The sequence below is a fragment of the Pyrus communis genome, chromosome 1 (assembly GCF_963583255.1).
Source record: "Pyrus communis chromosome 1, drPyrComm1.1, whole genome shotgun sequence".
Classification (NCBI taxonomy): Eukaryota; Viridiplantae; Streptophyta; class Magnoliopsida; order Rosales; family Rosaceae; genus Pyrus; species Pyrus communis.
This window is the reverse complement of record NC_084803.1, coordinates 38,844,010-38,901,268: the sequence shown is the minus strand read 5'-3', so window position 1 is coordinate 38,901,268 and position 57,259 is coordinate 38,844,010. Positions and strand designations below refer to the sequence as shown.

The 57,259-nt window shown below is 36.5% G+C and overlaps 4 protein-coding genes across 9 annotated transcripts; 1 reads left to right on the top strand and 3 right to left on the bottom strand.

Moving 5' to 3' along the window:
* The first annotated feature begins 4,225 nt into the window (after positions 1-4,225).
* Positions 4,226-7,327, top strand: LOC137739992 (uncharacterized). 4 transcript variants are annotated; one of them, XM_068479788.1, is made up of 9 exons: positions 4,226-4,470; positions 4,732-4,815; positions 4,947-5,039; positions 5,591-5,683; positions 5,977-6,218; positions 6,303-6,385; positions 6,469-6,580; positions 6,860-6,934; positions 7,014-7,327. In XM_068479788.1, exons 3-9 carry the CDS (start codon positions 4,970-4,972, stop codon positions 7,194-7,196), a joined length of 858 nt encoding a protein of 285 aa, XP_068335889.1. In that variant the 5' UTR covers positions 4,226-4,470; positions 4,732-4,815; positions 4,947-4,969; the 3' UTR covers positions 7,197-7,327. The 4 variants fall into 4 exon arrangements, with proteins under 4 accessions (XP_068335889.1, XP_068335873.1, XP_068335896.1 ...); XM_068479772.1 differs by having other exon boundaries at positions 5,585-5,683; XM_068479795.1 differs by lacking the exon at positions 4,732-4,815.
* Positions 7,328-8,364: 1,037 nt separating this feature from the next.
* Positions 8,365-12,814, bottom strand: LOC137739978 (GATA transcription factor 24-like). 2 transcript variants are annotated; one of them, XM_068479751.1, is made up of 10 exons: positions 12,303-12,814; positions 11,528-11,614; positions 11,310-11,443; positions 10,379-10,489; positions 10,128-10,242; positions 9,847-9,906; positions 9,569-9,634; positions 9,392-9,481; positions 9,065-9,139; positions 8,365-8,867 (listed from the first exon to the last, which is right to left on the bottom strand). In XM_068479751.1, the coding sequence occupies exons 1-10, from the start codon at positions 12,594-12,596 to the stop codon at positions 8,802-8,804; spliced, it is 1,098 nt and encodes a 365-aa protein (XP_068335852.1). In that variant the 5' UTR covers positions 12,597-12,814; the 3' UTR covers positions 8,365-8,801. The 2 variants fall into 2 exon arrangements, with proteins under 2 accessions (XP_068335852.1, XP_068335861.1); XM_068479760.1 differs by having other exon boundaries at positions 9,410-9,481; positions 12,303-12,811.
* Positions 12,815-16,991: 4,177 nt separating this feature from the next.
* LOC137740153 (GATA transcription factor 25-like) lies at positions 16,992-20,622 on the bottom strand. Its single transcript, XM_068479973.1, has 7 exons — positions 20,147-20,622; positions 19,835-19,918; positions 19,605-19,735; positions 18,588-18,695; positions 18,242-18,347; positions 17,511-17,564; positions 16,992-17,391 (listed from the first exon to the last, which is right to left on the bottom strand). Exons 1-7 carry the CDS (start codon positions 20,471-20,473, stop codon positions 17,281-17,283), a joined length of 921 nt encoding a protein of 306 aa, XP_068336074.1. The 5' UTR covers positions 20,474-20,622; the 3' UTR covers positions 16,992-17,280.
* Positions 20,623-22,502: 1,880 nt separating this feature from the next.
* On the bottom strand, positions 22,503-55,114 carry LOC137708566 (BEACH domain-containing protein B-like). Of its 2 annotated transcripts, XM_068447678.1 has the most exons (41): positions 54,966-55,114; positions 54,197-54,421; positions 51,852-51,915; positions 50,994-51,228; positions 49,973-50,149; positions 49,211-49,534; positions 47,800-48,022; positions 47,072-47,140; positions 46,187-46,648; positions 45,726-46,050; positions 44,643-45,098; positions 44,377-44,535; positions 44,139-44,288; positions 42,950-43,105; positions 42,718-42,759; positions 42,277-42,621; positions 40,930-41,103; positions 40,615-40,775; positions 40,201-40,516; positions 39,640-40,069; positions 39,110-39,446; positions 38,759-38,947; positions 37,102-37,363; positions 36,752-36,943; positions 36,455-36,673; positions 36,166-36,342; positions 35,418-35,533; positions 32,689-33,153; positions 32,326-32,539; positions 31,571-31,792; positions 30,946-31,413; positions 30,522-30,851; positions 29,986-30,438; positions 29,839-29,885; positions 29,653-29,746; positions 28,044-28,250; positions 26,527-26,652; positions 26,051-26,422; positions 25,723-25,954; positions 23,630-24,393; positions 22,503-22,981 (listed from the first exon to the last, which is right to left on the bottom strand). In XM_068447678.1, the coding sequence occupies exons 2-40, from the start codon at positions 54,316-54,318 to the stop codon at positions 23,696-23,698; spliced, it is 9,810 nt and encodes a 3,269-aa protein (XP_068303779.1). In that variant the 5' UTR covers positions 54,319-54,421; positions 54,966-55,114; the 3' UTR covers positions 22,503-22,981; positions 23,630-23,695. The 2 variants fall into 2 exon arrangements, with proteins under 2 accessions (XP_068303779.1, XP_068303787.1); XM_068447686.1 differs by lacking the exons at positions 49,973-50,149; positions 50,994-51,228; positions 51,852-51,915; positions 54,197-54,421; positions 54,966-55,114 and having other exon boundaries at positions 49,206-49,346.
* Positions 55,115-57,259: the final 2,145 nt, after the last annotated feature.

The following is a 57,259-nucleotide window of genomic DNA, read 5'->3' as shown; positions in this document are numbered from 1 at the left end:
CTTTTGGATACAATTGATGTCTCTATAAAAGGAGGAGCAATGTAAGCCTTATATGTATATTATCATCTCTACCTAGCACGAGGCCTTTCGGGAGCTCACTGACTTTGGATTTCATCGGAACTTCGAAGTTAAGCGAGTTATCACGAGAGCAATCCCAGGATGGGTGACCCACTGGGAAGTTCTCATGTGAGTTCCCAAAAACAAAATCGTGAGGGTGTGGTCGGGGCCCATAACAGACAATATCGTGCTATAGTAGAGTCGAGCCTGGGATGTGGTAAGGACCCGAGCGGGGATGTGACAAGCAACACAGCCATTTGTTCAAAAATAAAGAGACACCGCTCTCTGGATTTCAAAAGATGGATTTTCCTTAATAAAGTTCATTGGCACTTCTCAGACAAAATCTCAGCTTTCTAGATATTAAGAACAACTTTGTCAAAATATCTCTGGCAAAGTTGGAACGCGTGAATTTTATTGTTCCGACTATACTACGGTTACCGACAAGCGTGAAGGAGATGGTCCCAACAACACCACTACTTGTTATTGGGAAATCCCTCCTCTATATGTTGACCTCATTCCCTCATGATAAGGCAGAGCTCCAAAAATGTCTAACTCTTCTTCCTTGCCAAGAATGCATCTTCAACAAAGCCTCTCAAAATACTCAGCAAGAAAATATTGAACGAGAAGTTTTACATCAACATCAAATCCTTCTGTTGTTTTTCTTCAAGAGCAAAAGATCTCCTATCATCAGAGTCGAGAGCAAAAATATCTCATATCATGCTTTTTCCTTGTCTTTTCCTTTGCCCTTGCTTTTGCCTACAAGACAATGAGAAATAATGCAATTAGTCAAAACTTGAAATCAAACTTTCGGTTTGGAACTGATTGCCTGGAACTTTGCTTGATTTCTTACCTTGCATTGCCCTCAAATAGTCATCTTCAACTATTGTTGGAGCTAGGTTTCAAGTCATCAATGTCGCATAACAGTTGGCACGTTGTAGGCTCTTTACATTGAAGCTGCCAAGCATGGATGAGTTACTAAGAAATGATGTTTTGACGGACCATTCAAAGGGAAAGGTTGCGCTCCACTTCTGTTATGCAAAAGGCTGAAACTGAAGGATTAACAATGAACTCATAAAAGTTCAAAGAGAGAAAATGAGTGGTTGACTAAGTGAATGGAAGACCAAAGTTCAATAATAGGAATCATACTCACAACCCTAGCAAACTCTGCTTGAAGTCATCAATAGCCAAGGGCAAGAATGACTTCAACCATTATTTTGTGTCATCAGTTTATATCATTCACATGATGTACGAAAAGGTAATTCAAATTTTGAAAAATTACTAATTAATGACAAGTTACAAAGATGCCCCATGGGTTTAAGTCTCAATAAGACAATCCATAAACTTGGCATTACTAAACTGTTGCATGTCGAAGCATGACAGTCGTGTCCCATGCCTCGTGTCTAGCTGTGTATTTTGTGGACGTGGGCGTCCGTTTCACACCATCGTTCTCAGCCACCGGATTAGTTCGAAATTCGATGGTTTTGTTTTATAAAGCATGTTCTAGATTTATCGTACGAAAGTATAGTTAGTTGATAAAATCGTTCTTACTTTCCAAACTTGCTCTTAAAATATTTTATTTGGTTATCCTATCTGTAATTGTGGAGCGTCAAAATGTTTAACTTTTTACGATTATAAATGTGCTAACGTACTTATCATCTAGATTACGTAATGTACTTTAATTCAAAAGTAGATGATTTGAATGGGTGTGTACCAAAATTTCCTATGATTGGAGACCAAACATTGACGTTGACAATGACTTAGGTAAGTTGGTAACTTCGGACATAGAAACAACCATCATTTATTAAAGTGAAGTGGAAGTTTCAACTCTCAACTCAACTTTGAAGACAATTGATCTTTGTCTCCATTACTTGCCAGTAGGTAATTTTCTCCATCCATCCAATAAGCATATTCTATAAGCATATCATTACCTAAGAATCTCTTCACTTCGCCATTAAAATAAAAAATTCATAAAAATATTTTCAACTCTCCTTTACATTGTTTCAACTGTTAGATTGTCTACCGCTTGAAGTTGTAACAAAGAATAATTCATGGGTGGTGTAATCACATTTTTTTTTATCTCTCACACACTGTTTGTTAATTTATGTCTTTAGTCTTATTCAATTATATTCGATCCGACAATCAAAAATTAAGAGAAATGTGTGAAAGATAAAGAGAGGTGTGGATAAGAGTGACAATGAGATTAAAATTTTAGTACTAGCAAAAAATTAGTTTAATCATCAATATACGGTTGGCATCACATAATTCATTAAATTTCGTATTTAAATTTACAAAATCAAGAACAAAACCAGCACAAGCGAAATCAGACTTTTGATATCTCATCAGATCACATATCATTCTCTCATTCTTAATATTTGCTTCACTATGTACTTCTTCGTTTAGCGAAAGTGAATATACATTTTGATGCTAAAAAAATTGTAATTAATAGTTGAATTTAAAAAGAAAATAGGGATTCTTTAGCAAAAAACAAAAAGACATCCTAAAATTGTGAGACATACACATGTGTAGACCTGGCATTTCAAACCCGACCTGTGAATCCAACCCGACCCATTAATCCAACCTGACCCGACCCGTTAAAATAAGTATTCGGGGTGAGTGTTTAACCGGTCGGGTGGTTAACAGGTCATTTTGGGTGAACCCACGAAACCCATTAACCACCCATTATTGAGGACTTTTGTGTAATTTCAGTAGTCAATAATGAAACCCTCCCTATGTCTCGCATTGCACTATTGCAGTACAAGCACGCCATCTCTAAAAAGTTCTCCCTCATCTTCTTCCTCAGAAATTACCATTTTTTCCGACATCTTCTTCGACTTCGGCGTGCCCTCATCTTCTTCCTCCGAGTCCTCCGCGTGCCTCATCTTCTTCCACTCCGGCATCTTTTTCAACTCGACGGCGTGCACAATACTGCACTATTGCAGTACAGGATAACGAAATTGCTTATGGTTTTTCTTGCAATACGGGATACTCGACGACTTCTTCTTCTACTCCGGTGAGCCCTCATCTTCTTCCACTCCGGTATCTTCTTCAACTCGACGGTGTGCACAATACTACAGTACAACACTATTACAGTACATGATAACGAAATTTGGATGAAATGTTAAAAAAACAAAAAATTAATGGGTGAAACGATGACCCGTTAGCTTAACGGGTTGAATTCGGGTGACCCATTAGCTTAACGGGTTAGGTTCGGGTGACTTGTTAAATTAATGAGTCGGGTTGAACTCGACCCAAACCCAGTAAACCCGACCCGTTTACAGGTTTACCATACAACCTCCATGTCAATCCTCCCCCTCCCAATCCCTAAACCCCATTCCCAAATTTTCTAAATTTCTTCTAATTCTTTGTCTTGCCCAAATCTCCTAATATATTCCCTCAGTTTTTTCTCTCAATCCGGGAAAAAAAAAAACCCAGAAAATTTCCTGGACCGGAAGCTGAGTTTGCGTATGAATTAGCTTTCTTTTTCGACTAGCTCATGAAGAGGGGTCGAGATCGAGAGCTCTCTGTGCTTGTGCCCTTAGTCTTAGGTATAGTCGTCTCTGCCGCAACACGACCAGAAGACCCAGATGGAGAAAATTTGGAAAGATGAAACCCGTGGGAAGCAATCGTCTTCATCAACACGTGGTGGTGAACGAAGGGCATTCGGACCTGGACTTGTTGCTGCAAGGGCTGGGTGGCAAGGATGGTCAGCCGTCGGTGTCGAAGGCGTCAATCCATGCCATGCCGTGTGTCAAGATTTGGGAATCATATTTGAAATAAAATAATACTTGAGGTATGAAAGTGACATGTTTTGAAGATGTTGTATGAGGTTGCAATAGACCTCAAACATGAGATGGTAAAGTGTAATTTACCTTAAAATTTTGTGTCGTAATTTAAAAAAGTGGACTACAGATCAATAAGTTAATTCAATAGACCAAGCCCGATCAAGGGTCAGCAATAGAAGTAAAATAATTTTTTTCTTATAGGCCCATTTGTGATTTAATGTTAACTGCATACTAGTAAATAAAAGCAAGCCCAAAATTAGGTGCGGGTTGAATGTGGGCAATCTCTACAGAGGCTGGGTTGCTGGCCAAGGTAAAAAAAGAGAAGCCCAAATCTATTCTTTAAGTTGCAGTTTCCAAAACCAAAAAATTTGAATCGAAAACAGAAGTGCACCGAAACCGGCCCGGTAGGTTTCGGTTTTTGTACGAGGACCTAGAAAATCTTCTGCGACTCGCCGACTTCTCCTTACCAAGCAGAGCAGCCACTCTGCTATCTTTCAAATTGAAATTCCTCTCCTTCACTCTTTGCACGTTGAATTTCACATCAACAGCATCTCGCTATAACCTAGGAGCTTTGTTCGGATTCAAGCTTTTCGACTGTATTTGGACGATTCCTCCGACGCCCGCCATCAAGGTTAGTCTGAACGATTCCTAACTTATTGACCTATTGCATGTCAAAATCTGCTTCAAAGTTGTGATTTAATATAATTGGGCTTTAGAAAAACTTGGTGATGAGCTAGGTTCTATCATCTTGCAGTAGACCACTGAATGAGTGATTAAGGGTTTTAGGGTTTCGGTATATTTATCTCCGCCTCCCTCCCCTTCGACTTTCACTCACTCTCTCTCAAATTCTCCGTTCACTGAACCCACCAACATTGTTGTTTTCCTTGTTCAGGCCACCAACAGCACGCCACTGTCCAGCAAGGCCACCGCCACGCCACCACAGCACGCCCCCGTTGTTCTCCTTCTCCTTCATCAGGTTAGGGTTTTTAATTCGAAACCCTCGGAATCACTTTGTTTTCTTTCGTGTGCTGTTTGTGAGCTAATGTTGAATAATTGTGTGTTTAGAGATTCTAACCAAAACTTGGTAATTTCGTGATTTGGGATTAGAATTAGAAGCTGAAGCTCCGGCAATGAAGAGTAAAAATGGAAGCAAGGCACGTGCAAAAGACATGGTTAAAGATAATGGCATGGTTGAAACTGGTAATGTTCTTGTACATGACACAGAACTAGGAACTCCATCTAAGATATTTAAGCATTTCGTTTGTGGATACATGTACCCTAATCCATCTAGTTTCTGGGGAGGCTGCAAATGATGTCTTTGTTAACGGTGTTTTGAATGAATGAACCAACCATAAAAGTCTAAACTCAAATTATTAATTCATGTTTCTTGTTTAGTTTTGTGAAATTTATACCATCACATATATCTTAATGTTTAAGTAAGCTTCGGAGATATGCGTAATCGGGTGGCGTCAAAAATCATGACTTTTTCATTGGAACCGCTCTTTTTTAAGCAGCTGAACAAGTTTCTTTTTCCTGTGTATCGGTTAATGTACTTGTTATTAAAGGGTTATTTGATTGAATGTTTAGTACGTAGGATGATAAACTCTGAATGATTTCAAAGTTAATTTTGTTTTGTGTGATGATTATTGGCTACTATGGAAGCACTTCTCGAGTAATTATCTGTTCAAGAGATTCTAACTCAAACTTTGTACGATTTCTCACTGATGTTCATGATTTGAAATTAGAACCAGAAGATCTGCCAATCAAGTCTAAAAAGGGCAGTAAGAAGCGTGCTGCAGCACCGGATTCGAATCCTCCAACTGTCAAAGACATCCTTGAAATTGGTAAGACTTTCCTCTGATTGAGACAGAACAAGAAGCACACTTTGAGATTTGGAAATACTGTTTCTGTCCTCAACCGCATCCCATTCAAGATGGGGATAAAACAAAGTAGAAATACGAAGGGATACTCCTCTCTGTGTACTATTGAAATTCAAATTACAATAGCATAATTATTTGATTACATGCTTTCATAGTTGTTTCAAATTATTTAATTTAGTTAGAAAAACAGTGGTTTGTGAATAAAATACAAGTCTTCAGCATTTGGTATGTTGATACGTGTACCCTAATTCTTCTAGGTCATGGGGAGGCTGCAGATGGAGTTCTTGTTGATGATGACTTGAATGAACCAACCATGGGAGAAATTCTTGGAAGTTTAAATTTATTAGACAATGATGGACCAGAGAGCCATGATAAAGAAGAATCTTCTCTGGATCCAAAGCCTCCAAGTGCAGACTCGGTTCATATTTTACTCAAGCAAGCACTACATGCCGATGACCGTGCCCTTTTATTAGATTGCTTATACACCCAAGATGAGAAGGTAGTAGCTGTCGTAGTTCATATTGGTTATAATACTTATGCATGAAGATAAGTGTTAATTTGGATGATACAACTGGTGGTTTAGGTCATTGCAAAGTCCATCTCAGAGTTGAATCCATCTGGTTTTTTGAAGCTCTTACAATCTCTCATTTCTATCATTCAATCGAGGTAAGATATCTAGAGGTATGCTTTATGTGCTGGATGCTCTCATGGTATACCTAATGGATTTGTATGCTTTATTTTTACTCCAGGGGTGCAATTTTGGCATGCGCACTTCCATGGCTTAGAAGTTTGCTTCTTCAACACGCAAGTGGTATAGTATCCCAAGAATCTTCTTTGAGTGCCTTGAACTCCTTATATCAGGTAAGAAACTTTTAATATAAGATGATATCCCGTATCCCAAACTAAAAGTTTCATTCAACAAAGAGCCATCTAGAATTTTAGAATTACTCATATAAAATTTAAACCTGCGGGAGCAACATGTTTATGCGCTACTTGTATTGCATCACTAGTTAGTTTTTGGAATTTTCATTTCCTCATTTGTTTAAGAGATAGTTGCAAGTATGGAGTGTTTTATCTCTTTGTCGTAAGAAATCCTGGTAGTTCTTTTCCTTTCATTGAATTTTTTTATTGACTATGCAGCTCATTGAGTCCAGAGTTTCAACTTTTCAGTCGGCTCTTCAGCTATCGAGTGTCTTAGACGTGCATTATACAGGGGTAAGGGTGCCGGTGTTAGTGAAATTTATGGCAAGTGAAATATTCTTCAATACCTATTTAATGCAAGCTTTTTGAACAGGTAATTGATGATGTTGACGAGAACGAGACAATCACTCCATTTATTTATGAGTCTGATACAAGTGATGGAGAGGGATCTGAGGAAGCCATGGAAACCGATCAAGAGAACGAAGAGGAAGAGGAATCTGATGTTGCCCTTGATGGTGTTAGTGATTTTGAAGGAATTGAAGACATGAGTGAGTGATGAAACTTTTGAGATTTGTTTTGGTTGTATTGTATTCATAGGTGGCCGATATTCCCCCGAACAGAACTTATTAGTAATTGTACGAACCCCATGAGCATTCCATACGAATGAAATTTTGTTACATGCCTGCCTATCTTTCCAGTTTAAAATGTTTTAACTAAGGATGAAAATGCAATTTAGTAGGAATATAGAGAGAGAAGGGAGAGTCTCAGTGAGGGACAAGTCCCAGCTTGTGCAGGTGATGGCTTTAAGGATTCTCGACAGAACTGCTCCCTTGGTTGTGGGCTGTCCCGCCCTGCCTTCCAAAGAGGTTCCTTGAAGCCGGCTTTGGGAGAGTACAGGATGGGTCTCATTTCGTCCCCAGTTGAGACGGGGAGCACAAATGAGACAAATATAGTTTCTTTTACTCGGGTGGCAACTCACGGTATAGAAAGAAGGATTTCAGGTACTATGTTCATCGTCCAAGGACACGTGTGGAAGATTGATGCGTCCCTTGGAATCACTTTTAGACCATGCATTTGTGCATCCGGAGATGATTAACTTCGAGCAATGCGGGCTGAAGCCATCTCTCACACCTCAATTTTGTTGGCCTCAGGATGTAATTCCTTTTGCCTCAACCGGCTGGTTGTATAGTTTTGTAAGTTGAGTTGAAGAAAACACAAGGCTCCTAAATTTTTTAAAGAGCTCTAGGTTTATTTCCATAAATATGTTTTGAAATAAATGAATGCACAATCTCTCTCTCTCTCTCTCTCTCTCTCTCTCTCTCTCTCTCTCTCTCTCTCTCTCTCTCTCTCTGTGCGTGTGTAAAGTTAGACGCGAAGAATGAATTGCATCGCAAAAACACAAGTGTTAGAGTTCTTTCAGAGCGTTTCATGATTATTATAACGTCGCCTTACATGGTGATCCAAAGCTCTCCACGTGTGTAAAGTTAGACGCAAAGAATGAATCGCATCGCAATAACACAAGCGTTGTAGTTCTTTCAAAGCGTTTCATGGTTATTATAATGTCGCCTTACATGCTGATCCAAAGCTCTCTTCTTCACCTTTTTCCCTTTGTACTGTACTGTGTACCGTAACTTCTCTCCGCACATGGTATAGCTTGCGGGAATGATTCCGGTGTTGTATAAATGACATCTACGTAGCACTTGTCATGCGGATAATAAACGTTATTAGTATGATACCATTTAACACTCATTTCGGGTATAAGTTTATCTGATACCAATCATCATCAGTTGGCTGTAAGTGTATCTGATGATCTAAACAAACCTAAATAAATTACAAATAATATTAGATAATGCTCGACACTCAACCACATCTCTCCTAACAACTCTTGTACAGAAGATAATATGTAAACAAGTCGTCAACCATCACCGGTTCATCTATTGTTATCTAAAAGTAGCAAAGCGCCTCCATTCATAAGATCGTTCCAATCAGAAGATCCCGGGGTTCTCTGCAGATTAACTCGTAAAGTCCCTAAATGACTGTCCTTAAGAAGTTCAATAACTTTCATCTATATGTTGCACAAGGTCACAAGAGAAACTAATGCGGCATGGCCCAACTACCACCCACAGTTCCTGACATCAATTGGCTAACAAATCCTCACCTTCTAATCAAAATTAGTAGTGATGTCTATATCTGTATCCGACGGATTTGCAAGCTCAGCCAGCGGCTCCTGTGGACACCAAAACTTCAACATAAGATATTGCACTTCAAAGAGGCCACAATTTTATCTGGAGTGACAGATTGACCAGGACCAAAATACATTTAGGGATATGATGTTCAATTTCGTTGGACCATAGTGTTCTCTTCTTGATTGTTTTGTGGAATATTAATATTAGCTCAAATTGGAACATATCCATATTATCATACCTGCTCATCATTGGCTGGAGAAACAATCCCCATTGGAAAACTGTTAGTAAGATCTTCCGCAGTTTCCTGCGAATCCTGCAGCATGGACGAGGGATGGTAACTTAGTATTCAATATATGGAGACATTTATGAAAATTTCCACCGAACTCATTGGTATCTTCAAGTCCAACTGAAGAGTGCATTACGAAAATCCGAATGCTAAGAAAATGATTTAAATATTTGTGGTCCAAGGTTACCCATGTTCGTCAACAAAAGAATTTCCAACTAGTAGTTAACTTTTAACATTACATGACAAAAAATATAGAAATAAACGTAGAAGATCTAGAACCTTAAATGCAAAACATACTTCCTCATCTGGGTTGACAGAAGCATCAATGGATCCTTCATCAACTTTTTTCAAAAGACCACCAAGAGTACCCTGCATACACCATGATTATTAGGCATATACAGAATGAGGTTAGCAGTTCATGTAGGAGGTAATAGTAATAGGCGAGAAAAATCATACATGCTCATCCTGGTTTCTGGAGATTTCTCCTTCAACAATTACGGGCTTGGCTTCAATCGGCATCCCCTGCAAAGATCAGTTTTGTTACTGCAAAGATCGATCATTTGGATTGGAACACTTGGGGTAAACAGTGTAAAGAGGCTAGATTACATTTTATGAACTACCAGCCAAATTACAGCATAAGGGAGAATAAAGAAAACATTGATTAAACACTTGAAAATCAAATCTACTTCTAAAGTAAAAAAATGCATATTCTCTTTCTCAAATGTTGCACATACAGGTTCTATATGGTCGACGGTAAGGTTCCTTCCACTTTTGCTGAGATCTCTCAAAGTTCCCTGTACAATCAATAAACTGGTGAAGAAAATGAAAGTTACTTAATGAGACAGTAACAGACATTGGTGACCATAGCAATAACGACAAAAAAGTCCTGTAAAAAAATAATGATGACAATAAGGATCTATTCGAGATACATAAAGAGTGAGAGAGGGTCTGTGGTATTATGTTTATGTCAAAAATTTAATATTTTTACATTACATAAAAAGCAGAATAAACCAACCTTATTTGCCCACATAAGACCACATGCATTACATAAAGTTCTTGGGCCAGCAGGTCCACGGCGCATTGCAGGAGTATTATTTTCACTAACTCCACAATGTTGACATCTCCGTAAGCTGAAAAAACACAGCAGAAACAGGACAAAGCGTTGAACACAACATTATCAAATGGAAAACTTCAATCACAATTACACATCATTCCACAATTACACATCATTCAAATGCAGTACCATAGAATTAGCTTGGAACTCACAGAGTTTCTGGTTGAGGAGTGCCATCTTGAAGGCAACTCTGAGTCGACTCCCAACTAGAAGCACCTGAAGTTTGTTTTAACGATGCAAACTGTCCATTCTTACGAAGCATCCTAGCAAAAATTAACAAAAACAGAAAGAATCATTCATCATTAACACCATAGGTGCATGGAAGATGTAAAAAATGATATTACAGACTTGTGAACAAGTGCACAAATAATGATGAATATCCATATCTTCCCATTTGACATTTGTCATGTTACTGCACACAAATTATGAATACATAACTAACATAAAAACCAGCATAATCAGATCTACACTCCTCAAGCAAAAGCACAAATTCCCCTAGAATTGAGATGAACTGCAACTAGATGCTTAAACAAAGATGTCAAGAAGAACCGAAAAATATGTGTATTTCTCGTCGCACCAAATTGGGAGCGAAGTCACAAGTGTTAGGCAGGAAGCCTTGGTTACAGTTGTCTCAGACCCTTGGCCTACTATTTGAATATACAGCTTCATTTACGGAGGGCCCACTACCATTTAGGATTGAGAGCATATGGTCGCACCATTAATAGTTAGGCTATTATTCAGTGCATAAATATCCATTATGTTCAGGAACCATCTCTAAGAAGACAGAACATCAAGAGAATGCTGTAATGGAAAGATACACATATCAATGATTTCAAGTAACTAGGTAAAGATCAAATACATTCGGAATGTAAGAGCAGTTGACGCAACTGAAATATAGGCAGAAAGTATCATAATTTACAAGGCATTACCAACATAATATCATAATTTATGATTACACAATAAATGATTCTCTTTGAAACACAAATCCCTCATCCCCTACGAAAGTTTCAAATTAGTTGAACCCAAAAGCACTATAACAAGAAAAAGGAACTGAAAGAAAGAAGGGTCATCAGTTCGTCTTACCTCTGTGCAACCTCTTTACGCACAGTGTACCTAATTTTCTTGTCAAAACATCTCTCCTTCCGTTTTTCACGAAACCTAACCAGGGAAGCTATTCTTCGCGAAAGATTTGAACGCTTTGAAGTGCCACCCACACCCTAGAGATTGTGGAAGGCAACACGTGAACATAAGCACAGAGGATGCATTGGAATTGGTCTCATTAATGTCAACATATGAATTACCCTTGTATTCTGATCAGAAGACACTTCAACAGTGGGCACGCCAGTTGGTATATCACGTCCTCCCAACAGCAAGAGCACTGCTTGCACCTGTTATATGAAATCCTAATTATAAGCCTTCTTTGAAAATGGGTATAATCAAAACCAGCAAACTCATTTTATTGTAAAATTAGTAAACAGATGACTGAAAAATTTAACAGGCCAACTTAGAGAGAACAGAAGTAGATAAAGATTGTCTTGGATTCAACTAGTCAAAGAATTATCACATATTATCGTATATTTTTCTGTCAATAACTTTTAGCTCCATATTGATTTACAACTCATGACAGCAAACTTTTGTTCCCTTCCAGTACATCTGTATAAACACTGAGTTACAGGGGAATCCATGAATATGATAATTACCATATTCATTTCATACCCAAAATACCAATTTGATAAATAAAGCAGCTCAACTATTCTAACAGTCTTCATCCTAAAGAAAAACGATAAGTGAGGAACCGAATCGTAATCAAATTTAAACTTTATCATAAACATAAAAACTTCAAGTCCCATAAGCTCGTCCTCCTTTCCCAACTCAATTAAAATTTCTCTTTCTTTTTTCAGCTTTTAGTTGGAACATTATCGCATTAAAATCTTCGCAATTACAAGGAAAAAAAAAATACAAAAACTCAATTACTCAGCACAGCACAGCACAATCACGGAAGAACGAACATTTGGGAAGAAAGAAAAAATGGTTCTTACTACAATAAAAGAATACTCAAACCAAATGAGAGAGAACCTTTTCAGGTGTAACAGCAGGGAAGACATACACCTCGCCTTCAAAAGACAGAGTGAGCTCACTGGTCCTGGAAGCCATAACCACACCTCCTCCTCCTCCTCCACCCCCACCTCCACCCCCACCTCCTCCTCGCTTCTCAACGCTGACGGAGTTCACATGCACCTCTTCCATGTCCTCCATACCATCATCACCACCATCTTCGTAATCACCGTCATCGTCTTCTACCTGTATTGGAGCCCTCCCGTGCTCCTCGATTGGTCGAGCTTGCAGAGGCTGTGGATTGACGGTCGCCATCCAATATTCCCTTCACCAAACCCTAACCCTCACCCCCACCACCTTCTCCCAATTCAAAACCCTAAACCCGTTCCCACGGAAAACCCTTCGCCTCCGTCGCAAGGAAAAACTGTAACAATTTTCTGGAACAAACCCTAACCCTAAACCCTACTACTATAAGCTAATAAAGCTGAAATTTCTGAGCTCGACGATGAAGAAGAAGCTTCCAAAAATCAATGAGAAAAATAAAGGTAACCTCCATAAATAGCTAAGATTTGAGAGTCGCAAATTGGGTAATAATTTAATTTTCCCAAACAAAAAATATTCAAAAAAAAAAAAAAATCATATTTTCCTACTTTTATTTTCTCCTTTACAATTTTTGTTTAGTCGCCACTTAATATTACGTTCTAGTTGTATTTATTTTCATTTGTAAATGAAATATCTTAGGTTCGATTCGTGCCAAAAACGAGTTTGAACCATATTATGCTAGTCCATTACGAGGCTAAGCTCATCCCTTCTCTTTTAATGTAGATAATATCGTTTATTCTAAAAAAACAAAAATTGTTTGGTCCATATTTATACATCTGATTAAAATAATTAATACAAACGTACCAAAAAATGCTAATGTGTATAATTAATTTTTGTTATATGACAACGTAAAATCTTCTTACTTTATATTCTTATTCTTTTTATAATCGTTTAACAATTATTTTAATAAAAAAATCATAGATAAATAAATTAAGAATTGATTATGAGCGTGTTACTTGTTAGTATAATCAATAATTTACGCAATACTTAATGACTAAATGATTCTCAAACTAGATGAATGTGGGATTAGTCATCTAAGTATCAAATAAATCCAAGGGCCGATTTATATATATTTTCAAATAATTATAACATTTATATGATAAAATATTGTCTCGTAACAATAGTGACTTAGTAGTATCCTTTTGTTTATATTTATCTCCGTGTAGGGTAGTACCCAGTGCTGCGCGGGAGCATGTATAAGATTGCGCGGGGTTTCGTGGGCGATTTGGATTGTTTGGATGGGGATGGGGTGGGGTCCACGGTCACATGCGTGTGTTTTCTGGTGGCGGGCGGGACCCAGAGGCACTGGGTGGGTGTTGCGAATGTAATCCAACGGCCGGTGGTAGGCTGGTGGTGATTGCAGGCGTGTGATGGAAAATTACTGTAAAAGGGAGGAGGTTAATAGGTTTGCAAAATGGTCTGGTGTTTGGGAAAATTGAAAAGTGTGAGGGATTTCCCAATGTGCCCAGAATCCCCCAGAGATTTTTTTAGTGTGCTTAAAATACGGAGCAAAATATTATATGTTATTATATTATTAAAGGAGCACTTGAAAAAAAAAATTCTCTAATTGTATAATGTTATGTGGTGTTTTGTCCAATGGTCCGTACACACTAAAAAATTGCTCAGAAAGCTGAATAGTGCGCCATATGTTATTATACAAATGAAAGAAATTGTTTTTTTCAAGTGTACCTCCACTTTTATAAGAGTAATGTTAGAGAGCATGAATCTGTAGACAAAATTTACAAACTAAATTATATGTCACTAATAGAAAATAAGCACGTTTATGAACAGTTAAGTAATAATCCAATCATCAATTTCATATCATTTGGTTTATAAAATTTTGTTTACAAATTTAATCTTTCTAACATTACTCCTTTTATAATAACACATCACGTATATGTCTGTATTCTGATACACTACAAAATCCCTGGGAAAGTTGGGACTCTGTTTTGTCCATTTATGGAATGGACTAAGAAACTCAATGGGATGGAATATGGGATATTTGGGTCCAGGTTGGCAATAACAGTCATGGCCATTTGATCCAAAATGGATGATGTTGTACTTGCCACTATGATTGGTCCACATACTTTTCGGAAAATATAGTTGTTGAGCAAAAAATTACAAAATTAACAAATAATTCACACACATTTGTTCCATTTTAGAAGGGCTTTACTAATTTTCAAGACAAATATCCTTCAATTGCAAAGGTTAGGCTATTTCTAACCTAATAGTTATAAGTTATAAGTTAAATTTGACTCTAAATGTTATATCATTTTCAGTGCGCATCAAGTAAGAGTCAATTATAGCGTTTAATGTCAAATGCATATTCATATATGAATATTTGAGTCAAATGCAGAATCCATGACTATAACTTTTCTAATGCATTAGAGTAAAAAATCAATCATTTTTTATTAGGCCAAATTAGATTAATAGTTTTCGTGGTGATAAGTTAACCGAAAAATAGCTCACGTGGTGAAATATTTAGGAATTAAATCCTCGTGTTGAAGCCCGTTAAGTTTCAAGACGAAATTAAAATTTCAGTAACCTCTCGTTTAATATGCTTATTAGAACCCCGTATGACCCCTTTTTTTTTCTTTTTTTTTTTAATCAAATAGCCAACTACAGCATTGGGCCAATTGACCATTTACCACGGTGGAAAGGTGTTTAGCATGTTCAAGCATATACTTTAACTGATCTTCTTATGCCCTCGTTAATTTTTTGGTCATTGTTCTTCTTTGATTCATTTGATTCAACAATTGAAAATTAAGAGATGTGTGTAAGGAGTGAAACTGAAGAGAAGTTTAAACAAGAGTTGGGTTTTACTCACAACTGAGGGTAATCTAGGAAATAAAGTTGGGTGTTAGGAGATAATGATAACTATACCAAATAAAATATAGAAGCAGAAAGTAAAGATGGGTTTGAATAAAAATTTTCTTTTTGAGGTGTTTAGTTATATATGTGAATTAAACAAATTGATCCTTCATCAAAATGATGTTATTTGTTATCACAATCACCGATTTTTTAAACACACATTGATGATTAAACGATCTTCAGTTTGACTAACTTTTTTTTTTAAAGATGGTGTTTAGACGATGATACAAAAAATGTGGCTCCGATAACTTTTGCATGATCAAATAATGTCACCAAAAAAAAAAACTACATTTTTAATAAATTTTTTGACACAATGTTCTAACACGAAACCTGAAATGTAAAAATCGAGAGTAAAATCAATGCCAATGACTAATATATCTTAATTAAACAATTCATTCGCCGTCATGAGTCTAGAGGGGGTAATGTGTCCTCTTCGTTGACTTAAGTTCATCTCTCCCCTTCCATTATTTAATTACTTAGAATATTTCTCGAAAGGAAGAAAAGTTATACAAATCTTTTTTTAGAGACTTTGTTGATCTACGCTCAGTCGAAGGTACAAAGACTCCGGTGGATTTGAGTGTCATCTCAGTCCTCTAATTTTGAATGTGAATGTTTTTAAAACTTGAATGTGTTTTTTTGCTTATTCTTAGGCCTGTCTCACCTTCAAATTCACTAGTATGGTGGCAAATTGTTTGACAAGTTGGCCTTTTATGTTTTGTTAAGGTTTCTTTGGATTGAGGACCTTTTCGATGTTATCTCAAATATCTTCTTTAATATTTGTATGAGTTCTTAATAGTATAATAAAAAACCGTTATCGTTTCATCTCATACCAAGTTTCCTATATTAAAAATGAATTTCAAGTTTTTGATATAATTATATATTTCTATACTAATCAGCTTATATAATTTTAATTAAAAAGTAACGATATTCATTAAAACGACTTTAAGTATACGTGCACAAAAGATGAATATAACCCTGACTGCAAAAGTAGCAAATCCCAAATGACTAAACTAAAGAGAACAAGATCCGCACAGACAACCTAAAAACCAACGACGTCAAAATCTATCATAGCCATATCCGATCCCACACAACCATAAACAACCAAAACTCTTAAATGTATCCATAACCTTAAATAATGACTCTCACCACCACGAATTGAAGCCGTCGCATCTACAGAAGAAGAACATGTAGGCTTTCCAACCGATGTCCCGGGCTTCAATACTCCATTCCCAACCCTAGAGGGCAAATGTTCTTTATCACAGTTCCACAAAAGCCAGGAGATTTTTTATTCAACAATATATTTACCCTGGACGGGAGAATAAATTGATATTGAACTCACCATCTTACGAAATTCGAACTCAAAATCTCTCACTTACAAGTGAAGAGGAACAACACTACACTGTAGTATTAAGTGGTTGAGAGAAGAGTGCGTCAAGTAGTCGACAACCAGCATTCTATTTTTTAAATACAGGAGTCAACTACCTAACGCACTCCCCCTCCTCCTTTATCCAAAATACACCCTTCATTTTTTAATTCAACTTTCAAGCGTACATTGCCTTAAACCTTTGACATTAGAGAAATGTTACGACTGACTCTTTCAAAAGTAAAACTCTCTTCATAGACTCTTTGCCAACTCATTTTTTGCACAATGTTTAAAATACTAACATGTGAATTAATGTTGAACTGTGAAGTGACAGAACTCATGGAGTCCCACTTTCAAAAGGCCCCTTAGCATCATTTAAGCAGTTAAACATTAATGATCTATGCTGAATGCATAATAATATGAAAATACTGAATGGTGAAATGGTTTAGTTACGTTTTACATCCTCTCAGCTGGTGTCAAGCACACAGTCGGTACCAAAACTCAACAAACAAAAGCAAAAATGGAGAAAAAAAAAACATGATTTCGTGTATTGATCACGGTACTATTATAACTGTACATAAGATCGGACAAGCCGGATGAACATTCCGGGAAAGCCTACTTGAATGACATGCCATAGAGACAACTTTGGCATTTTAACGAAACCTAGTTTTCGGCAACTAAAGCCGAGTTATCACCATTAGAGAAGGGAACAAGATTGTCGTGTGCATCGATGGCAGTTACGCTGTCCAAATCTTTTGTATCAGGTTCACCACCCTGTTTTTTTTTAAATGGATAAAAGAAGGGCACACAATTGAGAAGAGATAATGAGATAATCATTCTAAACGTAGGAATACCAAGTCGTTTGATATACTGTACTCAGACATGGAACACACCTGTTCAATTCGTTTGATATCATGGCTTCTCTTGGAAAGTTCCCTTAAACCCCCCTGCAAAAAGTTGATGGTAAATTGTACGATATATGAAATCTCTGCTACAAAAATACTAAGTGCACATAATTAATAAAGGCAGATTCACAGGTATTGCAGAAAGAATGCCTATAGTGTATTCTCCGGAAATCGGAGTTTAATGAATTCATGGTCGAGAAAACTTTTAAAACTTAAAATTGGGAGATAAAAACGTAAATTCAAGTTAAATTAACACCTTTGTATATTTTACGATGCATGAAAATTTTATGTGCTCATCTCCACAAATAGAGCAGGTACATCGAATGGTGTTAGAACCATGCTCATCCACCAATCCATGCTATCACCCTTTATTCGATATCATCTCTCCCAAGCCCGAACATATATTTATTCACAACAGACATTACCAATCTATAAAATCCTATTTAACAGACAACACCTCTAAAGCCAAAGTCTTCTATAGGATTAGTTGGAGACTCGGCGTTTTTCAGAGGTCGACCCGTCAAACATAACTTTTGTCAGTGATTCATGAGAAGCACAAACAAGTCAAAGATTAAATACGATGTTATGGCTGGAAGAGGGCGAAGGATCCGTAAAAGAGGAATGAGATCATAACTACTATGCATTCTAATAATGTCACAAATAAGATATCTTTGCAATAAAAAAAATGAAGTGATTAATTCATCGTTACAGATACTGACCCTGTTTGCCCAAAAAAGCCCACAAGCATTGCAAAGAGACCTTGGACCAGATGGGCCGCGCCGCATCATTGGTGTGGACTTTGAACTTATTCCACAATGCTTGCAGCTGGACGGGTAGAACATGCAAATCATAAAAGATTGAAGAATAGTTAGTCACAGGTAAGACACAAAAAGCACAAGAACGATAAAAACAAATATAATATGCCTTTAGAGATAGGATTTTTTTTTTTTTTTTTTTTTAACTATTATTAGGGGGGGAGGGAGAAGAGTTTGAAACTATCCACCAAAATCTTAATTTCTTTTTTTCTTTAAGAGTACAAAACTCTACAATATTGCATAGACTCACGAGGTTTCGGTATGGCAATCTTCCTGCCCTGACTCCTGGCCAGCAGACCAGTTACTATCTCCATCTGACCTTTTGGAAGAAGAAAATTGCCCCTTGTTTCGTTGCATCCTGATGTAGATATAAATGAATCAAACATTCAACACTAAAAAATAAACAAAGCAGAATGCAGCATAATGCAACAAAAGAAAGTAATAATAAGCAACAAAAGAAAAAGTAATAGAATGCAGTCTCATCATATCATGCTTTCTTCCATTGATCAAATGAGTAAAAGCATATTAAAGGAGCCTGTATAATCCAAAACAAGAGATATAGGTTCTGTATATTTTCTTTTTCATGGACTAATTGAGGTATTCTCGCTTTTTCCAGATTAAATTAGCTTATTGTCAAAATAATGTGCTACATATAATCGATTCCACATAGGTATCACAAAAATCCCACCACATCCAACCGGCATTAATTGATAGATCCCTATTTATAAGGAGAAAGCTGGTTTTGTGTAATCAAACATTTCAGATGATATTGGTTAAGCATTATGTATAGATTACTCTAATATGAGTCATGAGTGTAGTAGAATGATGTAAAAACTTAAAAAACTGAACTATGCCAACAATTAAGTAGAGAATCAAGATCCCTATGTGGCATTATAAACTATACTGGAAACAAAATGTTAAACCATAAATCTGTAACCGACGTGGCTTGAAAAGAAATGTAATATTATTCTTGAAACTATAGACAACTAAACTTATAAAAATGAAGCCTCACTCATAACTATACAAATCTGTCACCATCAGCATAGACACAACATGTGCGCTGCTATCTAACCCGCACAAAAGGTTATTTGATTTAAACTCAAGCGCAGATACAGAACATCACAGCAATGAACAAGGTAACAGAAAGGAATCTCGATTATTTCAATTTAACAGGCACATGCAATTTTTTTACTCCAATCAATTTGAGCAGAAGAACATCACATAGACTACACCACCTGACTGAACCTTTTGTTTAAAAGAAACAAACCTGAGTGCTACTTCTTGACGAACACCATATCTCACTTTTTTGTCAAAGCATCGCTCTTTTCTCTTTTGACGAAACCTAAATAATGATGCTGCTCTGTGAGGTTGACTACATCGGGGATAATCTTCCGTAGCCTACACAATATGAAATACAACACAACACACCATCAATAATAGATATACATACGATGCAAAAATTTTACAGTCTTAAGAAAGTAAGAAGTAAGAAGATACCCTCTGATTCTGAGATGCCAACTCCGTCCCTTGAGCGTTAGGAGATAATTCATTACCCCCCAACAGTAATAACACTGCTTGAACCTTCAAAAACCATCAAAATACACAAAAAGTTAGTAACCAAAGAAACTTAACTATAACCATAATTGCATGGTGTTGTTCAATGAAGCAAAAATTTTGCCTAATTTAATAAATATTCAAACTTTTCATATTGCAGAGTTCTAGTTCCTTTCAGCAACCAGCAAAACATCATCGCAACCGCAAGCTCTATAAAGCCTTAAATTGCCAATCAAATTCCGATAAAGTTCGTACCTTTTCAGGCGTAACGGCGTCAAAAACAAAGACCTGGCCGCGAAACGACAGCGTGAGCTGGCTGGAGCCGTCGTAAGGCGGACCGCGCAATTCGGAGCTAGCGGATCCGCCTTGAACGTAGACGCCGTCGGAGCTAACGTCCTCAACGACGACGATGCCGCCGTCCTCGAGCGTATGGGAATCGTATTGAATGTGGGCGTTGTCGATGGAGTCTGCGGCGCCGGCATCGTCGTCGTCGCAGGCGGGGATCGGGTTTGGCATGGTCATGTCCTGAGAGTGTCCGTACATTGAAATTGGAGGAGGCTCACGAATCGAATCGATGGTCATTCAAGCATTACACAGAGGACCCGGTCAATGTGTGAAACCCTAACCCTAGCCCAAAATCGAATCGCAGGCTTCAGTAAAGTGTTGGTGTTTTGGGGAAGAGAGAGATATCAGACACCAGAGAGATAGTGTGTGAACGACCGGTACAACGAGAAATCCCCCTGTTTGAGGTCATAATTACGACGAATGCCCTTTCGCTTTTGTCTCGAGTTTCCGGGACAAACAAACGCAACCGTCCCATGACATCACCCGGGCTTCTTGGGCTTCGCAGGGAGAGAGTTTTTGTGGGCTAACTCTTTTCTTGATTTGTCACATCTCTCTGCACATACAGCAAAATGAATCAAACTTTCATTCCTCTTACTTACAAATAATGTATATTTGCGGTAAAAAATTTATAATTAGAACCGTTGTGTTTTTAAATCTTCATTTGAAGATCATCTATGCAAATAAAAAATAGTAATAATTTGAATCGAAGATCGTTTGATCATTCAAATATATCAAATAAATAAACGGAATGTGGTGGTTAAAGGTGACTCCAACATGATTATAGATGGGATTCTCAACCGATGCAAGATTCCTTGGAGGCTCATAACTATTTTCGAGAACATCGAATGGCTGACGACCTCTTTTTATTCTATTTAGTAGCAACATATTTATATAAAAGCTAACTTTTTCGTAGATGTTATTACGTGTATTGGTCACAATGTTGACAATATTTGTATTTAACTGTATGAGTTCTAGGTGTTTCCAAGGATTTTCCTTAACTTAATAGATTTATATCCTTGCGAAAAAAAAAATAAAAATATTTGGTAACTACACCATTAATTTATTTGATATATAACTAAACGATCTCTGATTCGAATGATTTTTATAGGGATGATCCTCAAACGAAGATTAAGAAATTGGACGGTTCCAATTATGTAATTCCAATAGTACAAATATGTTATTTGTATTTAACTGTATGAGTTCTAGGTGTTTCCAAGGATTTTCCTTAACTTAATAGATTTATATCCTTGCGAAAAAAAAAATAAAAATATTTGGTAACTACACCATTAATTTGTTTGATATATAACTAAACGATCTCTGATTCGAATGATTTTTATAGGGATGATCCTCAAACGAAGATTAAGAAATTGGACGGTTCCAATTATGTAATTCCAATAGTACAAATATGTTATTTGTATTTAACTGTATGAGTTCTAGGTGTTTCCAAGGATTTTCCTTAACTTAATAGATTTATATCCTTGCGAAAATAAAAATAAAAATATTTGGTAACTACACCATTAATTTATTTGATATATAACTAAACGATCTCCGATTCGAATGATTTTTATAGGGATGATCCTCAAACGAAGATTAAGAAATTGGACGGTTCCAATTATGTAATTCCAATAGTACAAATACGTTATTTGTAAGTGAGAAATAAACCCATTCCCAAGGAAGAACGCGTATTATTCAAATAAAATTTTAAAATATATCACGACTAATATCTCTTTTATTCTCTTCTCACCTAATATCTTTCTTCACACACTACTATAACACACAAAATTTCCTACAACGAATGGCAGCAGAACACGTCCTTCATAGCACACCTCTCCTTGACCATCTGGCCAACAGAAAGCCTAACGAGTAGTGCTCATTCCAGTAGTGCACTGGTCACACCACTCGGAGCAGTCACATGCTCAGGGATCACATCGAGGAGATACTCGATCAAGGGCATTGCCAGGAGTTTACTCGTCACTTGATGGTTGAGTTTGTAAAGTTGGCAATGGTGGAAGGCTTGGGTGAATCGTTAAGGACTAGTGCCAAGGAAATGAAATCGGATGGTGGATGACTTTATATGTTTTCTCGACGCGAAAAAACTTGGGAGATTATGTCACAAATTGCAACAAAAATGTGTACTTTTGAAATAAGTTAGCATTGCCCCATTTGCATTCATGCAATCCTCTTAGCATAACCGTTACCACAAAAGTATGGAAAAACCGTAACTACTTCAGAGAATTTATGCAAACTAAATACGCTACACAGAAAGGAGAACAAGGGTTTTCATTGCTTTAGAAGAAATAAAAGGCATTGCAGCCCGTCTATACAAAGTTCGGAGAATTAACGCTATCTACCCGGAAAGGGAAAAATCGGAGTTGGCCTGCCACTGGTTAATACACAATATTTGAAATCCAACCTACCAACAACATTATTGTACAGGTATGTGTTGATGCCCCACAAGACGGAGATGAAGGACGATAAGTTTGTAAGAAGCCAGTATTTTACCATTTTGAAACGTCGCAGAAAAATTCACCTCACGAAGTTCTCGAGCTCTGTGTGTTTTACATTAACATAACTGGAGCTTGAACATGCTTAAAAACTGTTCAAGCAATTCTTGCCGAACCATGTACTCCCCTTCACTGTCTTGACACACCAAAGCATCAAGGAGACAAAACCAAAAAAGAAACGAGTCTCTGGCCCTAGCATGTGATGGACATGGCTCAATATTTTGAGACCATTTGCAGACGCCTGTATTGAAAGTTGACAACATGATCAAAATCTAATGGCAACACAAACAAATACCGCTATAATTTCAATTGTCATAATGGACACTCCAACCACAATTGTTGTGAGAATCTAACAAACACGCGCACTTAATATCATAGAGGTAATAAACAATTGGTTCATGAATACATATCCTGTCACATTTCATAACTTAAGATGTTGACGAATTCAAGTATTATCATCAGAGAAAGAACATCCAATATCAGTTGAGGTCAAATCATTGTTCCAAAGGATATTTCCTGAAACACTCACACTGAATAAGGTAATCCTTAACTAAAGAGTTATAGATTATTGATGTTTTATGTGCAAGGGCATTATATGCAACAGACCGTCCAACACGTTACTAGAACTTCCATCAACCTATGAAGGAATGGAGAATTGTTACCGTATGCCAAGATATGTTTGGTTTTTTGGTTTATGTCCAAATAAAGATTAATGTGCATCTTACTGGATAAAAAAAATAACGTGTTAAACCAGTACAAGAACAGTGAATATAAGACCTATAGAAGAAAAATCAATCACATTTGTTACGTCTCTATTGCCCAAATAATGGCAATATAAAGTAACTGAAATTCAAAAAGTGAACTTGAGGAAAATGGCTACAGTGCATACCTTGATTCACCTCCCAAATCCTCACTCACCATTAAAACTGAACGGCTTCCATCACAAATGGTCAATTTATCCTGTTGAAGAAGGTTTGGATTTTGAATTTCGAGGAAGGCCTTTGCGAAGTTGAGTATTTTCTATAGAATATACGAGAATGGTTCCATCTTTTGTTCCAGCTAAGAGGCATTCTTCTGGGGTCACCGTTAGAGATGTTATAATCTTTCCAACACCATCATATTTCTTTATGACCTCAAGTGAATTCATAGAGCGTACAACTATTTGCCCTTGGTCACCGGCACAAACCAAAAATTCACCACACCCACTCAGCTCAACACAGTTGAGGCGTCCATTGGATTCAGAAGAAGCAAGATGTTTACCATTAATTGAATAAAGATGCAAACTCAGATCATCATCAGCATAAAACACAATCCGTCCATGTCGAGAAGCGATGAGCTTTGACAATGCACATCCAGATGGATGGCGCAAGGATCTTACATATCTTCCACTCTGCAGGGTATGAAAAACACAAGTTCCGTCTTTTGATCCACTGATCACAATGTCAAGCTCCACACTGATATACAAGCATGTAATTATATCATCGTGTCCACACAGAATACGAAAAGGAGTTTCAACAATGACATAATCTTTGCGTGGTAGTTCTGTCTGCGTATTACGAGGTCTCTTTTCTTGGGTTCTACCTCGGAAGACTTTCCACACCATGATTGTAGTGTCATAACTTCCAGTTGCAAGGAAGCTTCCATCAAATGTCACTGCAACATTATAATTGTTACATCTTAGAAAGCAATCTTTGAAACCACTAAGAAGAATTGTTCCAGAATAAAAGCCAAAAACAAAACCTCACGCAGAACAGGAGGAAGAATCAGTAGAGTTTTTATTCATTAAATATTAATGCATTGGAATGTTAGCACCCAACTGGTTACCACAGTTCATAGTCCAGAAAAAAGACATGCATGCCGTCATACAGAATTTAAAGATTTTTCCTCAGCATTTCTTTCTTGACTAATGTGTCCTAATCAAGTAAAAATTCAGAATTTACAATGTAAAATGCTACCATGACTAAAGTAATAGTAACTTTCGCCTAAAAAAAAGTAATAGTACCTTGCCCAGTAAAACTGAAACAACTAAATCTATTTTTTTAATAGATTACTATGATCATCATGATAACTATCCATATTGCATAAAATCGGCACCCCAAAAAAAAAATAAAAAAAACCCAATATTGCACCACCCTTTCTTGAATAATTGAGGGCAATAATCATGATTTTGAAAGCAGACAAATCTACTAACTTTTATTCAGGAAGTAAAGTTTCCCTATGCAGGGAATCATGTCCCACGATGATTTATCTTTATGATCAATCTAACCATGTATAAACAGATAAAAGAAGGCTATCAAATCACAACATTAGGACACAAGCCTTGACTCACTCGCTTAAAGAACCAACCACAACATATTAAGACTACATGAGTATTGGGTGCTAGAAAAGGTAACATAACCCAGACATCACAGTAAGGAACCACCAAATGGCCCTTGGACAAGAAATCGTTTCACTTTGCATATGCTGTATTTCATCTTTATATATAAAGCCAGCAGCTCCATTTTGGGGTCACGGCTTCACCAAAAATTTTGGGACAAAAATGCCCCCCAACAAAAAAATTCAAAAGCCAATCCAAATTAATGCATCAAATAGGGTATTTTCGTCATATAAATATTTTTTTTTTATAATTAATTTTTTTGGTACAGTTTTTTTAAATTTTTTTTATAATTAGTACCTCACAATGGACTAGCAATAATGTAATTCAATCAGTTGTTTATTAATATTATTTTCTCTATTTTTAAACACATTCAAAACATCTTAAGAGGTGCGTAGTGCCGATTATAAAAAAAGGTCTTTTGCAAGTGCATAATAATGTGATTCAATTGGTTGTCAAATGATTTTTTTTTTTTGAACAAACGATATAATCTACCCTAAGAGGGAGGGGGTGGGCTAATTTAAATAGGCCGAAGCAAACTTTTTCTTTACCCTTGACATGCATGTTCCATAAAGGAAACAGTAATTTCTGCTTCTAGTCAAACATACCTGCAACACAACTAACCACATCCTTATGCTGTCTGATGCTTTGTACCATTCTGCCATCATTTAAGGATATAACCTGAAAGCTATTTTCCCAATTGCCACATGAGATCAAAAAATTCTCAGATGGTGTTTGCATGGTTGCAAAGCATTGTGCTCCAAGTTCAACATTTTCAGCTGAAGGACTCCCAATTTTACGAGGAGAGAGAATATCAGAACCAACGCCAAATGAAGGATCCTGTACATGTTAATTTAGTAAGCAATAAGCATTCTAAGTACTTACCATAAAAACTCAAATCAAAATTAACAATAAACAATAGAACAAAAGCCCAACCTGGGAGCTAGAGAAGGTAAAATTTCCACCAGATTGCAGTGAGGTTGTCAACCACATCTTAACTGACAAGGTGAGACCCTGGCTTACAAGAACAACATTGGAGTCCACGGTCCGAACATATAAAGCAGCTGACCGTGTATGACTTGTACTACAAACAATGGAAGTCAAGTTAATAGAACCAGGTGCAAAGCGCAAAGGATGTGCAATTGGAATAGGCGGCCCTCTTCTTGGGTGTTTTTTACGGAAAATCTGAATTGGTGTCTGGCCAAAATTTGCAATTTGGTCTTCAATAGCTGACCTTTGCAAATCATCTTCCATGGTCTCCAGATCAACAGCACCTTCATACGTTAAGTAATAAAAAATATTTGCAGCCTGCATTTCAAATTTTCAATAATATTTTCAGTGATCAGTATATTTGTAATGAAGTTGTATTAACCAATAGAGAATGTTCAGGACACGAATTATCACATAGGTACCTCCACAGCTGGTTTTCCACGCTGCTTGTAACCAAATACCAAATCTATCCAATGGTGTAGATTAGAGCTAACATATTCGCTTTCAAGGGCTTCTCTGTTCTTGTTAATAAATTCTTCAGGTGAGCCCTGAATAAATAATCGGATCAGTATATATAAAAAAAGAGTTAATAAATTCATTAGATGAGCCCTGAATAAATAATTGGATCAGTTAGCAAGAAAAGAAAACAATGCAAATGAAATGGTGTATCTAATGTGAATAAATCTCACGTCATAGAAAAGAATGAAGATGAAGAAAAGAAAATGAGAGCTTCAAACCTCAGATGTCTTATTCCAAAAGAAAAGTTTCTAAAGTTATATGTGTAAAGCAGAAATCCTTCACACTGGCTTCCAAAATAATGAGTGACACCCCTATTATATGTGGTTAAAGTTTAATGCATTCTATTATGGTGCAGTCTCAGTGATGGCAAACTGTTTATAACCAAACAAAGAAAAAAATTGGCAAGGTCATATGTGTTAGAAACATGCAGACAAAAGGTTTGTGTCTTGTGCATTTGTAAGCCAATGGTGAGTGTGACTATCAAGTCCCAAGGCAAGTATCATGACTGATCCATTTGGGTAAACAAATCCACCCTTATTATTGTGTTAATTTTTTACTTCTCACATATTATCAGTGTTCTCCTAAATGTAGTCGATTCCTACCTGCAAAGACACATCAGTTAGCTAGAGTGCACTTTTGGTCTATGAAGTAGACCATAATCAACTTGGTCAGTATGTTCTTTACATCCCTCGATTTGTAGTCAAGGCAGTGTGGTTCCAGAACCTGTTGATTTTGGTAGATTTTCTATAGATATGCACACTGATTTCCTACAGAACTGTCAAAGCTTTGCCATTGAATGCGACTGTAACTTTTGCCCAACCTACACTTCCATTCCCAGAAGGGTCACAGGGTTCAATTTCCACCCAAATTAAATAGGATGTAGAATGGTTTTGAGTGGATTCACTAATCACTCCTCAATCTGCATGAGCTATTAACCGTCCAAAATTTTGAATTGCTACAACACTTACTATCACCGTAATATCTTTCCACAGGCACCCTTTGAATTAAAGCAAGGTCGATGGATCTTGTGCAACTGTACAAATTCACTGTGTTTGTTTCAACTATCATTCTAAGTTCCTCTTTTTATAAAAAATAGGTTTATTTTTTGCTATGCCCCCTAGAACTCATCAACCACCACCCCCCCCCCCCCCCCCCCCCCCGGGGGGGGGCAAAAACAAAAATAATAAAATATCACCACCATACACCCTGAAACTCGATATTCACTCCGCTCTGCCTGAATTTTGTCAAATCCGTTAAAATTGGGTTAAATGTGCTGATATGGAAGGGTAATTTAGTAAACATATCTATGTGGCATTAAGAAAACCATTTTTCCTAGCCACATGCCAAGAGGTGGGAAATGGTATGCATTTGAAAGGATTAGGTGGGTTTATGGATACATTAAGGAGAAGATGTTACATACCTTGGCCCAGGGTGGGAGACAAACATCTGCAATAGGTTCACCATCTTGCTTCACACCAAAATGATAAGCATTTGAATTGACAAGAAACTCTGGCATGTAAAAGAACTCCGGTATTAACTCCTTCACATCACTTGTATTAGAAAGGCAGTTCTGATATGTTCCCTCAATGCTTTGAAAGAGACGGTCAGCATGGTCAAATTTACCACCCTGATAAAAAGAAACAGGTAAAATTCATGGACCATTAATCAGGATTCAGTACAGTAAGAAAGTAGACAAATGATAAGAGATAACGATAGCTCCAGGAAAAAAATAAAAAAATAAATAAAGAGATACTACACTTAAGCACCAACTCTATAACCTTAAATATAGAAATAGGAAATAAGATTCAAAAAATCATAAAGCTAGATTTTCAGAAAATACTGACTAGAATAAAATTTTCTAATAAACAGTGATTTTTTTTTTTTTTTTTTTGAGAAGAAAAAATAACAATTTATTAAAACAGTAACATGAATTACAAAATAGTGGATAAAAATTCCACCATCTAGCAAATCTAGCTAAATTAGCCCGTGGTCTTTTGAAAACCCTATATAATGTGTTGAAAATTATAGTCCTATGTCCAATTGTGGTGTCTCGTGATGATGTTCTTCATCAGAACCTCTATATCTTTGGTAAAATCTCACGTCAAAAAGAATCCTCTAAGAAATATTAATAAAAAAAACTGACACCTGAAAAACTTACTAGCACCTATGTTTTAAAAGGCGAGGGGTAAAGCCCCAAGGCGTTTCATGGGTAGTCTCGAGGCGTGAGGCAACAGCCTCATGGTACCTAAGATTATAATATTTTATAGTCTAAGCGGGTCGGGTTCACCAGAGTTCCGACCCGACCCCTCTATAACTTCCGTTTCCGGCCATCAGAGATGGCGAAATTTTGTGCCGTTCGAAGGAACTCCTCACCACTGGATCCTTGTACATAGCGAATTGAGGCTGAGAAGGTTTTAAAACCTTGCACCAACCTTATGCCGCCTAGTCTGGCTGGGCAGAGGTTTTTTTTTATAGCCCCACCCAAAAAAACCACCTAGGCCAGTATCAAAACTAGTTTTGAAAACACTGCTACGCACACATCACAGATCACACTTAAGAAAGATGTAAAATTAGAACTAATGTGATATGAATTCCAAGATTAGGCAGAAACTCATACTTTGAAATTTTTAAATGAGAATAACCCTCCACTTATTGATAAACTATCGCGCTCATGCATGTGAAATTGCCCATTTGATATCCACAAGATGAAAATAGAAAATGAAAAAGGAGAATGGTGATGGAAGGATAAAATAACCATGAAAGCAATACAGTGATGTGGTTTGTTGGGTAATGTAAAGTAGGGTAGTGGGGCAGTTTATGTAGTGTGTAGTCTATATATATATATATATATGTTTTTTTTTAGAAGAAACTATATGTGTAGTCTTTATTTTATTAGAACAATTAAGTCAGAAGATGAAATTGTTCACAAAAGATAAAGGCTCTCTAGGAATCACTTTATTTTAGTTGAAAACAAGACATATAACATATCATAAGATACTTAAGGTATGTGATACTGTCCATAAGAGTACCTGTAAATTTCGATGGAGAGAAGTAAATGGCTCTAATCTCAGAAGGTAATAAAGCACAATCCCCATGCTTGAGTAATGAGACCCATAGTAAAAACTGCAAATGTTAAAAATGCAAGTGAGACAACAAAAGAAAGACAACTTGGGGCCTAAAAAATCGTTTAGTCTTGACCTGGCTTTGGATATTACCTAGGTATATCAGGATCAGTGAAGCTACGATACCTATCTTCAAATACCTGTATGGGGAAGCACGCCACCATAACTTTTGTTAAAGACAGATGCACAAATATGTGAATTGATTATGTTTGTCAAAGAACTTATGAGATACAAACCAACCTCAAATCGCTTCATATCAAGTGCTCCAACCGGTTTTGAAAGATCCCGAAAGGTGGAAGACTTGTTAAAATCAAGAACCTCAGAGGAGTAATCAGCCAAGACCCAAGGAAAGACAGGGTATTGGGTCAAATCATTATATGATCTTCCAGCCAGTGTATTGAGAATCATTAGATATTCAAAATTTGTCATATCCCTCCTCCTCCAGCTCTCTCGAGCAGTTTCTGCCATCTCCAGTGCTACACGTCTATCAACAAATGAAATAGCGCCATTTTTGTCCCGACCACTTCCTTTTGGAAACAAATATTCATTTCGGGTAGCAACTATCAAGGTTCCAGTATCTTTTGCATCCTTCTGGGATGCAAAATTCAAAAACACTGGTGCAGATGAATCACTGAAGAAAATCTCTATTGCAGAATATCGAAGCAAATAACGAGTCCAATAGACAGCTTTTATCTGTGATCAAGAATAAAGAAATAAAGATGACTACAATACGCAAGATATGATAAAAGCAAAAGCTAAATGCAAATTTCTCCAACCTTGCCAATATTCCATCTCCTGTGGCGCTTCATAATTTTTAACTGTTTTCTATTAAGAACATTTTCATTCGTTGCATCAAATTTATCAACTGTGGCTCCCTTCTCAGCATCCAAACCAAGATATAGAGGCTGTTTCAGAGACTTTTGCTTTTGATCAGGTTTGGTGAAATCATGATTATTTGAAGCATCGAAATTTCTGAAAACAGATGATCCTCCACTACCTTCAACCAAAAATTCACCAAAGAAATGCAAAACATCTTTCATCACTGCCAAATGTCCAGCTAATTTTCTTTTTGGGGTTACAAGCACACAAGGAACTGATGTAAGAACCTGAAACAGAAATCCCGACGTTAGAAGTTTAATTTCATTTTTATAGCACAAAATCATCTCTCCCTAGTTTTTGTAAGAACCTGAAATAATATACCTCACTAGTTTCTGTCTCAAGTGAAGAGGATGAAGAATCTTTTCTTTCCTGCATCCAATCACCGCTGTCTTTGGATAATTCCGAGCACTGGCTGTCTGAAGTATCTTTAGGGAGGGTGGGTTTCTGCCCACCAAGTTCATTATCAATTTCATTTGGTTCTGAGCTCCCATCATCAGTTATCTTCCATACCCCTTTCAGCAAAAACCGCCTCATTTGCTCAGGAATGTGCCCAACGAAACCACATTTACTTTCATTAACAGGAGGTGCAACCTCATTGCTGGGCACAGATGATGAAGGATGACACAGCTTTTCATCAAAATGATAATTCTGTCTCAACTTTTGCCTACGTCGCCAAGCATCTTCTATCTTGTCAAGTTTCCAATGCCTCACAGCACTATTTGGAAAAGGATTAGCAGACCATGGACCTCTCTCATCAATCAAAGCACGAAACATGTGTATCCATTTTTCCTGAAAAATTATGTTAGTAATGACAAGCACTGATAATATGCATCACAAATCGGAAAAGAAAACAACAGTAATAATGAACAAAAGAAGTTGCAAGTTCCTTGTTTATTATTCATTTTGAAAAGATATGTTCAATAACAGAAAAGAATGGGCCACATACAGCAACATTTTGTTGCTCCTCCTCATGAGTGAGCTGGAATGCAGCTCTTCTGCTGTCATCTAAAGCAAGAATGGAGGCCAAGCTACTCTGTATCTCATCTTCAAAAGCTTTCCTGGTATTAGATTCTGCAGAGGAATTTTCATCCATCCTAAGTTGGAGCTCACACAACTGCCTTTGACGATCTGTATCTAATGACTTTGTATATTTTGCCTCATCAGCTACCTGAAAAATAAAACCAAACAGTAAAACAGTAGATGACATAGGATTACAACAAATATTTTGCCTCTTATTATTTTATTTTATCTTATATCTCAAATTAAATAATAAACCATGTTTTAATTACAAATGGTACAGTTATTCCGCATTTTACTTATTTATTTTGGTAATATCGCGTTTTATTCTCATTTCTTAATCTGTCAAGTAGAACAATTAAAATATTTCTAACCTTACTAGTTAATACTACCTCTGTAACTAAGATTCATTTTATAAATTTGTGTTCTATGAAAGGAAAACCATAGGGGGCCCGTTCAAAAACATGAAACAGGCATGGGCATGTTCAGCCCTAGGTCTAGGTCAATCGTGCATGGCACCACATGGACAAAGCACATACGGAATTTATGTGCGACGTTTCGGCATGGCTTGACAAAATTTTATACATTAACGCTGTATATCAGAACTATAACATTTAAATTAGTGTGAGTGTGGGGACAGAAGATAATATATATAACATCTCTAAAATAACTTGCAAGACGCACTGCTGCTAGCACTCGATCCCTCTGAATTAAATTCTGAATAGATCCTGTTTCTTTTACACTATTTCCCGAGTCCAAGGAGTCCTCTCTCCCCATCATGCTAGTAGCCAGCATTGATTTGCCAAAGTTGACAGTTTCTCGAATCAAGTGTGATATCACATGAAAACGAGCACCATCATCCAACATTCCAAACTGCGACCTAACCACAAGCAAAGCCCTGGCCACAATGTTAAGTTAAATTTTTGTGAATAACACTATAACAAAGAAATCAGAGTTTCCCCCACCCCAAAAAAAAATTTAGAACAAATTGTTTTTTCTTATTATCAGTGAACTTGGTTAGAAACCTCAAAGGCGAAAAGTGGTTACCAAATGAACAGCTGCAATCTGCTTTTGCTTTGCTCGTCATCAGCTGCCAAGAGACATGGCAAAAGCGAAATGACCTGTTGGACGCAACGTGATGCTCTTTCCAGAGTAGATCTGCATAGATATAGGATGACAAGTCTAAAAATAATTCTTGGGCACCTTTCCCCTCGCAAGAGCATTGCCTTGTCAACATTTTTGTTAGGTTTGCCACCTAGAGCACTGCCTATCCCTCCTGATACAACAACTGCAGCTACCTCCGCAGCAGGAATATTCAGAGATTCTACTAAGCCACGTGCTCTTTGGCCTAAAGATGGACCTGCAGATGGTGATGGCTTGGGGGACGTCTTGCTTGGTCCCTTACCATTCATCTCACTTATGATAATCCACAAATTGTCATACATATTCCACCACTTGTCATTTACTATGTCATCTGCATTATTGATTGGCTGCTTGTAACTACCAGGGATCCTAAAAAAATAAGTCAATCAGACCATGAATTGTATTCATCATTTTTTTGAGAAGAAACTATAACAATTTATTAAAAATGAAAAGTGAAATACACAGAAGTGGATAAGAAATCCACCAAGAACAGAACAAGAAAATCTCTCAAGAGGATCTGATTACAAGTAGGAAAACCTCAACCCAAATCACTTTACAACTGCTAACATATCCCACAGTATGTGAGAAAGAGAGTAATTCTTAAAATCATTCGAAACTGAAGCCCAGTGGGCTGCCCAATATCTTACTCTTCCCCATAGATCTGCTAACACCACCACCCCACCCCCCCCAAAACACCAGTATAATCCTCAAAATTTCTTTTGTTACGCTCCAACCAAATGTTCCAAAAATCCTTTTGTATTCATCATAAATCATCACACATCGTGAAAAGGAATGATAGTGACAACGGTACAAGTCCTAGAATCCAACATTGTCTCGGTCCACAAGAAAATACAAATAAACAAAGGAAACTGCACAAGAACTTCAGAATTGAAACGAGAAACCTCCTAGGCTCCTAAATCCAACCAAGAGTTATCGCTGAAGAATGTCATAAACTAAGAGAATTCTTCCTTTGATGTAGCCAACATGGACCACAAACATCAGAGTTTAACCACCACAATTTTGTAAATCTTTGTCCTCTCCCAGTGATTGGAGATTTGGGCATGTTGCCCTTTTGAGGAGACTCACAAATATCTTGTGTAGATGAACAATGCATCAAGTCAAGAACAGAATTAAATTATGCTTCTGAATCTAACTACTCATGTATGGCCAGGGGATTATACGCAATCTATTCACCTAGAGTTAAAAATATCCAAACAAAATAATGCACAAGTATTTTCCTGGCTTATTAATTTAAAACGCATGGAGAAAATTGAACACTTGCTTCGGAGTCTAATAAAATTTTATAAAGTGTCTCCGCTTTTTCAAATCTAAGTACATATATACGAAAATGATAAATACACGCTTTTTCTCCTTCCACACACCCCTGTTTAATCTTTTCTGTTGTTTCTGTTTGATTTATTCAATCTAATGGCCAGAAATAAAGAGGCATGTGAGAGGCTAAAAAGGGTATGCGAAAATCAGCTCCACAGATTTATTATATGAGGAATCAGTATAACATGGGTCATCTGTACGACGACAAACAAAAACATAAGGACATGAGGTAGAGGAATTGTGGGATAGAGTTCTATTTGGGTGTTATGATGGGCTTGTGTTTCAATTGAGTATAGGGATGTGGATTTTTTTTATTTTTTTCCTTCATCTTTTTATGCTGTCTTAAACTGAATAGAGTGAAAAGCCAATCAGAGATAAGAGTTTGGCAGTCTTAATGTAATTTGTACGCTCACATCCTGTCACATTGAATAAAAGGCATCTCTCTTCAATAAAAAAATGGTTAATAGACAGATCATCAGATTACCTAAGTAGTGGTGTAGCATAACTGCATTCAAACTATTTTTTATTTTGATAAGAAACACAAGTTCTATTTGGTGAACACAGAAGGAATTACAAGAAGCATGGACAAGTAGTGTTTACATTTATATGTTTAATAGTCCAAAATTGGCCGATTAGCATAGTTATAGGCTTTTTTCATGGGAGTTGACTCCTAGCCTTTCTTTTCTTTCCTTGTAATCAACTATGTACTATTTAATCCTCCTTCGAGAGAAGAATAATAGATCACGTTATTCTCTTTACCTGTAGGGAAATCTACAAGTACGCCATGAAACACCTAAAACAGCAGCAGAAACATAAAAACCCAAACAGAAAACCTAAGGGGTTGTTCAGTATCCTTCTTGGATCCAATTTTTTGTTTTTGAAACGAATGAGTATTAAGTAATTTAGCCACATTCATCATTTTTGAACATGAAATAGAGTCCAAGAAGGACCCCAAACAGGCCCTAAGGGTTTCGGGTCACAAATTCTATTTACCTCTAGAGAAATCTACAAGTAGGCCATGTAACACCTAAAACAGCAGCAGAAACATCTAAACCCAAATAGAAAACCTAAACCGACAGACAGAGCACCATCCCAGAATGCCCTCAGTACTAGACTCCCTCCAGTGCAGACTGGCATAACTACATACAACTATTATGACAACATTAACACTATTCATCTGGCAAAATTAAATTTAAGCAGATTCATCTAGATAGGTTAAATCCACAGAGACAGTATTAGCGACTGATATCATAATGGGCATCAGTTTCAAAAATAAAAGTTGCAACTCCAGAAGCTAGTACCTGGATGTTTGGCTATCAATTTCTCCTTCTAGCACTTCATACAAGGCAGAGCCATAATCTTTATGGCGTTCTAGCTCCAGCGAATCCAGGGAAAAGTCAGAGTTACTTGCCGGAAACTACAAGAAAGTCAAATTTTAATTGATAGTCTCACCTCTGCAACTAAAATGAAATAAACAGAAAATTACAAGCCATTTCATAGCATTGAAAACCAATTAAGCAATGCTTTTGTGTATGCATATAGAAGCAGATGGTTAACAATTCATTACTGAAAGAAAATTTAAGGAACCATCAACTGCATTGGCTGACTGTCACCAGAGTTCGTCCAACATACCCATTGGGAATTATTGGTGTAGTTGACATAACAGAAAACTGGTGAAATAAGTGAGCATGTGATGTGAAAGTTTAGAACTGTGATGTGATTGCCAAGAGATAAGAATAACTGGTCATATTTTGAATTTCAAGTCATCTATCCACAGCTGAGGAAAGATGGAGAGCATCTTAATAAATCAGAATAGGAAGACTGAAGTTAGAGAACTGCAATTGGAGTGTCACGTGATCATGGAGTATCCACTAATTGAAGCAGTTGATTTAGCAAACTGACTATAACGCAGATCTGTTTATGTACTTTTGTAAAATGATAAATTATTGTATTCATTGTTCTTTTTTATTTCTACTTAAGCTTGGGTGGTGTCGTTGAGCATGGAAGTAGCTAGGATATTATGATCTCAATTCCAAGTAAGCTGATTACCGGAAGTTTTTGGTCTATTTCAGAGATAAGCATCTCATCGACCAGTCTTAGAAGGTATAATGTGTTGTCCCGGCATGGTTGCGAGATGAAGATATTCTCTTCAGAAGACAATTCCACAAGTTTACTGATCAAATCCTTATATATATCTCGAAGCAAGTATCGAAATGAAATGCCCCCCTGCCAGAAAAAGTAGAAAAAAAATAAAAAAATAAATAAAAATAAAACTTGAGATCATATAAAGTCTATAATTAATAAGAGATGTAGAATAGCACAGTGGATTTTAACGTACATGTTCACACTGCATTAGTAGGAAAGTCACTGTATCTTCTAACTGCTGCCACCCACCTTTGACAGAATGGACATAGTAACAAAGAACTACACCAAACAGATTCCTCACCATATCTTGCTCGTTTTTCTCATTGTCATCTTGGTCTTGGGGATTAACCTTGTAGTTTTTGAATACACCAAGCTTTACACAAGCTGTTAACCAGGCATTCCAGCCAAATTCCTATTCAAAACATTTCAGTTAGGAGAATTTAATAAAATAAGAAAACGTACACTATAAAACACTTGTAGCGCTAAATACCATAAAAGCTTCAACATTTGAAGGATCAGAATCAAGAAGATCAAGTATGTCTCTGATAATTTTCATTCTTGAACCTGCATCCTCACAGCCAGACAGGAATCTGAAAATAAGAACCAAAATTTGCGGAAGGAGAAAATGAGTGCTATTTGCTTTGCTTCTCTGCCTTTCAACCTGGTGGTGTTTCTGTAACACCTGTAAATCCGAAATTAATTCTCAAGTAAGTTTGCCCAGTATCCTGTTTGAAAAATCAAAACAAGAATGCAACAATAATTGCACAGCTACAATGACAGGATGAACTGCAAATTTTTTATTTTTTGCTTTCTAATTTTCTAAAACTGTGTTTCAAGTACCTGTTTGGGGCTAGCACCACCAAGAAGAGCATCAAACAACGAAGCACACAAGTTATCTGTTTGTGGAAACCTGAATAACCTATCAGACATGCCTGAAAAAATTGGTTGCATCTTCATACTAATTTTTTTTTGGCCATCTGAAAGAAACCGAGATCTTCCAACTGCAAGATTAAAAAATCTTGCTCCCTTCTTCTCAGATGGAAGACCAACCAAAAGTCTCCCAAGGAGTTGCAAGCTGAGCAATCTAATAGGTTCATATTCCCTATGGCAAGAAATGAAAAACAAAATCAGAAGACAATATATAACAGCATAGGTCGTGTTTCTTATCGATCTATACTTTTAACGACATATAAGTGACTGTATTCTGAAACAATGATCTAGAAAAGAAAAAGATTTTTCCGCCTCAGTTACGTATAGTGATTTACAATCATATAAGAGTAGACTTATTCGAGGAGAAACCAATAAGCAATTTGAGCAAAAACTCACCATTAATCATTGAGAAACATATTTAGATAATATTTTTGCAATCGTGCAATTATATCTGGAAGCAACATCATCACTTTTTGTTGAGCAATAAGCATGTGGTATTTGGTGATAGGAGGGGTTCTTTGGGTGGAGAGAAATTGAAGAAGCATTGAAGTTATGGTGGGTGTGGAGGTACTTTGCGGTAAAATCAGATTTTGGCTTTTGGGTATCCGTATTTCAAGAACAGCTCTATCCTTTTTCTGCTATTTTAGTTTACTAGAAGCCAGCTCTACGGTAGTTCACTGCATTGTGTTGTGATATGGTCAGAATCTAAAATGTTCCATCTCTGGTAGTTAGCTTCAAATTTGTGTCTTTCAGGTGGACTACTTGTTCTCAACTTTGTATTCATTTAAAGATTTTAAAGAGATTTTCTCTTTTCTATGAAATAAAATGCCAATTATGGAAGGGTGGTGCAATTCACTAGATCAATCCTAGGTTTCCCTATTACTCTAGACAGACCAGTAATTATATAGCTATTGACTGTAACATACAGAAAAAACAATATATATACGTATAGCTTTATCAGTATTGTTGCCAATTCTCTAAATCCTTAAAGTCATCACTAATCTTTTGAGCCAATTTAGTTTAAGTACCAGACTACTTTTAACGGTAAAAATAATTGCCTTTTTAAGTAATCATGTTTCTCAAATTCTTCCAAGTCTATTCTTATTGATGCACACTTCGGGAAGCAGTAGTTCCACAATCAAAGCACCCCAAGTAATAATTGAGTTCTTATGGTGCATTTGGATGGACTTTAAAGTTCCATGGAACTTAGGCTAAATTTGTAAGCAGTGTACTACAAAAACTAGATAGACAGACTTGAAAATGACTAGATGCATTACAATTAAGATAACTTTCAAATGATTCCTAGAAAGGTGTCATTTGAAAGTCCTTTGTTTAGGGCCTTTGTAGTTCATTTGTAATGTTTTAATACTAGCTTTGTAGTGCTTGGGTAGTTCATTGGTAGTGTTCTAGTGCATTTTTGATAATTCAGTCTAAAGTTCCTTGTTACTTTGAAAGTCCCTCGTCCAGACAGAGAGTAAGAGAACACTTGAAAATAAGGTCTTACCCACATGCTCTAGTGTGAAGATTTAATTTATACATCATTGAATTCATAATATTCAATGCATACCTCTGAAGAAGATTAACAAACATGTGACAACCACCAATCAGGTTCACCTGCTCCAGGAAAGCTGCAAGCAGTGGTTTTTGAGAAAGTGCTCGAACAAGCATATGTAAAACATCCTCGATACAGGTTGAATCCTGACTTGTTTCAAAAAAAGCTATTAAAGCTCTTATATCTGCGGCTGCAATTTTCTGCCTGCATATTACCCAGGACATTTTTAAGATTTCACTTAAAACATGAAATGAACAAGACATGATAGTCTGTTATGTTAAATTTGTTTGTTGGAACAGAAAAAACATGATCATAGCTATATGTTTGGAAACAACAAAATCCTTCTAATGAAGCGAAGAGCCATACCTGAGGCTCATTTCACCAAGGCTCAACAAAACAAGACGAATTTTTCGTATCTCTTCATTACTGGGTCTCTCCCCAAGAACTTGTTTTGTGATGGGATGAAGAAGAGGCGTGTTTCCAACAGAAAATCGAGATTTTGGATTATCCCAATAAAATTGGCGTATTATATCAATAACACGGGGGAGCCGGCAAAGGCTTTTAAGTAACCTTGGGTCATTATCAAACTGCTGGATGAGAAACATATATAATTCACGCTGCACCTTATAAGCCGTATACAACCAGATGAGAGGGTTAAGAAATATGCTGGATATAGCCTCTTTAGTAAGCAGCTCCGCCAAGCCTAAAGGTAAAAAAAGGAGAATAAATAAATCTGGGCAAATGAATGATTCAGAAACTTCTGCACAATTTACATGGGATAAAAAAAAAACTACAGATATACGTATTAGCCGTTTATATGAGATTTTTTTTTTTTTTTTTTTTTTTTTGTGAAGAACCGTTTATATGAGAATTGAGAAACAGTTAATGATGTATACCGCAGTTTGCGACGACATAAAATAGGTGTTTTAAAGCTGAAAGTGTTTCCAAATTAAGCTGCTGAGGAGGAACTGATTGCAACAAGAACCCTAGTATTGAGAATCCAGAGAGAAGATGCATCTGTTGTTGATTAGCTAAGTTCTCATCTAGAACAGAAGCTATGAGCTCAATAACTTCAGCAGTCACCCGTTCTCTCGTGATAATAGGCAATGTATGCTCAAATTTCCCACTTTCTTCACTTTCATATTTTTCAGACTGGGCAATAAGAGGAAAAAACACTGATACACCTCCAACACAGTAAATTATCTGTTGCAATAAGCGTCTGGAGCATTGCTGCGTGCCAACCATCACAGTTGCTTCAAATGAGTTCTTATCTGATACATGGTCCAGCATTGGTGAAACATTAAAGAGTTTCCTGCCATCACATGCCTGAAAGAAGAGACCAACTGCTTAGAGTACTCCTTTTTCCTTATAGGATAACTAATGGATTAGGGTTACTTCATAAACAGACACGAAAGATTATAGAGAACTAGTTTTCTAATAAGACTATAAGAGAGAACCTGTGCATTAAGTCCAAAAAGAATTTTTGATGCAAGACCATCTTTGGCATCAAGGATCCCACTAAGCACTGGGTTATCCTTAGATGAGGCAGCTTCACTGTCAAGAAACGAATACATGTAGCTTGGTCCAAGAGAATATATGCCCTGAACTTGCTCAGAAGAAATGGCATCATTAAATACATAAACAGGACCAATCTGACCGAGGAAAGGATGTGAATCTTTTACAGATTCCAGAGCCAAATCGTCGTCATGCAGGGGTATATCAAATTTTGCGCCAATTCTACAACTTGTTAATAATTCATTAACTTTGGCATATCTGAAACACAAAAGTATGAAAGTAAGGGATAATATTTGTAACTAGACAAAAGATAAAACAAATCCACATGTGAAGGAAGAACGGAGGTAGCCTCCAACCTGCATCTTTCAGAAGAAACGAGATCACCATCCACGTAACACCTCAATAAGCTACCCCCAGAAAATGCTCTTCCAATGCTATGGGTTATACATAGAAAATGCCATTTCTTTCTAACAATATTAACCTGTAACTGGACCGATTGTCGCTTCAGATTCATTGACTGGAATCATGAAAGACATCATTAGTGGCATGACACTGGTGGTAAGCTTTAGGATATAGCAAATGAAAATGACTAAAATAGCAACAAGATTGAACACATCCACATTTAGAATATGAGTCAAGCACGAGAACATAGCCCCCAACAATATATTTACCTCATAAACAAGCTTGTCCTTTGCAAGTGCAGCCATACACCCTCGTCCATTTTCTGCAAGAAAATTGAAAAGACCCATTTTTCCACTTCTGGGGAAATTCTCCACGCGAAGCCAACATGAAAAAGAAAATCCTTTATTCAGAGGCCACTGCACAGGCGTTTTTATTATGATCCCCTACAAGCAAACAAGAGAGAGAGCGGGAGAGAGAGAGAGGATCAGACACAAGATACAACAGATAAAATAATTTATGGCATTTCAAATAGCACAAAACAATTAACAATATAAAACAGAACAGGAAAAATTGTACATATGTAGGGTCTAGAATTTAGAGTTTATAAAGTATGAGAGAGGCTACAATTGAGAGGGAGTTATCTTTAAACGTTTTATTCATATGATAACATCAATGAATCAGAACTACTTAAACTTTTGGGATAAGGATGACACAAGACATGACCTTTTAGAGAATAGTATCAATATACATTAAGCAAGCATCCAAAACCAAGAGTAAGTAAATAAAACCATTTTTTCGGTCAACAAAAGAACTCTCATTAACAACAGTAGAATTTACAAAAAGTCGATAAGAAATCCACCAACTAAACCTAAAGTACTAAACCAGACCTCTCAAATAGGACTAATATACAAAAATCAAAACTTGAATCCAAACTCATATTCCAGCTGTTAACACAACCATCATTACAGAAGAATAAGAATCATCCCTGAATTCATTTGGAACTGATGCCCAAAGAGCTGCCTGGTATATCCCATAGTTCATTTACGCCCACTCCCTTGTAATCCTAAAAAATTCTTCTATTACTCTCCAACCAAATGTTCCAAAAAACTGCCAACACCAAACAACCCCACAAAGCCTCAAACTTGAAATAAAAACTGTTATTTCAAACCATGATATGTATTCAGTTGACATACCAACCAAAAGAAGAGGAGAACACATTAGACTAGACAAAATTATGGGGATGGTGGTGACCTATAACCTACTCTTAACTTTTAAGAATATGCGCAATAGGGCTACTTTTAATTACTTGGAATTTTTTAGCAGGATTTTATTAGTATGTTAGCATTGGTCCCAAGTTTTCAAACAATTCAAAAGATCAAACTGAACTACTAGTCCGAACTTGGAAGTACCACCTCATTTTCATTCTACTCCCTTTGGGTTGTGTATTGGTTATAATTTTAGGTGGTTGCTCTTGATGGACTCCTTGTCCATCTTGTTTTCCACTTCATTCAATAAACTTCTTGTTTCTTGTAACAACATTTTAAAAATAAAAAAATAAAAAAAAAATAAAAAACAAAGAAAAACAAAGGAGCTTCCGAAGACAGAGTTGGACTTACAGAATCATTCCCAGTGAAGTCAAAGAAGGCAGTAGGACCCTTTTCATTTAGCATTGACAAAACACTGGACAACAATAGTGAGCAATAGTTTTGCTGATTCCCAATTTTCTCACTTCGGAGAAGGGCAAAGATTTTGCGAATGTCTTTTCCAGATGTGCTATGTCCACCAACGACCTGAATTAGTTGGGCAATTTTCAAGATAACACTATCATTGTCTTCTTGTGAAAACCAATCAAGAAGAAAATTAAGCATTCCTGCTCTGACGCAGGAAGCCCGATTGGAAATGGAATCCCTCAGTAGTTGTTGAAACACATCCAGCCCGTTATGCTGCAACGAGTCACTGCTCTGCCCAATCATAAAATAGAAAGCAATGATATAGAAAGATATAGACTTTGGGAAATTTGGACATGATAGAGAACAAAAATAGAAATGATCACCAACCTCCCGCAAAACACGCAGATAAAGTATAATCACGTCTTCATTCTGCACGGAGAGAAGTGAAAAAGAAGATATAATTACAAGAAGCAGGACACAGGGATTTAATTCCATAGCCATAGTTGGTGCAAGTATAAAACTCATAAACAAAAAATAAATCTGTGGGCATTATGGAAAAGAAAAGTCCTGAAAGGGGATATTAAAAACTTTCTGGATAAGGTTTGCTTTAGGTAGACACCTTTATTTTAGGGCCTGATTTCATATCAAACTTTCCATCGACAAGCATATCAAGCAAAGCATTCAAAAGTCCTTCACTTGAGCGTGACTGACAAAACTCCAACAGTAAGCTTTGCAATGTCTGGTATCCCTTGCCTGCAAGAACTCTAAATGTAGCCTGCAAAAATATATCACCCAGTCAACATTAGTAACTAGAAACCTAGAATTATGAACAAGAAAAGGAAATTGTAGTACCCAAATATCAAATGCATATGCTTACATAATAATGCTGCATATTTGAGAGTCAAGCAACCTAGGAAAGACAAATGTATAAAAAGAATTCTTTCTTAATGGGTAACAAATCTTTTGTTGAAAATCTAATAAAAATCAACATGTACAATGTAGAAATTAGCCAAAAGTTGAGATTCAAGACAATTCTCTTTAATTAACATATTTGATGATCCCTTTTACCACTGCAGGATCCCAGAAGTTCAAGGATCATGATGTTCCCCTAAAGGAACCCCAAAAATTCAAAGGCCACTCACCATTTTTACAGCCCACACCTCTGTGTGTGTGTGTGTGTGACAATGTTTGATAGACAGGGTTCCTTATTGAAGATGTTGGGGGTGTGGGACAGCATTCTTGGTCATCCTTGTAGGCTCCGAGGAGGCTTGGACTCCGTGTGTGTGTGTGTGTGTGTGTGTGAAACTGTTAGAGAGACAGGGTTCCTTATTAAAGATGTTGGGATTGTGGGACAAGGCTCTTGGTCATCCTTGTAGGCTCCAAGGCGGATTGGACTTTTCACGCTATTTATTGGACTAGAATGCTGTAGTTTTGTAATTCTTCTTTCAGTGCTGTTCTCTTTGTGATCAGCAGGAACTCAAAAAAGTTTATGTGCTCATAATGCATATTCAATTGATGTTCTATTCTCCATGGTACTGCCACATCCACAAAGTCAAATAAAAAATGCAATGCACAGTGAATGCTTCTGGATGACATCATGAAACTAAATTCAACATCTTCTGTGAACCAACAAGACATAAATCAAGCATTCAAGCTTCTATACGACCAAACAAAGAGAGACAGTAACCATGAGAGAAAAAGGATTACCTTCTTTTGTGGAAACAAACTTTTTCTAAGAATAAAAAAGGAACACTAAATACAAGAAAAAGATGGAAAAGATGTCCATCTAGGTTTAAAAATTGAAATACCTTTGATGTATCATTGCTTGCAAGCAGACAGGTAAGAGTTTGAAGAACATTCAGAACCAAGTTTTCTCCACTACGCTCCTCAAGGTTACCATTTAGTAAAGAGACAACGTGCAAAAAGCACTCTCCATCACGAAATAAAGTCTGATAGTACTGTGTAAAATAAATACTGATGAGATATTGGAACTTCAAACAAAATGACTACTGAAGATGAAAACAAAATCAAGGCATTGGATTATACCACAGGATCAATCTTGAGCAAATCTCTCATTCCAACAAGTAAATTGATAGACAGTTCTGCAAAGCTTTTCTCTCGTTCCTTTATTTGAGTGAACGTTTCCAAGTATTTAGAAAATAACTGTAATTTTGCTCTCTGATCCTCTTCAGATGATGGTACAGTCTAAAAAGTAATATATCAAAATTCAATATAGAATTAAAGTTAATCAGCTTATAAACACTAACAGTCAAGAAATACATATCAAATGAACACAAGATATAAAGGAATACCTTCATCAGCTCAAATATATGCCTAAGCACATTATCCCTGAAACCTTCTTCCCAGAATAAATCAAATAAATAACCAATACATTCGGCGCTATGCAGAACCAAACTTCTAGCATCTTCTGCTGTTGAGAAAAATTCCATATAGAGCTCCATGGATGTCTCCATGCATTTAAGCCATCTTTGCATTGTCTGATGTGATTTGGATCCCTGATGACTAGGCACCACTTCATCAATATTTTTTTCAAGAGAAGGGCTTATATTGCCAAAACTTCTTGACTCTTGGGCTTGAATGCAAGCAACTTTAAGGACACGAGGAAATGCATTAACTGCCTTAAAAGAAGCAACAGTTTTCTCAGTTGAAAGCTGTAACACGCGACGCAGACTCTTGGCAAGAACACTAGCAACTTCAGGATTGCAAGCAGAGTGTTCAAGGGCATCTAACAAAGCAGATAATTCAGGCTGCCATACAGAAATGAGGCAAGAAGTAAGGAAAGATGCAGAAACTATGAAGCAGGTGTTGATTTGAAGTACTGCAATTTTTTTGTTATCAAAGTACAAGATTTTATTTCAAAATAAGAGCTGTAAGGGGACATGTAATCCACCATCAACACAAAACAAAACAAAACAAAAATACATAAGGCTACATTTATAAAAGAACTAAGATTGATCAAGATAATGCAGCCTTCCAATCTAACAAAATGGTCGACAGAGGTATATTCCTAAAAATAGGAGATACAGAAGCCCATAGCACTGCCCAGTACTACAACTACTCTGAGGACATTGACAAGTTGTTTTCCCCTTGCACATATATTTCATGTTTGAGGACATGCAGAGAGAGATGCATAGGCTGAAACTCTGGGAAAGGTATTTATCAGGGCTTATATTGTCCCTAAGGTTTGTCACCTAACAGCTTAACAACAGCAATACCAAGACAGGAAGATATTCCTTAATACCTTTAAACAATATGTTATTTTATTAAGCACAATAAATCAGCAGTACTAATATGCTTTAATGTTAAAGCTAGCCAGATACATAAACCAACAGATTGTGAGTTTGGTGAAGAGTAAATGTCTGAGAAAAACCAACCAAGTTATGAGCACTTCCACTAGAAGTTGCAGCAAACTCCACAAATGAAATCACTTCCACTTGGAGAATTTCAATCCCACAAACTTTTGCTTGACCGTTGATGCCACTAGAAGCAGAGGGCAGTTCAAGGTTCCTTGAGGACTCATAATATGTGCAACACTCTCCGGAAAGGTCATCAGACGCTGGTCCAAAGTAGAAAAAATTCTCAGAAAATATGAGTTCCCAGATTCCCTCTTCCCGAAATACTTTCAGTGACACAGGAGATGAAACAAGAAAATTCCTAAATGCATTTAAAACACAATGCTGCAGAGTATTGACAAAGACCCTACAGATAATGCAAAAGGCAAAGAGTAAGATCCATAAGAAAGGGAGAGAAATTGAACAGTACATTAACACAGAAGTAACAACACCTAATAAATAATTGGAAGTGGCTTGGCACAATACTTCCTAAATAAATTCACCTTAAGTGGCTTGGCAGTTCATTTTTATTTGAACAGGCCTTAATGCAGGGGAACACAGTATGAAGAACCCTCATAATCCATTTGATTGAAAGTTCACCATACAATGAAGAGACTGCCACAGTAGTTCGACCAGTCGATGCTTCGAGATCATGAGATTTGAAATCTTCTGAAGCAGGAAGAAAAGAACAAAATACTCTGCTCAGCTTAACAGCATAATCACTCCAAAGTTGAGAGAAAGAACCATTGGCAGGAAGTGCAACAGAAGCCTCTGCTATATGGTTTTTCACATTATTCTCACTTCCGAAGTCAATCATAGGCGTTTGGAAATCAGGCTGACCAGGCATATTCTTGGTCTGCTGTTTGTACTCTTGAAACATGAAAGCAGGCAAACAAAAGCTATTTGCAAATTTGTGAACCCTCCCGTTTTCACAAAGAAATTGCAAGTTGCTGATATTCCCAAAGCTGCATACTTGTCAAGGGAATCAATAGTATTCTTTGCAGTTAATGAGGTTACAATTGCAAATTTGCAGAACGGTATATGGTCAAGCCTACTATTTGATAAACAAAAGAAGGAATAATGAAAGGCAAAGCTACAGCAGATCTTTGTAGCACAGAAAATGATCGAATAGGAACAGTACTTCCCTTAAGTGTTTATTCGATTTATGATTGTACCCATTCAATTCAACAATATATGCATCCATGCAACAAATATGCATTGAAGGTCTCCATGATATTCAATGGATATAAGCATAAATCCAATAAAAACATATGGTACACAGTAAGACAACTTCATTTATTGGGAGAAAAAGAATCACCACATCAAATTCCTAATTAAACAAAAGTACAAAATTTCACAAGTTAACTAACGAAGGACATAAAGGATACACAGCCTCTTTGAGAACTTCCAGAGAAAGAACATGAAGCTGGAAAATTTTTAGCAAGGGGTTCTCATATCTGCAAAAAAATAGTGAGCACATATCAGAGCAATGGAGTGTATAACACAAAGAGCCATAGAGTTCCCTTCTAACAGAAAATATCCATCCACATAATTTTCTGAGTCACTCAGACTCATGTCACAAAAATTGCTATGAAGTTCACAACATAGTAAATCAATTTCAAATCAGCAAAAACTTACTTTGCTGGTTAAATTACATCTTAAAAATACAAAACTAAAACATATACACAGATACCACCCTTTACAGGACCTTTTCTTTATGACGTTGATAAGCTGTTCAGCGAATACTTTACCAGAAAAAGATAAGAAATTTAATCTCAAGCAAATTCTAGTAGTAAAGTAATACATACTCTTGATCTGGCAGAGCCACATTCCCTTAACCCCAGACACCAACTAAAGATATGTTTTAAAATGACCCAAAACAAACAAAAGCTCACCTTCACCCGCATAATCTATCTTGAAGGAGATCAAACAGATACAGAAATCCTTTCAGAGAAATTTTAATTTTGAATCTACATTCCACGCAAACTTAAGAAAGCCGTAAATAAAATGAAATGTTGCTCACTATTCATTAGCATTTCAAGAAAATTTTGCATGTATGATTGCACAAGGTAAATGAACCTCAGGATGCAAGTCATACACAAGGAGTTGGTATTACCTTTTCTCAACGGCAGAAGCAGAACTTTTCAATATTAGCACATTACTTGATGGTATTCCAAGACCATCCAACAGAACTTCAAGTCCTCCAATGCTCTTAAAATGATTTTGACCACGAGGATTCTGAGCTAATGTCGAATGAAGAATTCTCAAAGACAAATACAAAAGTGATGTATCCGTCCACTGTTCTTTCATGCTTAACCTTTTGATTACACGCAGCAGCTCTGGGACAAGAACAATCTCCATCAATGAAAATGTAGATGCAAAGAGAGTACAGGGTTCACAAAAGGCACTAGGGATACCATACAGATACCAAAAAGAATTTGGGGCCTTCATAGAACTCAAATATATCCAAGAGCAAAAAATGAAGGGTAGGGGGCAGAAAATAGCAGGAGCTCAAGGCAACAGGGACTGGCATGGGATAGTGTAGGATGTCTTCATGCATTATGTGCACTGAACCCTATGAAAACGTAAATACCAAGAGCACATGCTAAGGACAACAAAGGAATTCATACAACTATTGAAAAAAAAAATTATTTCTTTTCCTTTTTTGGGCTTGACTCAACATTATCAGATTTTCCAAAAGCATATTAAATTAACTTGAACAATTTTTAATTCAACAAGCTACAGAAAGAAGAGAAAGGTAATTTCATAAAAAGGAAAAAAAGGGGCTGCCAGAAAAGAAATGAAATAGATTGCACGGAGATAGTCAAGCACAAAAAAAAATAAAGACAGACACTTGAGATACAAGCATGTAGAGCACTAAGTGTCCTATACAGATGACAAAATGAAAATAATATCTCCAAAATAGTGGAACTAAGACCAACTACACAGTCAAGGTATAACATACATACACAGATGAAAACGAGAAAACAATCTTGTGGAAGTGATGGAACTGTGACAAAATAATAAGTTTTGTTATTTCCGTATAACTGTGGATTAGCAATACAGAAGTGATTGGGCATCTAAGAAATTTACAACTGTAAGCACGGACAGATACATCATGGAAATTAACAAGGCACACAAAACAAAATCTTTACAACAAATGGCAAGGACATGCACATGCAGTCTGAACGCATTTAGCACTTTTGACGTATGTAAATCATAACCATACAAAAACATTTTTTACCAAGTGGTACAGGTCATCAAGATAAGATTAAATTCTCTCTAGGAAAAGTTGACGTAAGAAGAGTGAGTAATGAAATTTTTTTTACAAAATAATTAAATCACATATGGAAGATGTCCAGACTCCAGCCTGTACCATATTGTTTCTAAGAGTGTAGCACAAGTTTTCAGTGTGTATTACCAAGTCGAGATGTGATGTACTATAAGTTACAAATAAAAATTTCCACCCTATTGTCATCCAAAAGAAAAGATAAGAGAACAAGTAAAAACAAAATTGCCTACCTTACCTACTAACCAATTAAGTCCACCAGCTTCCATCACCGACACAACTGCCCTCTGCTGCCATCGTAACCTTATTTCACTGGAAGGAACCTTTGAACTACCAGAAGAGTCAACTGGAGATGCACCACCCCTTGAAACAAAGCCTATAGTATTACTGTACAACTGACCTTTCTCATATACATTTGAATTTAAATCAATGAAACTACATATTATTGACACCACATATACAAGTATTTGTTGCAAGAGTCCAGTCCTCTCCATAGTAGAATTAGACGACTTTTCATCAGCTGAAAGTGCACCGCTTATTGTTTTAAGCTGGACAACAGCCCCTGAAATCACAAAAACATTTGCAAAATTAGCAATGTTTTGCAAGAATAAGATCAATTAAGACTTAAAAAGAAAACAACAAATTTGGTGGATAGGGTCCTAATAACATATTTTACAGCATCACACAAATTAAAACCAAACAAAATATTTGTACAATCCAAAGAAAAGCAAACCGAATTATAAACCCAATCCAACTTTAAGTGATTTGAATCGGTTATTTTCAATCATTTAGTTGTGTTGGGGTTTGAAATCAAATAAATCAAATGGTTGAAACAATTAAAAGAACATATATTTTTATCAGCAACAAAAATCTTCAATCAATTGGGGGGCGTTTAGGTTTTAAATAAGTTAACAATTGCAACAATTCAAATTATAAGAACACCAGTTCCGAATGTGTCATCACAAAGAGATATTACATTAGGAGAGTAAACTACTAATACCTTTCATTAATGCCGTTAGCTTTTGAATCCCACCGTAGTATCCAAAAACTCTGCAATTATGCAATGAACGAGTAACAATCATAAGAGCATCCAGGAGTGGCATTCCTTCCGAAATGATATTTAAGGCTGCGGAATGGCCAGAGAAATCTGCTGACGATCGCACTGTACTGTTGTTTACTGGATTAACCATGGGAGAAACAAAGTAACCATAAATTAAATGTAAGAAAACCCAAATTGAAAGAACAAAGACCATAACTAAATAATACGGGGAGGAACAAAGGGGCCATAAGGAAATAATTAACCAAATATCAAGAGCTAAAATATCAATGTATTACACCATGACCACAATCCTGAAAAGAGTTTACCAAACGTCTTCCAAAAGAGACGAGAGGAAGAACAAGATACAATTTAGATGGCAATGATGAAGTCCAATGAATAATGTGCAGTTACAAATTTGTCCCAAAAGACTTATCATTTACTCATGCACTCCTACCATGCTGATTAGCACAAGTAAAATCAACTTCGTTATAACATATACTACAAAACAATGATTTACTTCTTTTTCTTATTATTTAAAAAAAAAAAACCAAAAGTAAAGATCCTTCCTTTAGATCAATTTCTGTAAGTTACTGAGTATGCCTGGCAGTTGATTAACTGCAAGATCCTACCTAAACTCAAACTCACACAATGACAATAATAAAATAACATAGAAACACAATAACTAACTGCCTGCATTTTGGCTGGAAAGAAGATTGGAAGCTATAAAGCCAATTCCCATTCTTACTCAACTCAAGTAGAGAATGTTTATCTTTATGTACAAGGTAAAATATATAAATTAAATTAAATAATAAAATTTCCAATATCCAGCTGCTAACATTTTCAATTGGACTTTGTAGTGGTATCAATCATACTGCCAAAGATATCCCATAAAAATAAAGAAATTATGTTTTGCAAAAAAATTTAAACCGAACACCAAAGTAAATTGCCAATTGCTAAAAAGCAAACATGAATTTCAACTTACACTCGGCAACCATAGAAGATACATGTGTAATCTCTTCAGTCAACACTAAAATGACTTCTGCAGGATGTCCAGCAAAGCAGCCAATAACTACAGCATCTGAATGTGATGAATATTCTGTAGACTGAACAGTAGTTGAAGCAGCCTCTGACATTTGGCCTGTATTTACTGGTTGCCAATTCTTGCATACAGCCAGAAACTGCTTAAGAAAAACATGAAACAGCCTCCTCTTTTCCACCTATATATTGAGTGAACAAATAATCACAAAGTTAAAGCATACTACAACTATAGCTCACAAGGAACAAGGAAAGCTATTATTGTCATTCTCTGCTATTATTGTATTATTCCTAACCTGTTGTGTAACAGTTTTCCAAAAAACAAAAAAAAGAAAAAAAAAAAAAAAAAAAGAACCCTGTTGTGTAACAATACATAAAACAATTCCACAGTATCTATTCTCAATTCCTGTTAATTAAATTTCTTGAAGGCTATCAAATTTCATGAAGGTTAGGTTATACCTCTTTTTTTCTAAGCATGTAAATTATGTATTATCATTGTTAGAGAAACTATACATAGCTGGACAAGAAAATGAGAATAGCTCCCCTAAGGACCAGTAAGTCCCTCTTTTATTTTTGGCAAGACAGAAAATCCCTTGCCAATCTTGAACATAGTGCATGAGGAAAAGTTTATAAATAGCTCAACAAAATGTAATTCTCAAATCTCAACACACAATCTTGTTTTTGGCACAGTTCATTTTATTACATCAGAAAAAATAATAATAATAATTTACAAGTAGCCTTTGTGAAGAACATTGAAGAATCTTCGTAGAAAGAATTTGACAAATTGATAAACTTCCAAGCATACCTTATCGACAGCTTTTTCATATCTATCCCAAAGTATGTTTAGGACTGCCTCATCTCCAACTTCACTGCAAAATAAAGGGCCAAGTCATCAAACTATCCATCCTAAAATGGTTAATAAATTCTCTTAAAATTCTGCATATACCCACGTAGATAGTGTAACAAAAGAAATTACTAACAGCAGAAGAAAATGGAATAAAAGGACAGCAAAAGGCTAACCAAATTAGGCATCATAATATAACAAATCTTGCATTCTCCCGTTTGCAGTTACAACAATTGCCCACACTATGTAATGTCACTATGGTTGAACTGCATAAGCTTACAAGGATTTACACATATATCTGGCCTTAAAGTTGGGGCTGAAACTAACATGTCTAAAAGTGTGTTGGTAGGTACTAATATAGAGATATTAGCATCCATGGCTAGTATTTGGGTTGTTGGTCAGGACCAGGAGAGTGGCCTTTGAGTTATTTGGGACTTTCTCTAGGGGCAGTCTGTATGCTTTATCTTCATGGACCCCTGTGTTGACACAGTGAGGATAAAATTAGATGGGTGGAGTAGAGAATGTCTTCATGTGGAGGGGGCACTTTCCCTGATTCGCTTAGTGACTCTTGAATCTTGAATAGCATTCCCACTTATGTCCATTGTGGAATAAAGTAGCTTAAACTTTGGAAAAATCAACAGATAACTTTTGGGAGAGGAATGGAGAGGGGAAACTGACCGTTTGGTTAGATGTGTTCAATGCATAAACCAAAGGATCGTCATGGGTTTGGCTTTAGAGAATTTGGTGAAACAAAATAGTGTGTTGTTGGGAAATGGCAGTGGAGATTCCCTCTTGAGCATTATCCTTGTGGAATTGAGTCATCAGGATTGTGCAAAGACTACAGAGTCCAACTGGGATTCTTGTATTCTAGAAAGAATATTGTTCCAAAGTTCTTGAAAATACATTTTTAAGGGTTTCTGTTCCTTTTCTTATGCATTGATAATTGTTTAGATCCTATGTTGCTGTGCATAGTTTCCCTGCCCAAAAATCTGGAGATATATCTCTTGAAATATATATAAATATATATATATATATATATATATATCTGTATATTTGATAATGAAATGATTGTAGATACTGCTAGTTAGGTTTGATATGCCAGAGGACAACTTGTCCTATGACTCTATACATGGCCTTTGCGTCATGCATTACTATGAAAAAGGAGGTGCCAAGGAACACCAGAAGGCAGTAAAATCCTATTGAAGGCTTTCTACTATTAATCTCCTCTTCCTAACAGATTTATTTAATAAGAAAAAACCTTTCATTGAGGAAAGGAAAGAGTACAAGGTGTTCAATGGCCCAAACCTGACAAGAACTCACTAAAGAATTTAAAAAAGCCATCAAAACACCACACAAAAATAACAGACTACTACAACAATACTCTAAATGTAAGATTCCACATCGACCAACGGAGAGGGGGTGATGTGCCTTATATGTACATGCTCCCCTCCCTCGTGCTACGGCGGAGTCGAGCTGGGATGTGACACTAAAACACTACAGCTCTTCAATCAGACAGTATTACAGAAAAGAAAGCGCCCTAAATTCTGGAGAGCCCATGGAGTAGCCGAAAATTGGACTCTCTCCCACAAATAATCCTCCCTAGTTCTTTCCACCCACCAAAAGCTCTAAAAAATTCACTCTCCGTATATTAGTGTGATAATCATATTTCTTCAAATGTTCAATTTCCAACTTTAGCCCTCACATGGACTCTATAATTTTTACAATACCGTGACACATACCTAATGCCTATCTCAGGTTTGCCCCCTTTACCAACTGAGTGAAGGCGTAGAGGATACTTTTTTATGGGAAACAAAATTTTGCCGATAAAAATCATAAAACACGATGACACACTCGGTGAACAAGAAATCCACCAACATTCTGATACAACTCTCATAAAAGCAGACCCAAATTTCATCAATGACATCGTAATATAAAACTCTTAAAAGTACCTAGAGCTGCTCCCCCATCTGATTAAATTATAAAAACGAAACATCCCTAAATGCCTCGAGGCTAGCTTTAGGTTCAATTTTTTTTGGAGAGAGGAGAATAAAATACTTCAACCATTTTAGTCTTCTTCTTCTAAAGATCCAGACACTGAACTAGCTAAAATTAACTAAGATCATTCCATATATACCTGAATTTATGCAATGATAATCAAACAAACCAGTCCTTTCATTAAAATAGTTTAACTTTACCGTACTCAATCTAATATAGCATCCCCAAATAAGTAAACACAAAATCACAATTTACAATAACTAACATGCCAGAGTAAAACAACAAGTAGTGTAACAGTGAATCATAAGTACCTAAAGCGGATCTTCGAGCCAGGAGGAGAGAACTTCTGAGCTTGGGTCCCTGAAGAAGAATCTCCATCGTGGCCACCAGAAGTCCTTCGAATAAGGTCAGCAACACCCTTGACAATATTCATGCTTCCCCACAGCCAGGTTTTTAATATTAAGTCAACACTTCCTAATCGGATAGTCAGGATGCAAATGGTGATTCCAGCCCATCACCCTCAATGTGCTCTCCTTCTATTACATGTTACATAAAACACCACTAAGTTAAAAAAAAATTCTCATACACTCAGAATCATACTAAATTACTGCCTAATCCACGAATTTCGGAAACCAGTCGAAAAGGACTAGAAATTTGGTTACCTCAGTTAATTTTTACACAATAAATACACTGGTTAGAGTTGACTTAGTCTGTTAAACTTCCTATAGTACATATTCAATAAAATCTTCTAAAACCTCCAGCTCATTTTCCCATTCCTTTCCCTCAACTTCTTGGCAAACCAAAAACAAAACACTATCCGAGTTTCCGACAAGTAATCACATGAATAAACTAACACTCCCATACACAAAAAGCATAAATTTACATCAAATAAGCTGCTAATACACAATAAAAACCACATTATTTAGCAAAAAATTGAAATATCTGACAAAACTAAATGCTAACTCTGAGGAAAAAAAATTAACAAAATAATAGAAATAATTGATCAACGATGAACACTCGAACTCCATGTTTGAATCCTTTGATCAATTTCATGAATTACAGATAGGAAATGATGAGAACCTGATCGGACCGCGGGCGCCAAAAGAACGGTTAGGATAGGGTTTGCGATTGGAGATCTGAAGCCTGAAATTCTTGGGAGCTCTTTCTCTCCTTCAATGGCGTCGGTGTAGAATCAACGACAGAAAATGCGTATGCGGAAAGCAAAAGAAGGAAGAAAGAAGGAAAGTATAAACCCCCAAAGACTCGTTAAATTTCAAGATTGCCCCGCTGGTGATCAAAGCGGATGATGTGATTTTTATCTGACAGTCCAAAATGCGGTAAAGGTAACAGATTTACCGGGTTTTTCATTTTTACTACCATTGAGACGTCGTCGTTTCTCTTCGGTGAAACCTAGGCTATACCCATTGGGAATTTTAGGGGTTGTTCGTTTTGAGCATACAAAACTGGGGGAAATTATAGGTCAAACTGTTTTGTGAAAATAAATTTAAAAAATTTTAGCAAAAAGAATTCAAAAAATAAAAACACAGAAAATAATATTTAGTTTAAGTTATGTGAAACATCAAATCGATGTTTACTTTGTTTTTCTAAGAGATATTACAATACTTAAATGTATTTAATACAATTTTCATTTGATGTTCAGATATAATTTATGTGAATATATCTATTTAATATCCTCCTACCTCATTACGAGGGGCCACCAACCGCCCGAATAACTCCTTTACTTAATGGATAGCGCTTATCCTCTTTCAATCAACAAAATGTACCTTTGCAACGGTGACATTCTTCTTCTTCAAGATCACATCCGGATTAAACTTCTTCTGCATTGCCTCAAACTCAACACTTGCAATGAACAAAGCACAACTCCACTTAAAGAATGGCGACGAATCAAAGCCCAGTGCCTAAAACAAAGGACCTCATTGGCAACTATAGCCGAAAGGTTTTTCTTTTCTTTTTTTTCCGACAAAAAAATTATCATTTGATAGATTATCCAAGCCCAAGCAATCTTAGTTATTAGTGGGGGTTTGGTCCATTAGCTGGTATTTGTTAGTCATTAGCTGGTATTTGTTTAGTCATTATCACAATCACTATTTGACAGTTGAGATAGTGGTTGTATTAAATACATGTGAATATTGTAGGGAAAAAAATTCAGTGTGCCTAAAACACCTGGTACATAAGTGTCATAATACAATTAGTAAATTTTTTTGTCAAGTTTCCAACCAATTGTATTATTACACTTGGTATACCAGACCGTGTTTCTCGCACACTAAAAAATCTCTCATATTGTAGCCACATTCGCTTTTTAAGACAGTTTTCAAAATAATAGAAAATAAAAGAGATACGATATAAACAAACTCTGAGTTTTAATATAAAAAGAATAGCATCATGTATGCCACCACTATCATCACCATTGTCACCGCCTTCACCACCACTATGGCCACAATCACAACCACCATGTCCATCACCACCTCCACCGTCTAATTGTTGGGGCCATCACCACTGCGACCAACACCACCACTTCCCACCACCATCACCACATTCTCCACCCCATTACCCTCACCATAGACACCACCACCTCCACCTTCTCCACCACCATCATTCATACCATATCTCAACCACCATTTTCACAAAAAGCATCTCTCCCAACAATTGTTAACACAACCATCCTCTGTCACCATCGTAATCGCCACCTTTGCCACCACTACTCCCTTCACCATTGTCGCTTACCTCGTTATTGTCACCACCTATTTACCACCACTATTGACACCTCTATTATCACCAGTACTAACATTATCACTACCTCTCGTCACACCCGCCATCTCTACCACCACCTCCGCAATCACTACCAATCACAAATTTTAAAATTTTTTTTTTTTTTTAATTTAGGCATTGGTATCAGACGCATTTTCAATGTTTTTATTCTAAAAAATTGTTCTCAAATTAAACTACCATATGCATTCTCAAGTCATAAAAATGCAAAATTATATTTATCGTTTTTGTTTTACAAAACATTCTTAAAAAATCATTTTATAAAATGTCATCAAATACACCCTTATTATCCATATGTATTATGACACACTAGCCTCTCCATAAGTGCTAACGTGCGCGAGTGAGGGTTTTTTTAATCACGCGTGCTTTGTCTGACTGACTAATTTTTAATTATGCACATGTTGACCCTAAAAATTACAAAACCTACATGACACGCAGACTGTGAAACCCCAAATGTACATATACATACATACATATATAGAGCTTGTAAAGAATTTGGTAATTAAAGTAGGTTGTTGTCAGTTTCTTAATAAGAAGAAGAAAAACTGAAAAATGAAAAAAAAGTGAGAAAAAGGGAGATGGAGGGC

Excerpts from the sequence above, each read along its gene's own strand:
- LOC137739992 (XM_068479780.1), top strand. The coding sequence starts at position 4,970 with ATGAAGAGTAAAAATGGAAGCAAGGCACGTGCAAAAGACATGGTTAAA. Across the intron at positions 5,040-5,584 it reads TAATGGCATGGTTGAAACTG|AACCAGAAGATCTGCCAATC; the intron begins GTAATGTTCTTG and ends ATTTGAAATTAG. Across the intron at positions 5,684-5,976 it reads CAAAGACATCCTTGAAATTG|GTCATGGGGAGGCTGCAGAT; the intron begins GTAAGACTTTCC and ends TAATTCTTCTAG.
- LOC137739978 (XM_068479751.1), bottom strand. The coding sequence starts at position 12,596 with ATGGCGACCGTCAATCCACAGCCTCTGCAAGCTCGACCAATCGAGGAG. Across the intron at positions 9,635-9,846 it reads CCGTCGACCATATAGAACCT|GGGATGCCGATTGAAGCCAA; the intron begins GTATGTGCAACA and ends TGATCTTTGCAG. Across the intron at positions 9,140-9,391 it reads AAGTATGTTTTGCATTTAAG|GATTCGCAGGAAACTGCGGA; the intron begins GTTCTAGATCTT and ends TCCATGCTGCAG.
- LOC137740153 (XM_068479973.1), bottom strand. The coding sequence starts at position 20,473 with ATGACCATCGATTCGATTCGTGAGCCTCCTCCAATTTCAATGTACGGA. Across the intron at positions 18,348-18,587 it reads GATTGCCATACCGAAACCTC|CTGCAAGCATTGTGGAATAA; the intron begins GTGAGTCTATGC and ends CTACCCGTCCAG. Across the intron at positions 17,565-18,241 it reads GGCTTTTTTGGGCAAACAGG|GGGGGTTTAAGGGAACTTTC; the intron begins GTCAGTATCTGT and ends AACTTTTTGCAG.
- LOC137708566 (XM_068447678.1), bottom strand. The coding sequence starts at position 54,318 with ATGAATATTGTCAAGGGTGTTGCTGACCTTATTCGAAGGACTTCTGGT. Across the intron at positions 48,023-49,210 it reads TGGACTTAATTGGTTAGTAG|AGCTGCTGCGTGTAATCAAA; the intron begins GTAAGGTAGGCA and ends TTCTTGTCCCAG. Across the intron at positions 44,289-44,376 it reads TGCTCAAGATTGATCCTGTG|TACTATCAGACTTTATTTCG; the intron begins GTATAATCCAAT and ends TATTTTACACAG.